Source organism: Pinus tabuliformis, chromosome 9, assembly GCF_031772625.1.
Source record: "Pinus tabuliformis cultivar Carrire ecotype Pingquan chromosome 9, CPIR1, whole genome shotgun sequence".
Lineage (NCBI taxonomy): Eukaryota > Viridiplantae > Streptophyta > Pinopsida > Pinales > Pinaceae > Pinus > Pinus tabuliformis.
In genome coordinates, this window is record NC_142307.1 from 1471719599 (window position 1) to 1471791687 (window position 72089).

Genomic DNA, 72089 nt, shown 5'->3' on the forward strand with positions numbered 1-72089 from the left:
CATATTTTTTATACTAAAAAGGTGGAAGATGAAAAAAACTTGCTTTTAGACTGCCCAACTCTTACTCACATCTGCTTTCAATTCCCTAACATTTGTCACACTTCCAATCTTCTTGACTTGTTAAGCCAGCCTAACTATATCGATCTTTGAGCACTTCTTTCCCTTTTATTGGTTAATAGAAACAATATTTTAAAGAATCACAATTAGAGTCTTTCAGTTTCTTGAGATCCGATAGGCCGCATTGGTCTTAGTGGATGTTAATCATCATCAATAAAAATCACATATTTAACAATAACATATATTTTAATTTAACCATATTTAAACTAATTTAAGTTAACTATATTTTAATGTAACACTACACATGTTTCTTTCCCCATGATAGTGTTTCTAGAAGACAATTTTACCTTTTGTCGAAAAAAGATATAAAATTTCTATAAAATTTATACAAATAATAAATTAAAATGAACAAAGATGATATTCAGTTTATACAAAAATCATCCACAAATAGAGTTCTTATTATTTCTGTTTAGCCAGAAACACTGCAATCATGAATTATCTTGTTATTTTAACTGTATTTTTTATTAAATATAAAATTGTATGTCATGAATTATCTTGTTATTTTAATTGTATTTTTTATTAATATAAAGTTGTATGTCTTTATTGTTTTTTATTCTAATTTAATTATATTTAATCTAAACGAGAAATATTATTATCTAACTTATCTAAATGTAAAAATTAGTTTATACCTTTAAAAATTCAATAATTAAACTAAACAAAATGTTAAATATACATTCTTTTCGACTAAAAAAATTATAATATGAAACTCATTTTTTAACATTGAAAATTCGTTATGCGTAGATTCTAATCGCACAAGTTTACTCATCGTTATAGCACAGATTGGCATTAAGGAACAATTAAGACACCTCGAGTCCAGAATTTTTAGGTGGCTAATGATGGAAGGGAACTCGGAACTACATAGGATTAAAGCCCATCTATCTGCAAAGGGGAAACCTTTGTTTATTTAAATATTAAACTTTCCATATGAAATAAATATATATTTTCCTTCTCTCGTACGTTTATTATGTTCATGAAAATTTTTCATTATATACTATTTCTTGCATGAGAAACCTTCTTCATATCTCCTTGTTAGCTTTTCAGACACCTTGCCTCGTAGCTCCTCCCTTGTTAACTTTCCTTGTACTTTATCCGCAAACAACACAGAGATACTTGTTATGCAATTCTGTTTATCAAAAGTATAATTTTTATAAAAATATAATTTTTAAAATCTATATATTATTATAGATTTATTTTAAGTATGAATTTAATGTAGTTGAGAAAGATCAAATTTTTTCACGTGCAAAATACAATGTGTTATTTTTCATTGTTTAAATTGTAATTTTGAATGTTAAATAGAATATATATAAGATCAAAATAAAAATTTTAATCATAACATCTTATTTTTATATATATATATAAATATATAAAGTTAATATCTACATAAAATAGTTAACATAGATCTTTAAATAATTTATTCAAATATTTTTGAAAAATATAAAATTTAAACATCTGATTTACACATATTTTACTTATAATTACTTTACAACATATTCAATTTTTTTAATTATAACCAATATTATTTTTCTATTTAAAACATAATTTTAATTAAATTATTATTTAAAAAACAAAAAAATAAACACTTAAACCTTCTTCATACTGCATTGTAAAATAAGCCTCCCCTTCAATACCAAAAAAAAATTCCTAATAAACAACACACTGATCATTTGCCCAATTAAAAAATTACAAAACCACATAGTCGTTATTCGTGGGATCCCAATTGGAATATCCTATTTAAATGATGTCTATATGAATTCGCTGATTTTTTTAGAGGTTAATAATATAACATTGATCTTGAATACATTTACGATTGAAAAAACAAGTCTTTAAATTTGTTAAATTATTACCACGATCACTAATAAAAAAAAATGCAATAATATCGTCATTTATACGAGTCTATAAATACATACGCATTTTCCTTGTAAATTTATAATTTGAATATAATTTTCCTGGTGATATGAAGGAGCGGTTTGAACGCTATTAAATGTAGATAAATAACAAAATTAAAACAAAAATAATAACAAAATAACATCTATATTATCAAATTAAAATACTAATAATAATAAAAATAAATACGTCGCAGCAAATTGACATGGCTTTTCAATACCATGATAAATGATTGTCTGTGTTTTTTTCATTTTTTGTTTTCAGCCCCTCACATCAAGAATGTGTTTAAGAAACAACCTTGAATGATTTCTAGATACATAAGCGCAATTCCAAAACATTTTACACATTCTCGATACAAATATTTTAATAAAAACAAGTTATCACACAAACTTCTATCCTCATATGATGTAACTTATGACCGGAGAAACTATTATAAAACTTAATCGTTATATCAATTGAGTTCAATGGCATAGTCATACATAACCAACCCTCCCCCCCTCCTCTTCCAGTTAGCCGGTATTAGGCCCATTAACCAAAATCACTCATCTAATACGTAACACTATCCTATGAGCATAAAAGTCAAATTAAGATGATGTGTAACAGCAATCGTGGACTACGTGCTTGCCTAGAGAAGTTCTTTGTCGCTTAGCATATATAGTTAAAATTTGCTGACAATTTTTATAAAATGCAACTCTTTCAAGTGAATTAGGTTTCCATCATTACCTACGCCAGCTCCATAAAATACTTACATATTTCGTTCCTTCAAAGCGAGTAACATAATGGATTTTCAACCGATGATGTAGCATGATATAGAAATAGAACATTCTCCCATGCATGTACTGCCATAGCTACTATCTTCTGCTAGACCACCATATCTGTCAGCATCTGTTAATCTCTAAACAAATAATAGCAAAAGATCAAATGATTTTTAATGCTACATATATGTCGGAATCAATTAATCTCCGAACAAATAATAGCAAAATATCAAATCATTTTTAATGCTAGTGAGATGCATTTAAGATAAGTTGTATATTGGCCAAGAAGAATGAAATTCGTACTCAGAAAATAGCATTTGAACCAAGATGAATGAAATTCGTACTGGATCTGTTTCAGAGAAAATACTATTTGAACCCGCATGACGAGTTCAAAATCTGGCGATCAAAACGCTATAGATTTATTCAAACCGGAATCCAAACATGAATTGGCCAGGCAATGTGAAGTGGTTGAACATGTTCACATTGAATTTGTGATTTAACCGTCCCACATTGAACCTGCACATCCAACGTCTCCCCATTGAACTTTTCGTTGAACCTCGCCACACTAAAACACAAGGTTGGAAAAGCCTTCCTTCACACAAGGTTGGAAAAGCCTTCCTTCAAGCACATGGGGCCACCATCACAGTGATAAGAAGAAAAAACGTCATGAGCACGCATATTGTGCCCTCTCTACCTACACAGCAGAGACATCAAGAGTCGAACAGAATAACTAGACCCCTCCTGTCACGCCCCTACACTAGCGGTACTTTTCCAACCGCACTATAGCGAGGTGCAACACTACCAACCGTTTTCTTTTCACCAATACTTACGATTGTAGACTACGCCTAACATTCCATATTTAGTTTATTTTTCATTACCAAGTATTATCTTTTTCCTTTATACAGTGAAAACCCATAACATTCACATAAACAACATTATACAATAGAAATGCACAACAGTGTAAAAGGAGGGGCAACTCCCTGCGATATGAGTCTGTCCGAATCAATATATATAATCTTCTTTTATAAATACAAGTTAAATCTTAGGAAACCCCAAATTTACACTTAGCCAAATTTCCAACTTCAACAAACTTGGTTGCTCAACTCGTCGGCACCTCTGCACGGTCGCTGCACGACTCACCAACCCTTCGTTCACCTCGTCGCATGATCGTGTTTTTTGCTCAACTTGGGCTCGCCTCGTCGTAACCAAGTCACCACACACGGGCACCTTCGCACGAGTCACACCTTCGTTCACAACCTCAACACTTCACCATCCACCGTTTCGTCGTGCACGGCGCACCCTACCCAAGTCGCCCGTCAGCACGATTCTTTGTTTCGGCGTGCACGGCGCGCACTCGCCCGGTCGCCCATCCGCACGTCCACCGAAACTCGTTTACCCGAACAACTTCACCCGAGTTGCCATATGACTTCACCCGAGTCGCCACATGACTTCACCCAGTTCGCCCGAACGACCTCACCCGGGTCGCCACACGACTTCACCCGGCTCACCCGAACGACTTCACCCGGGTCGCCCAACGACCTCACCCAGGTCGCCCGAATGACTTCACCCGAGTCACCAGAAGACCTCACCCAGGTCGCCCGAACGACTTCACCTGGGTCGCGCGACGACCTCACCTGGCTCGCCCGAACGACCTCACCTGGGTTTCCTGCCCGATGACCTCGCCCGAATTCTGCCTGAACGACCTCACCCGAGTTTTCTACACAAGTTTCTTGCATGAGTTTTCTGCACGAGTTTTTTCACCCGACTTTCTCACCCGACTTTTTTGCACAAGTTTTTCACCCGAGTTCCACTCGAAGTCTGGGCGCATCCACGCACTGCAGAACTCCTTGATCGAACTCATGTTGATCGAATGATGATTTGCCTCCACAAACCGTCCATCAATATATACGGGCGAGTGGCGGGTTATGTCACCCGGCTGACCCACGCCCAACGCCCAAACCGACTCATTCAACATGTTGCCTTCACCCAAGTGGAGGGTCAGCCCGCCCAACTCGTGGGACCGCCCTTTCAACTCGCCCAACATCATATAAATTCGCCCTTGGCTCGTTCAATTCACATTTCGCACGAGCTCCTCGCCCGTCCTTCGCACGGTGAAAGTGACCCGGACCGCAGTCCATACATCCTCCCCCACTTGAAGTCATTGTCGTCCTCGACAACATCTCATCTCAGCAACCATCTGTCACCAAGATATCCATACCAAGGCATATACTCCATCAGTATGTCATACATCGGAAAATTTTCTCAATCCATGACCATCAACCACCTTATCACAATCTCCACATGTTGTTCTCCATCGTGGAAGGCTGGTCCCTCCATATCAAGCTACATGCCCACTGCAACATATCGTGTCGACCTCGTTATGTGTCATCATCATGTGAACTGTTGCCATGATACTCCAACATAATGCTAACACATCTCTGCACACTGCATGCCCCCATGTTTGAACTAGTTGGGTAGCTAATCCAACTGTCACGCTCAAACCATGAGAATGTCCATCCACATGCCATCATCAATCGTTTCTCAGAACATCCTGTCACATCGTTAACTCGATCAAGAATCCATCTCCATATAAGTGTAAGCCATGCTCAGGTCCATGAAGTAGTCTCCATCCCATCTGCAACATGCTGTCCATGATGTCTTCTATCCAACATCATCATCCATCTACAAAACATCCATCTCCTCAAAGTGAAGAGATAATCTCATCAAACTTCGACTCTCGATGTGCAACATCCAGGTCCATGAAGCAACCTCCATCATATTTGTATGTGCAATCCCTCAAGTCTGCCATATAAACAAGTATACACATGTCTCATCTCCCATGTGCTGCCCATGATCATAGATCAATCAGCTCCCATGTGTCAAAAGTGGTTAAGTCTCAGCTCAAACCATGCCCAAGTGTTGCCACCAAGGCATCATCATCATTGTAATTCCATCACTCCAAAGTGTCTCATATCGATCTTCCACATCAAGTCACTCTTCCAAGCCACACCCACACATGTACTCGAAAGTATGCATCCCATTTTGCATCAAAGTCTTTGACCTCAACTCCTCAATGCATCAGATCCTCCAAGTCCACCATATATGAAGTCTCCAAAAGTCACAACCTCATGTCATCATGAGCTCTATGAGTCATCTCCAACCAACATTCTAGCAAGCATACAAGTCTTGGCCCAAAGGTCTCTGCAAGATTCCTCAGCTCTCCATGTCGTAGGAATGCTCCATAGTCTGCTCACAACTCCATCCAAGTCCATGGCCTTGTTGTACATAAGTGCACAACCTCTCCATCGGCTCATAAGTAACACATCTCCATGTCACACCAGCAATCCACCTGCACAACATCCCTGCCTTGGCACTCCTCATTGGATGCCCATAAGTGACACCTCTACAAGTGCTCCTGCATCATGTCCCTGCATAAGGCTGCCGTGCTCCATGTCTCCAACCTGATGTCCATGACTAAATTGCCCATGTAGTCTAACCAAGTAGACCCATCACAACAATCGGTCATCCCATCCAAGTCTACATACTCGGTCTAGTGAACTCGGTCACCCAACCATATCATCATCATCACGAGTCCCTTCCATCATAGCTCCGCCACTGAAGGTTCCACCAAGACTTGCTCTTGGTCTCGACCATGAGAAGTCCACCCAAGCATCATCATACCTGAATGTGTGCCCTTCAATCTGTCCACGAGTCATGCCGGGCACTTAGCCAATTCTCCATGTGGCTAAAGCATGACCCAATCTTCCGCAATGATCATCATGTTCCTCCCTTGTCACGGGCCTTTGTACCTTCTACCATAAGGTCACAAACAACCCCAATAAGTCCTGCAACAGTCAACAATCCTTGCTTCTCCATACAAGGTCTCATTGTAGACATCCATGGTAAGATCCTCCCTAGCATCGGCAAACTGATTTTGCCCTTCCCTGCATACGGTTCATCCACCAAATGCTCAAATGAAACACAAGTATTAATAATATTTACATCATCATCATGAGGCTCATCCATGCGAGTATCCCCATCCATCCATGTCTGCAAACTACACGACCCTGGTCCAACTTGATCAATCTCAAGTTCATCCTCCATCGTTGTCACATCTGCAACATCCTCAAACATCATGGCTTCCTCTTCCTTGTCAGCGCAATCTGCAACTTCATCCTGCTCCATTGCCCAACCAAGTTGAAGAAGTTTGTCTTCAACATTCTTATCCAAGACTTCAAGCTTATCTCGAATCCTGGGGTTCTCTTCTTTCAACCACTTCAACCTATATAAGGTAAGCAAGAGCTTCCCTTCGCATTCTTCCAAACCTGCCATGCCTTGTCGTTCAGCTTGGCCCAAGCACAAAGCTTCACCTCTGCTAAACCTGTTTCACCATTCACCTGAATCACCCTGATATTCCACCTATCACCTGCAAAACTTGAACTCCCTTTCAAGTCTTCGGTCTTCGTAGAATCAGCTCCTTGATTCAGTTCACCAGCTCTGATACCACCTGTCACGAAGTGCAGGTGTGTATCAGCTTCAACGCTTCAACACCAGCACCAGTTCCCCAATACTAGCTCTGATACAACCTGTCACGCCCCTACACTGGAGGTACTCTTCCAACCGCACTATAGCGAGTTGCGGCACTACCAACCATTTTCTTTTCACCAATACTTACGATTGTAGACTACGCCTAACATTCCATACTTAGTTTATTTTTCATTACCAAGTATTATCTTTGTCCTTTATACAATGAAAGCCCATAATATTCACGTAAACAACATTATACAATAGAAATGCACAACAGTATAAAGGGAGGGGCAACTCCCTGCAATATGAGTCTGCCCGAATCAATATATATAATCTTCTTTTATAAATACAAGTTAAATCTTGGGAAACCCAAAATTTACACTTAACCAAATTTCCAACTTCGGCAAACGTGGTTGCCTAGCTCATCGGCACCTCCACATAATCGCCGCACGACTCACCAACCCTTCGTTCACCTCGTCGCACAATCGTGTTGTTTGCCCAACTTGGGCATGCCTCGTCGTAACCAAGTCGCCACACACGGGCGCCTTCGCACGAGTCACACCTTTGTTCACAACCTCAACACTTCACCATTTCCGTTGTTTCGTCGTGCACGGTGCGCCCTACCCAAGTCGCCCGTTCGCACGATTCTTCGTTTCGGTGTGCACGGCGCGCCCTCGCCCGATTGGCCATCCCCACATCCACCCAAACTCGTTCACCCGAACAACTTCACCCGAGTTGCCACACGACTTCACTCGGGTCACCAAACGACTTCACCCAGTTCACCTGAACGACCTCACTCGGGTCGCCATACGATTTCACCCGCCTCACCCGAACGACTTCACCCGGGTCGCCCAATGACCTCACCTGGGTCACCTAAACGAGTTCACTCGGGTCGCCCGACGACCTCACCCGGGTCGCCCGAACGACTTCACCCGGGTCGCCCACCGACCTCACCCGGCTCGCCTAAATGACCTCACCCAAGTTTCCTGTTCGATGACCTCGCCCGAGTTCTCCCTGAACGACCTCACCCGAGTTTTCTGCATGAGTTTCCTGCCCGAATTTTCTACACGAGTTTTTTCACTTGAGTTTCTCACCCGACTTTCCTGCACGAGTTTTTCACCCAAAGTGTGGGCTCATCCATGAACTGCAAAACTCCTTGATCAAACTCGTGTTGATCGAATGATGATTTGCCTCCACAAACCGTCCATCAATATATACGAGCGGGTGGCGGGTTATGTCACCCGGCCGACCCACGCCCAACGCCCAAGCCGACTCGTTTAATATGTTACCTTCGCCTGAGTGGAGGGTCGGCCTGCCCAACTCATGGGACCACCCTCTCAACTCGCCCAACATCGTATAAACTTGCCCTTGGCTCATTCAATTCACAATTCGCACGAGCTCCTCGCCCATCCTTCGCAAGGTGAAGGTGACCCGGACCGTGGTCCATACACCTCCCATACAGGAAGTCTACATGTAATCTTTTACATTAATAAATGGGTCTCTGAGACCATTGTTTTCTTCTAACTTTTATCCACACTTTTGTGGCCTTCACCACGGCCCATAACTTGGTGTGCTACTTCTTTGTAATTAAAACATATGTCGCTTTTTAGTAAAGTTATGTTTTTAAACATAAATGGCATTGAGATCAGAGTTACAACTTTTCCTTTATCATCATATGATTAATTATACCAGTTGTTCATTACATGCTTTTCCATAAACAATGCCAAATCATTGACAGACCACTCTGCTTCCAGCTCAAAAACGCGTGCTCACTTGCTTGCGCTTCCATTTGAAGTATCAAGAAAAGTAGCAAAGCGTTGTACAAAAACCATTTCTACATTGATGTGGGGATGTTAAAATAATCTACAAATGTAGGCTCCTAGAATTGTGAGTTGTTTGATTTTTTAGTTGTGTTCTCATGATTTGTACTTGTTCATTGTTTAGCTAGTTCCACATTCTCCCAACAGATAATAAAATTCTCACACAACTAAGTCAAAAAAAAAAAATACCTAAATTTATTATTGATACTTATTTCCTTGTTTTATTTCACAACTCTAGAGACATTTGTTGCAATCACAAATTTTACTTTCAAATTTTCCATAATCAACATATTCCACAAATAAAATATTGAAAAAAACACATTATAAATTCATTATAATTAACAAAAGACTCCATAAAATCCACAAATTGATCCCAAAAGATTGACACTTAGCTACATTCTCTAGCTTGCAAAATTGTAGACCAATACAACTAATGTCCAAAACAAATTAAAGGAAATTTCACATGGGTATGTTTTCATCAAGCACTCCAAATTCGTATGTTAGTCACCTTTGAAATATCTCTCCATAATTAAACAAACATGACATCCGCAACAATCCCCATCAAAAAACTCCTTGAACGCTAAATCAGGTTATCAGGAGAAAGTAGTGGAATATCTCCAATTGAATCCGTGCTTGGAGAAAGCGAGAAATAATTTCCATTTTCAATAACATCATTCAAACCTTCAACTGACTCCACAAGGAACCCAGATATTTATGATAGAGAGAGATCATCCATAATTTCCGATGTGCATAATCTAGTCACCATAGCATATACCTTTAGTTGCACTTCAATAAAACCCAACATAAACATTTTTCCTTGAACTACATGAAAAGGTACATATCCTGGGAATTTACTATTTATATCCATTGACATAATATCAAGCAATCTCCAAGTGAACCCCCACTCATCCTCAAAATATTCTAAGCTTCATTCACTTGAAACTTAGCCAAACTCAAAATTTTCTATCTCTTCAAGCGACAAACAGACATGGAATCATTATTCACAAGATAAACCAATTGGTTCTCGTGCAATCCTAATGCTATACACTATATGTCAAGGATAGGAACAAATGAAAAGCCCCACCATTTTCTTATAACATATAACCAATAGATAATGTAGCTATAGAAAGAGTAGTCTTCATAATCTTTGTCTAAATATAACCAGAAAAAAAAGTGTCTTTGTGAAAGACAACCTCCTTTGGGGCCGTTACACCACCAAAGGGGGTTTTGTCCTTCTCCAAACCATGTCCACACTCATGCAAATAATAAAATGTGATTCTATATTTTTGCACATGTTTCAACACAACCCAATCATATTTCCACAAACTAAATTTCTCCAAAAAAGAGAAGAATCCCCACTCTCCAACAATCACACTCCCATAATTTCTATAGGTCTTTGTAAAAGGGTTTCCTATGAAATAATTTTTTGAATGAAAATATCCACCACTCGCAGTGAATAGAACATTCGATCCAACTGTACATTGAATTTTGTACCCAAAGTTCAGAACAAGAAAAACCAACCGACATATTTCTCCTTTGTCATTAAGGTAAGATCCATCCAAGTAGATACCTTCCACACAAGATGGCAAAGAAATAAATCCAAATTGTAAGAAGCAATAAAAATTGGGTTTTCCAACAAAAGACTCCATTCTTTACAAACCAACCTAAATTTTATGAGCACTAATAGAGGAATCCAACAAAATACAAGTACAAAAATCTCAAATGGAAAAAAATCTCAAACACTTGGATCCATCAGAAAATCAACAACTTTCCTAAAACCAAACCAAAGATTGAACACCACATTGCTAAGGATGAAATCCTTTAAAAAAATCATCCTATCAAACATGCAAAAAAAATAGATTTAAAATGTTATAAAATATCATTTGCAAACATTTCAAAAAAATTTTAAAAATTACTAATGTTCTCAAAAAAAAACCAAATCTTATCTCTTTTAGAACATGATTTGAGCCAACAACCCTTCGAAAAAAACATAAACCAAAAAAAATAGTTAAAAAAAATTGTTTCCGCCAATATGCCCGAAGCGTTGGACATCGGGGTCACACTCCCCTCCAACTCACTTCAATGTAACATGATTCCAACCTCTCACTGCCCAACCGTCATGAGCTCCATCACCACTAAATTTATTTATTTTTCAATTACTATCATGAACTCCACCACCACTAAATTTATTTATTTTCAATTTCCGTGCCAGCAACCAATTTTTTTTACTTTTATCTTCTCAAACATCCAAAATACCATATTAAAAATGCTAAAAATTATAGAACGCAAACACTTGTTAAAAAAACAAATTTTTTCTTCAAAATAACATCATATAAAAAAACATGCATTCCTCAAAATAATATTTTATTTCTTAAAAACTCAAGTTGTTGACGAGTAAGGAGGAAAAAAAAACCAAATCTTTTCTTTAAAACATCATTTCAACCGACAAGCCTTCGAAAATAACATAAACTAAAAAAATAAACAAATAAACAAAATGATTCTTCCGATACGCCCAAAATGTTCGACGTCAGAGTCAGGCTCCCCTCCAACTCACTTCTATGCAGCACCATTTTGGCCTCTGACTGCGTGACCGTTTTTTCTATTTCCATGTCAACAACCAGTTTCTGAAACTTTCATCTTCTCAAACATCCAAACTACCATATTAAAAATACTAAAAAATATACAATGCTAACAATTGTTAAAAAAACAAAATTTTATTGAAAATAACATCATATAAATGAATATCCATTCTTCAAAACCACATCTTATTTCTTAAAAATGCAAATTCTTAACAAGTGCATTAAAAATGAAAACCAAATATTCTCTCTTTTAAAACATCATTTCAACCAAGAACCCTTCGAAAACAACATAAACCCAAAAAATAAATTAAAAAAGAAACAAAACGATTCTACCAATACACCCAAAACGTGGGACGTCGAGATCAGGCTTCCCTCCAACTCACTTATATGCAACACCATTCTGACCTCCCACTGTCTGACCATCATGAGCTCCACCTCCACTACAATTTTTTATTTTTGTTCCAGCAACCACTCTCTGTAACTTTCATCTTCTCAAACATCTTAACTACCATATTAAAAAAGCTAAAAGATATATAACACAAACATTTCTTAAAAAGAACACAATTTTATTCAAAACAATATCATATAAAAAAATATCCATTTTTCAAAAAAAAATCTTAAGAACAACAGTTAAAAACAACACTCTTTTAATACATTTACAAATATTTATCTGATATTGAAATAAATAAATAAACAAAACTCTTTCTTATTTTTTTACATCTTCTCAAGTAACAATCCTACAAAATAACATTAGTGAAAAAAAAAAACGTTTTCTAAGTAACATTTCGTCTGCATGTCAAAAACACAAGAATCGGTGAAAATGGAGCACGATATCAAGACAATTTAAAAAACATTTACTTTCCTAAAAAGAAATTTCATTTCTCTTTTCAAACATTTTTTCAAATAGTTATTCTTCATGCGCATATAGTGTTTCCCATTGGTAGCCTCTAAGACAAACTTCTCTGGCTCATTACTTCAAACATAAATCCCATTTTTCTCTTTTCACACGACATTAGATATCAAAGAAACGTGAATCTTATACTATCTAAACAAAACAAACAGTGTCATCTCTTATTTTATACCTTTCAGACGATGTCAATTTTCAGGGAAAAGACCCAATGCAAATTCAAAAAGCTCGCTAGCGATTTCTTACATCCACCCACTACAATAAAAACACTCGAATCATGGCCAATACAATTCACACCTATACCAATTTTGATACTCCTTTTATGCTATCAGTATAATGAGCCGAGATAACTGAAAAGAAAAAACTCTTTTTTTTTTAACCACAACCATAGCCTACGTGCAATTATGCAACCACTCACCTCTTTCAATGTCTTCAAGAAGCCCCCTCCTCTTTCCATGTCTGCACACAGTCCCTCTGGTTCAATTAGAAATATGATCAATCGCAGTCGAACAATACTATTCGAATCCAGCAATACACAAGAAAACTCACCTAAGAAACAACATAAATCATTCTTCTCTTCCATGTTTCAAAGATTGATCTAATCTTGGGTAATGAAACATTCCATTTCATAATGTGTGGTTGCCATGGTCAATCCACTACCGCCATGTTGCAAGTCCATCGACGCAAATTAATTTTTCTAATTTTTCGTTCTAATTTTTCAATGGTCAAGATCATCTCTTGGTGTTTGCCTCTTGACATGCCATGGTCACGACCACTCCCACCCTTCAATCTCAGGTGACCTTTGATCCAACGTCACCATGTCTCAATGCCTCTTCGACCTTCCTCTCATCACAGTCATCCATTAAGCTCTTAGACAAAGAATATTCCGTGAACACTCGACCCTGGCCATTGAAAATTCAGAAAATTTCATTTCCATGGATGGACTTCCATCGTGAATTGCAATATATACACCTATCAGAAAATAATGAAATTTAGTATTATTTATCAAGTTTATTTACTAATAATTTGTTTAGTCCAAATTTTCTCTCTCGTAAATTAAAAAAAATATATTTAGTTGTTATTATAAATGAAAATTATTAAAATGTCTTGAATATTTTTATTGATATATTAAATAAATTAATAATACTAATATAATTATTTATACATCAAATACATTAATATTATTAATATGATTGTTATCATCACAACACAGATAACCACCAGATCATCAATTATTTAATTTTATATATTTTAAATTTCATAAATAAAAATAAAAAAATATGATTTACTTTTCATTTATAGATAATCACTTCTTTTTTTTATTTTTTATTTATCTTTATGCTTATCTAAAATAGTAATGTTTTGTAAAATTTAATAATTATATATATTCATTTATTTTCAAATGTATTGTGTATATTATATTTACATTTTATTATGTCAATTTTATATTTATTTTTTTCCTGATATATGTCAATGTAAATTTAAAGGAAAAAAATATACATATTTTTTATCTAAACAATTATTAAACAAAACTTAAATCATAAATAAATAATGTGGATCAATTATCATTTCAGTGTGCAAGACATTTGTTCTATCTCATATTTCTTAAACATTATATGGTGAGAGTGTTTCTTTGGACATATCATAATTAGGTCTTAATTAACAATAAATCAAAATATATACAAATATATAAAAGAAATCAAAACACATCGACAATCAGAAATATACATCTTCCTTCTTATCTAAACGATCACCAAACAAAATTTAAATCATATATATATAATGTGGATCAATGATAATTTCAATGTGCAAAACATTAGTTCTATCCCAAATTTATTAAACAACTATACGGTGAGAGTGTTTCCCTCAGACATCTCATAACTAGTCATTAATTAACAAGAAATTAAAATATATAAAAATATGTAAAAGAAATCAAATCACATCAATCATGGATGGCTTATTAATGAATTAAGAGACATGAGTCATTTATCATTAAACTACATAATATGCTAAGGTTTAATTACAAGTTAATCTTATACACAATAGACTTTTTTCTAGTCACAAATTTATTGAAATTTAAACTTTCATATACCAAAATCATAAATGTGGTAATGCTGAAATTTAAACTTCCCTTTTCATGTGTGCATTTTTTTCAATTTATCATTATACATAAACACTCCCAAATTAAGAAACTATGATATATTTTTGAGACATTAATATATACCATGAGATGCATGTCACATGCCTGCAGTGCATGTTTATCATTACCGATATCATTATTATAGACAATTTTACTAAACATTTTGGAAAATTTAAAATTCTACACATCCACAACCCATCAACTTTTGTTTTAATGCTCACATCAACCTCTGTTTTAATGCTCACATGAGCATATGTTGCATAACCCTTGCACACCTATTATTCATGTATTTTTAATGTGTTTTGGTTGTAACGTTATCATCATACTATTACATAAAGTATACACATAACATCAAACCTCACCACGAAATTGAATCATTATTTGCACCTGATCAAAGCACGCCATTTAGGTTGTAGTTAAAATGGAGGGAGTATGTTTTAACATGGACCAGAATATGAATGATTGTTATAGAAGAGAATCACAGAAGCAAAGCTTGGCCCACACAATACGGATATGAAATCACTAAAACCACTACCAATAAACTATTCAACCCATTTCTTTTAACTTTGATTTTGAGAGAGTGATATCCAACTATATTTTCTTTTTTAATATTGACAATATTTGGGTGGTACTTTCCTTCGCTTCTTTTTATAAGGTATCATAGTTGGCCACTAACTTTAGATATCTAGAACTCTACTTTCCATAAGAGGAATCATAACAAATGGACTTTCATTCAAATTAGCTCAGTTATGTTGTATTATATGTGGCTTAAATGTATAACCTTCCTTTAAAACTTTGGAAATTTTAGATTATCTAGCCACCCCTATCTGAAAGGATGTGTGTTCCTTGTGTACGAAAGAATGTTCTTCACCTTTGTTCATTCCCTTTGTTACATGTGCATCTTATCCTTGTTTTCGATATGTCTAACCGAAATTCTCTCGGATACTTTTATGTCGGTATATAGAGCACTTGTTTATGTTTTTTTTTAAATGTTTTTTTAATTATATTTAGAATTATCAATTTATATTTTAAAAAAATATAAATATAAATTATAGTTTTAAATTGTATTTTTTTTATCAAAATGATTTTTTTTTTTAATTTTTAGTGAAATTTTTGTTTTTGCAAACATATTAAAAATAATTAAAAACATTGTGAAGGACTTTGGCACAATAAAAATAAGGAGAGTTAATGTCTTTTTTATTTGATTTATCGTCATTTTTGAAATACTAATTTGAAGAGGTTCATATTTCATTTCGCCAAAAAATGCATTGGTCCATTTTATCGGTTGAATTTAATTATTAATAATGGGGTACAATTCTTTTTATTCTAATTCTTATAATTTAGTTTTTTTAAAGAATTAACATTTAATGTAATTAATCATTATTTATAAGTGTGATAGGTATAGTTTCAATCTTTTCAAATATTGTGGATTTTAAATTATTCGAGTTATTTGTAACAATGATGTTAAGATTAAAGTTATTTAGAACAAAATATTCATTATAACCTTGGACATTGATACTGTTTGTTTTTATGTTCGGGATAAGGCATCATTTTCCATCAAACTTTCCATTATAAACTTGGTACATTGATACTATTTTCTTTTAAAGAGAATTTCACAACAACTAATAAACCTATAAAGTTTAGTTTTTATTTTTTTGGCTAAATTATTTCTATTAAATGCAAGGAGAGAATAACTAGAAGGTTGAGATCATTTTCATTATTTTATTAATGATTTTTTTTTAAAGTTTATCGTACATTAAAGCGATAACTAAAATTAAATGATGGTGAAGACATAAAATTAAATTAGTTATCACCATCCACTAGTACAAAATGACTAATTAATTACTAAAACAATGACTAAAATTTGCATATAAACGACCATTTTTCTATCGGTGACCAGTAGTAGCTAATTTACAGTATCTTATAATGTGACCAACTTTTAGTCGGTTTTAGCTTAGTCATTGATGGTTGACTCAATTTTATCGTCTAGTAGTATATTTAGTCATTGATTTAGTCATTAATTGTTACAATTAATGACCAAATATACAACAAAATATATTACTATATGATTACCCGAGAAAACTAATTAATGACTAAAGAAATATGACTTGAATGTTGGTCGTGTTATAAGATACTGTAAATTAGCTACTAATAGTCATATATATGCAAATTTTAATCGTCATTTGAAACCAATTAATGACCAAAGAAATATCACTAAATTTTTGTCATGTTATAAGACACTCTAAATTAGCTACTAATAGTCATATATATGCAAAGTTTTCATTTGTAATCACAAATTAATCATTTGCAGTAGTCATTTAGATTTTTTTGATAGTTTGATATTCATTATATAAACGACTAATTTAGTAGTTTATATTCATTTCATTTATTTTCTTTAATAATCATTATAAAATACTAATTTAGTTGTATATTCATTTTATTTGTGTTCATCATTAATCAATATAAACTACTAATTTAGAAGTTGTAGATTGATTTTTTATGTTCATTATTAATTATCATAAATTAATTAGTATGATTTGGCGACTAAATTAAAAAAAAAATGTCATACAATGTGTCGTGGTTCATCTAATATGAAAATCCAAAGTTACATATGTTAATTAAAATACTAAACAAGATCAAGTGCAACTATAAAGAATTTCAACCACATAAATTATATTATATGAAATGTCAAGTATTACAATATGAGTTTCCAACTTAACATTGGTTGGACTATAATTTACACATGAAATGTTGTTTCATCACTACAAAACAATATCATTGTGTTGTCAAGTCATTGCATTAAAATTCACCAACTCTGAAGACTTGAACGTTAGTCTCTATGTTTGTGTCTTATGCGGGATATTGGATTTAAGGGTATCATTAAAGAAATGCTCTTCTCTCTTTTTGCATTTGTCGCTCAAATGTTATCATTCTCCTCCTTCTTCAAATCCTGCTACTTACCATCAATACTGAGTTCATTTTTTGAAAATAAAAGAAGATACAGTGTAGAGCGTAAGACATGAAAGACGATGAACACTAGAATATAAACTAAAGTACACTATAAATTATTTATATGACTTATACCTCAACATCAACCATGTTAAAGTCATTCTTCCCCATAAAAGAGAGAAATTCGAACAAGTTTTCTTTAGTTGAGCAATAGTGGCCACTATGAGGTCACATAACCTATATAAAAAAATAAACATCACCATAGAATAGAACACCTCAGTAACTTAGTATTCAACCTTCATGGAAATCTTAGGCACAATCATGCTAACTAAGTTACATGCTAAAAAACTCAAGCTTCAAATAACTTGTGAAAATAAATAATCTGAGGTGTGATGTCTAATCCTTGTCATTCTATTCGCAAGAAAATTTTGTTCTTGAACACATGAACTTGGTCAAGTATATAAATGACATGTGCTCAAATAAAAACATGAAATTAAACTTTTCTAATAGTCATGAAAATATTTCAACACAAAACAATGAAAAGGATTTCAATCAATATCGTGTAATACTAATTTCATCTTCAATCTTTGGTTGTTGTTTAAATAAACATGACACTAAGTATTTTCAATTTCATAGTTAAAATAGAAAGCAAAATCAAAATAAACGTTCAAAATACAATCAAACAATAAAGAGAGGATATCATGGAACGAACATTACAATTATAAAAAAATTGTTTACCTGACCATCAATGCCTTATCAGGCATTCCTAAACCATTTTCTTACCGAAAATAAACATGAGGTGAAAGAATCACAACGTTAAAAACCATAGGAATACATACTGGAAACATTTCCAAAGTCGATGACTCAAGTGCCTGAAGGATCTCCAACAACAAATGAATCATATCCAATACATGATCTACATTGTCTCCCCATCCTTTTTCCAATCACATTTCATGTAACCTGCCCACACCAAAGTCAAATAACAATCAAATGAAGTCATTGAAATTTGTTTTTATCTTTCATATCTACAAAATTTCAATCTAATTTGTTTCAAGAACATATTAATTCATATTTAAATCCTTCCTATCATTGGAAGGTATCAATCAAGTAGGACATCAGAAAAATCGACCTCAATGAGGTCCTCTAACAATTTATACAATATCAATATTTGTCTTGTTGTGATATCTTAGATAGAAAAAATAACATATCTACAAAAAAAACCCATATATTACTTATGTTCAAACTCTGTATATGGTGTATTCTTAGGTTACTTTTTTAGATGTCCCTATGCCTTTACCAAAGAAAATTGTAGCTTGGTAAAACTCTATATCCTTTCCTTCAGCATCAATTTCTAAAATATAAATGTCACACATTATTCTTTTCCATTTTTCAACATGCTACATATGATAAATTGAAAGTCACATAAAAGCAAGAGAAAACCCTTTTTTGACCAAAACAAACAAACAAACAATGCCTCTAATAAAACTTCACACCTCAGAAATTACTCTATCATGTGCTTAGACTAAAGGTGATATTCTTTGAATCATATTTAGGCCATATTTAATGGGATATTCATATGTTTAACATGATGTCAACTTGGGGCTAAAAGAAATATACAAATCCAGGATATTATCAGTGAGATTCAAGTATAGTTCAGAAAAATAATGTCATTACAAGGTATGGATAGAGAAACATCTTCATAATTAGGATTCTCTATTTTAGTCTGATTTGAGTTGAGTTTGTATTTGAATATATAGTTTTCTCTAAAGAAGTGAAATAAAAAGATGAGAATCGAAATGACCCTGTGAATTTTTAGTCAATTCATATTATATATCTCTAAAACAACCTGGTCATCCTTCTCTGCTATTTGATAAAGATTTATTGTGCATAGAATAATAATGAATTAACTGTCAAACCCAATGATGAAATATATTAACCAAGGAAAGAAAATGGCATGGTTGTGGTATCTTTGTGCTCGAAGGAAATCCAACAATGGTTGCATGCTTTCTTTATCATGAAATAGTATTGAAGACAAATGTCGGTTCAAAAATTGAACTCCATTACCAATAGGAGATGGTCATGTTGGGTAAGGAAAGGATGAATTGAAGGGCTCAAGGTCTAACTCCAATACATAGTTATCCTTATCACTACAAATTAGAAAGTTGTCATCATTTTCTTATCCAGGTAAAAACAAAAGTGAGATTGTATTTGTGCACTTGTGATAGTATATGAAAAAGAGAGCACTAGTGGAAATCAAAGTGTGTTGTCCTATCATCCAACCTACACAGAAAACATATATATTCAGTTGTTGACTACAGTGGAAATCAAATGTAAAACCCACTCAACTTGATCTTTACATGACATAGGTGTAATGAAATAATACAATAGAAGCATGCTAACTCAGAAACAGGAGATGATAAAAAATAATAATGGAACATTGTTTCTTGCCACATAATTGGCATGCATAAAATTTCCACATTATCCATACAAAAAATGAGAACTTATGGAAAAATAACATATCATTAGTGTTTTGTACCCTCTTTGACACATGTAGCTTAGGGAAGTAGAGGAGGCCAAATGTAGCAGGATTCCAATTATGTGGGATATAAAAATAGAAATGTGGAAAAACACGCCGACCTATTCACGAAATCTCACTCTAAATAATAGAATATGTTGAGGATAGTAATGATGAAAACAAATAATGTATGAAGATCAAGCACCTCTAACTTGCACTGAGATTCAGATTCTCCACATTTTCTAATTTTATGAAAACAATCAAGAATATCTTAGGTCTAAAACTAAAAGACTATGATTTTTACTTTCCAGAAATTACTTGAAAACTTATATAGTCCAAATGCTTTTCAAATCCAAATCTCAACATTGTACATGTAGCTTTGATTACTTTAGTTTGGTATACATTTATTTTTGTTGGCCTCCATATAATCAATATTTAGGTGCTTTATGATTTCATTTGAACTGACCCGTCCTAAAGGTAGGCTAAAACTTGAATTTTTAAAGCAATCCCTCCCTCAAAGCTTTGTAACATGATTTGTTTCACGCTTGTGAAAAAAATATGCAGCTTTCACTACAAGCAATAACTCATAGACATATTTCCACAACAATCTTGTTTATCAATTTGGAATACATCTAAGTTCCCCCACTCGTGTGATTAAATTTGAACACGTGCATGAGCATGAGAAAGCCTCAGTTGCAACTTATGCTACTAGAAGGACCAGGAGAGTGGATCAGGAACGCGCCTTAATAGAGGGCTAAAGAGATTAATTTGAGGACATGCTTCATGATTTAACCTTGGAGAGAAATCAGATAAAAGAAGCAATGGGGTTTTCTCTAGACAATGCCAACACAATTGGCGAAGTAGTTGAGGTAATTACAGAGTCTTTCACTCTAAAGGAGATGCCTATTCAAACTAAAGTTGCAAGGCTCATGTTAGTTTCTGATATTCTTCACAATAGTAGTGCTCCTGTGAAAAATGCCTCTGCATATAGGACAAAGTTTGAAGAAACATTGTCTGATATTATGGAAATCTTTAATGACTTATACTGAAACATTATCAGTCGGATTACTGCAGAAGCTTTGAGGGAGAGACTGATGAAATCTCTCCAGGTTTGGTCAGAGTGGTTTCTCTTTTTAGATGCTTATGTGAATGGAGTGAGAGCTACCTTTCTTCGGTCTAGAAATTCAGGTGTCCCTCCTTTTCATTTAATATGTGAAGATGCGACACCATTGAAGGACCTTGATATTTCTAAAGCCAAGATTATGGACATAACAAACGAATCTGGTCGAAATCAAAATGTTGCCTTTGAGATTGGAGAGGGAGCAGTAGGTCAAGAATTGTTTAATACTCCTCTTGTGGAGCTTGAAAGATGGTGTAGGGAAAATTATTTGAGGTAATGGTTTACTAATTGCTTAGCTTAGAAGAAGCAAAGAAGCATAGGAACCAAGATCAAGACAAGGATCTCAAGTATGGGTATAAATTTTTAATCAAAGGGAAGCATGCAAGAGAAATTCATGCTTATTTAAAATTGGGAGGGGGGAAGCGGATCAAAGGTGAAGAAAGAAAATCCATACTTGATGATGATAAGGACTATATGTCCAAATCTAGGAAAATGTTTAGGAAGAACCATCTTTATGCTCGCGGGCTGAGGAACGTGAATCTGTGGATGCCTCTTGCAGTGGAACTTTACCAAAAAATGTCAGTTTGGTGGGGACCTCAAAGTCATCAATCCCATAGCTAGATCTAAGACCTTTAACAGGAAATTCTATGAAAACACATCATGTATTAGAGGCTTCAAAGTGGACTCATGAGGATGGTGGAACTGATATAGAGGACAAGGCATAGCTTAAGAGACTTGGTTTGAATTACTCTTCTTTTAGTAGTGATGACATATTTTGGGGTTCTGGGAAAGAAGACAAGCAAGAAGTCACAGTGGACAACATTGCTTCTACTCTTAATGACAATGGAATGGATGAAGGTCGTAGGTGATTGTCCTTGCCTCTAGGATGTTAATTTATTTTGTTCCTTTATATATATATATATATATATATATATATATATATATATATATATATATATATATATATATATATATACCATCTAGTTTGATACTATAAACATGTAATATCAAGCAAAATCTACGTCAATTGGAGGTAACATTGATGGAGTATTGTGAGTCTCTTAAAGAATGTGGAACTAAGAATGTCGAAGAAATTGAAAGAAAAGTCTCTTCCCACGAGAAGAGATTAGAAGCTAAATATGGGTTAATAGATCCTATGACTAATAAAGACACTAGATCAGATTTTGGATACTACAGAAATTCATCTCGCATGGTAGGTAATGCAAGAAATTGTATATCTACTGGATTGCATTTGATTGAAGTGGGTTCCATATGAAGTATCTGGTGCTTTCAAATTGCAGTGCATTTTAAGTCAAATTTATAACAACTAGTATCTACATGATTAATATCTTTGTGGCTTACTTATTTTACTTTGTGATGGGAACTATAGAAAGATTCCCTCACACATATCAACTAAAGACAAAGAAGGAGAGGACGAGTAGAAGGGTTTTGATGGGGAACGAGATCCTGATACAATTTTTGTTCATCGTGAAAGTGATGGTAATAAAGATAGGCTTCGTGATTCTGATGTTGGAAGGGGGAGAGGAAGGATCAGTAATAGAGAACATGACAATCATGACAGGGATAGGGATAAAGATAGGGAGAGGGGAAAGGGAAGAGAGAGGGATAGGGATCATGATAGAGAAAGAGAGAGGGAAAAGGAAAGCGATAGAGATAGGGAAAAAGGAGCAGAAGAATCTAGTGATTTATTTTAGTGTCTTCTAGTGCTAATATGTCCTCTCTGCATTTTTATTCGAGTTGTGATATCTATACAAGGAGGTAGTTCTTTTTCAATTTTAGGTTTAAGGAAATGTTTCTTTGCCTTGGAGGTCTTATATTTTATAGCCTGCATGATTAATCCAGAATTCCATTATTGAAATTCAATTTGAAGTAGAGTTGTCCCATAAGAATACTAAGGTAGTTTCAAAATATAGAAGATGACTTCTAACAATGTTTCATTTCTCATGTAATAGAAATTGATTCTGATGTGTGTGCCTTAGAACCTTATATATGAAAGAGTTGTTTGTTATATGTTCTCTCATTTTTTAGGTGCTACTAATGAGTTGTCAACACACCCAAAATATGCACACTTATGATGGTGATTAGCTCCCCATGTTTCAAAGGGTTTTGTTCTTCAGTTGGCTAGCCTTCTAAAGGAGTATTCAAACCAACGAAGAGTTTATGTAGTGGAGCATAACTATTACCATATTATATGTATTTTCTCTACTAAAATCAAGGGTCATGGAAGTGAATTATCTTAAATACGTTGTCATTATCACGTGACTAAGTGACAAGTTTCATTGAATCCACTAAGGGACCTTAATTGTAATTTTTCCATGATTACAGGTGTCGTTGTTAGTGAGTGTATTTGATTTTTAGCCTCTTTCTTCCATTTTTATGTTTTTCGATTTAAATGCTTTGAAGGTTCTAAAGCCTGTAGGAATTTTAGTCTCTTTTTAAATGAAACTTTTTGATATTTAACAAGTGAAAATAATGATATACTCTACAAAAATGAGATTAAATGCAAATATAGTGGTGATAATTTGAAAGATGAGAATGCTTGTAATAGTTTGATAGGCAAGCCAAACTATTTTAAAATCAAGCCATGAAAAGATAATACTACATGCAAGGATCATTTGATTATAATATTAGGTAATGTTGCATTGTTTTGTGTGTGAAATTTCATCACTTAATCACTTACTACTCTCTATTTTTTATTCAGGTGTCACTAATTGTTTGTTGCATCATAGTTTGTCTCCTAAATTCATCTAGGAACTTCCCCTTACGGTTTGGAAGCACTAACCAAAAGTGCATAGAAAGAGTATGTGGTGATAGTGTATTATTTCTAGTTACCTTGGAACTAGATGGTTTCAACTAATAACATTTTGGCACCATTGTTAGGGAACAAACTAGGCTTCTTGGTACTATGTCAATGGTGGGTATTTGGTTTTATTGCAAATATTTGTATTCACTTGGCAACTTTCCTGAGGTTAAGAATGCCTAAAAAGTTACCTAGGTTTGATCCAAAGCAGGGTGTTCATCCATTTTTGGAAAATCATGAAAAGATCTTTCAATAAGAAAAATCTAGGATTCTCCTTTATAGACTGGTAATAGAATGGTACATAGTTCTTTTGTTTTTTTTATTCTTTCAATTTCAATAACTCATGTCTTAACTCTTATTGTTTTCAATTTCTATCATAAAGACCAATGGACACTATTAATTTTTCCACTACTGGGGGATGTCCTAAAGACGTGGTGTATGGTAGTTGGCAAAATAATATGCCTAAATTTCAAGGTAATAATGTTATTTCTATAGAAGAGCATCTAGAAAAATTTACATATCACCTGGAGGACTTCAAGGTCACTCGTGAAGATGTTAAAGACAAGATCCTAAATGGTTTAATCCATAAGATAAGGTCAAGAAGGTTAAGGTAAAATTGACTCTTTCCACTTAAAATCTTGTTGATGCATCCGCTTCATCTTGGGATGTACCATGTAAATCTTGCACATGCCACATAGGGTGGAAGCTTGTAATATATTTTCCTTGGTAGCTCAAAATTATGACAAAATAGATCAGGGGGCTTTTCTTGAAATTACTTGGAATGTTTCTTGGGAAAGGGGTGAGGATGAGATTCACTCTAGTGATCAAGTACATATTTTAGCCTAGTGAGAGCAATATGAAGCTATGACTAATTCTCGTAGGGATGTAATTGGTGAGAGTAACTAATTAGCCATTTTGTACTAGTCTCTAAGAATTGGCAATGGGAGGAAAGTATGCAGAGGGGAGGATCCCTGTGTCGTGTCTAGACTAGATTATCATATCTTAGATCTCTTATTGGCCACCCTTCATGACCTTGCTATATACTCATTATGGGATGCTAGGTCAAAAGATCAAGCGTTATTTGATAGTGCCATTTGGAATTCAGTTAAATCCTTGGGGTTGGAAGGGGCTATGGTAGTAGAATGGTATTAGTACTTATGCCAATTAGCCTCCACTCATATATGTCTCATGTCTCAAGGAGAACAACAATGATGAGCTTGCATGGTCAAAAATATGCAAATTGGAGTCTATACAACAAAACTAGGACACTCATCTTTGATGGAAAGCTAGGCAGACAAAATCATCCCATGGTGATGGTCTCGTATTTGGAAATGGAATGGTTCATTGAAATCCAAGATTACCTTATGGCTAGCCCTGAGTAATAACCTTTTAACATGGGACAACATAGTCAAGTGAGGATGGCAAGGCCCTAGTTGGTGCCCCCTCTGCCAGAGAAATCTCAAGACCATTTTCCATCTTTGTGGATTTCCCTTATTCTCAGGGTATATGGAGTATCTCCAACACTCATCTAAAACCTAAAAGAAATTGGACGAATAACAGTTTTCTCCTTTGTATACAAAATTGGATTCAAGATGTTGCAGGTGCTTGTTATAGTTCTTTTCCTTGTTATTTAATTTACAAGTTGTGGTGGGCTCAAAATGTATGTATTTTTTAGGAAAAATTTACCCCAGCTAAAGTGGTTGCAAGTTTAGTGACAAAGCTATATGAGGAATCCAAGCTCAATCATAATCCAAGCAAGGACACAGTTGCTTTGATGCCTTATATTGATTATGAAACTCCTTGGAGGTTTTTTGATGGAGACAACCAGGGGAATCCTCATATATGTTGTGTTGGAATCATTCTTCATCTTAATTTATATCACTACTTCCAAATTCAATATGTGTCAGGCAATGGTACAAACACAAAAGTTGAGCTATCTAGGCTATTTTCTCTTCTTCCTGTTTCCTGTTTCCATGGTATTCAATAGATTCAAGTGTTTAGTGATTCCAAGGTGGTAATAGATTGGGAAAATGGAAAGAATAGACTGGAATCCAACAATCTTCATCATCTGTTCATTCTAATTTTCCAATACATTCAATCCATGGAAAAAGTTTCTTTCCTTCATGCTTTTAGAGAACTCAACCATACTATTGACATGTTGTCCAAGGAAGCCTTGGAATGTGAGGTGGGTTTGATTTTGTACTTGAATATGTGGATGGTCAAGAGGTCAAAACCATATCCTTTTTCTTTTAATGTTCTTATGAAATCTATATAAATCCTATTTTTAGTTGAAGGTATGGATCTCAAGACCATTTTTTTCATCAGCATGATTTTTAGTTGAAGGTGAGGTCCCAGCTACCTCCCTCTGATGTTGATTATCGAACAGAAAGATATATTGGGCAGGGTTCCGATCTAATGCTGACTCGGATGCCTCTACATAATAGGTATTACCACTTGTTGACTAGTTGATCTAGCAACTTCCCTAGCACCATTATCTCACCTAGAATCCCTTCTGGCGCAAGTAGCATTCCTTCCAGATTGATAGCCAACAATCATGTGATTGAAAGTGTAAAAACATAACTTCAAATGGGTACCTTCCCAATCCACCTTCCTTTAATTTGTTCTCTCCCGTCATATTGTTGTTAATCTTTAACTACATTCATGCCAAGGGAAAAGATTGAGGAAGATGGTTATGATACATAAAATAACAAGGCCAAGATACTGGAAAATATGGAACATTTTATGTCAAAAATGTAGAAATGTCATGATGTTGGGAACTGAACCACTTTATAAAATCCAGGAAAATTTACCAAATAATTCAACAAACAATATTTATATATTAAAAGAACCAGTACCCCAAAATGAAACATTTCACAAAATTGAAGAAACATCAACTAACAATATATAAATGAAAGGTTATCATTTATGCACTCAATAGATTCCTTTTCAAAGTCATTAACTTACTCTGAAATGACAATTGTCACCAAATAAATTTGTTACCAAGAAAACTTGAAATAAGTTCCAGATAGGAGAAATAAGAATCTTACATCTGTTAAAATCGTCAAAATTGCAGTCCGAACATTTGTATTACGCAAAAATTTATCTAGCAGAGGCTGAAACCAATTCTTTAAAATTGAGAGCACTCCTTAGTCTAAGAATTCTTGTTGCAATTGCCTCCTACAACAACCATGCCAATAATGAAATAAAAGTTAAATGGCAATTACAGATAACAATTCAAATAGTACAACATTTTATTATATAGCAAATTATAGCAACATCATATTTTACTTGGAAAGAACCTTTGTAAGATCATTTAGCATTTTAACCATATTCCTAACCTAGACACACAACCTGAAGACTATGGAATTATGATCCAATATGCATGAGCCTTCCTCCTTGTGTATACATCTTACTTTTATGAACTACATATTGCATGCTTCATTATATATTTGACCAAAGCAAGAAGTAAACCACAAAATTACATGACTGACATCACAATCGAACATCATCAAAATGGGAAAAAGGCCATCCAAAAGCACTAGGAGCCAAAGATGAGAACCAACATGTCCCTTACACAAATTTTCTCTCTCAAAATTTCCCTATTTTTAAATATCCAATAATAGACTCACATGCATTCAGTGTCTACAACAACAGAATTCCTTTGCAATTCTTGGAGAACAAGCCGACACCATCTGCGTCTAGCTTCTTGGATATCTCAAAATAGAGTCAACAAAAAAGGAGGGAGGGAGCAATTTGTAATGACTAGGAATCATGGACAGTAAGGTCACACTGGCCAATGTCAACTGATCTAATTCCACACACAACAATAACATTGATACAAGATTTGAAGAAGGAATGTTGAGAAACTTACACCTTTCAACAATGAATGGGCTTCACTGGTCAAAAATGGTGGAAATTTAACTTTATCCTAGATGATTTTATTTTGTACCTTATGGTGGTTGTTACCAGTGAGGGGATGCTGCAAAATACACAAAATCTTATGCTTAGATGTGAATTAACCGATCAATGCATTGACACCTAAAATTCTTCGTATGTACAACTGCTTACTTTTCCAGTGATCATCTCATACAGTAGAATTCCAACACTCCACCAATCAACAACTTTATCATGGCCTTTAGCTTGAATAATTTCAGGTGCCATGTATTCTGGAGTCCCACACATACTATTGGATTGACCTGGCTCATCTACTTCCTTTGCTAGCCCAAAATCAGTCAACTTAACTTAAAATGTTTCCCAATGGGGATTAGCAATTGTGATAGTTTGAAATTGGAATAAGAATATCCAGCAAGAAGATTCCATGACTTTGAAATAACAAAGATATAACAAGAAAAAAGGCATAGGCATTTGATTTACATTTACCCTAGCTATCTTCCCCACTACCATGCATGAGAGAAGGAATAGAAGTCCCAATGTGATAATTTAGTCAGGACACATGCACTTACATGGCCTTCAGAGTCTAGAAGAATGTTCTCAGGTTTAAGATCCTGGTGCACGATCCCATTTTGATGCAGAAATGATTTCCGCAATGTAAACCCGAGCTAAATCCTCACTAGAAAACACAACATTTACATATTAGAGAAATGTTTAATAAACATCAAGCACATTTAGAGAAATAAATATCGAGGCCTGCAAAGCAGGACAATAGATGGTTGAAATATTAGAAGATACCTAAAGAGACTTTTCGTTGAAGCTGAAAGAGATGCCCACTATTTATAAAACCCAATACAAGATAAAGTTTATATTTAGTCTGAATACATAGAACAAATGAAGTGTAATCAGAAATGGTGATTTCTTGCAACATAATCAGATTCCAGTAGAGGTTTTGTTTGATTATTAAAATCACATATGCACATGAAACACACAATGTATGGAAGAGAACAATGAATGTAATTCATTAATAACATGCTGCAACAAGAGCATATCAGGCAGCCCAAGGTTAGACTACCGACATTTACACAAATACTAATCTTGTGAATTTCATATAATCGATCACCTTGAAACCACAAATACACGCTTTAACCAATGACCCCAAAGCTAGAATTTCTAACTAAACAATCCCAACCTACAACAATGGGTTTCAACATGGATGAACCCCAATCAGGCATGGATCCTACAACTCAATATACAGTCTGGCATATAAGTTAGAAAAACCTCACCCAAATAATTGCCTCATTCATACCTAATGCCGAGATATCCACTCTCAATGCCAAAAACTCAATATGCACACTCTGGACCTGAATCAAGCATAGACGGATAAAATGAAACAAATATCAGTCCTAAGTTTGAATTGACTCCAATTTTTTGTAGTCTTTCCAAATTAAGAATTTGAGCTGATGCAAATGCACTGTTGTGTTAGGTTAGATTGCATCAATGGAAGGTCTACAATTTGTTTTGTCATATTGGGGGTATAACATTATTTGGTTTGTTGTTGATATGAAGTATTTATAAGGTACTATTGATGTTTTTCCGGGCACAAACCACGTCTTTGGATTAAATATGGTGTGTTGGAACTCTTCACTAACTTTTACGTCAACAATATGGGTATTGAATTTCTGGTGTTGAGAGTGGAGATCTCAGCATTCCATAATGAATGTGACAAACACATTATATACAGTGTCATTTATAAACCCTATGACAGTTAGGTCACCTAACCACCTACCTCACCTTATAATCATTATAATTAATGATTGCATGGTCATTAATTAATAGTCTTCTATCTTTATGGCATACCAGTAATTTAAAATACATATGTTTGGAAATAATCTTGTCACCGAATTGGAACTGTACCTTGAAAGAGTGTAATTTTAGAAGAAGACTAAATTAATCCACTTCTAATCCTATTCATTCAACTTGAACAGATAGATAAGGAGAAACATTACTCAAATTTTATGAAAACAGGGATATGGCATAGTTACAAGAATATACTTTTAACAAGATGTAGGTCCTAAATTAGATATATCAGACTGGCATGTAGTATCAACAGAGGGAATTGGGGAAAAGACTGTGAAATGGACATACTGAAACATATGCTACAGTTACTAGTGGTGGCCCTATGTCATTGGAAAGAAGAAAGGACTATTAATGTACATATAAGAAAGAATGGAAAGTAGATTTTGCCTCTTGCAAGGACTACAAATCTAGTGTGGTACCCATTCATGTGGTTATAGAATGACTCACAGTGGTACCAATCTTTTTAGTTTAGAATTTTTGCTTGCTTCTACGTGTAGTCTATTCAAAGAAGACTTTATTTATTTTGTAGATTCCCTTTCTGGAAACTCGAATACAATGAATGTTTCATAGGAAATTTGAGAATATAGCAATTTCTTGCTGGTAGTTGTGATGATATTAATGAGAATATAGTACAAACATAATTGACAATAGCACAGGTATATTTGACTTGCAAAGTGTAGACCTAAAGTGCAAACTCCATAAGGGATCAAAACTATTGAGCCATACATGAGGAAGGGACACATTCTATAGATGTATGATGGAAGATGAGGGCACCAAAAGAGAACTAATATGTAGCTTTACAAAACCAAAATGGAATTTACAATTTAAATTGTAGAAAAAATAATCATAACCAAGATTTAGAGAGAAGGGAAATGGCACCTAGAAGGAGTATCTGAGATGAACAATAAAGGGATGCTCAATCCTTGTCATAATATCCCTTTCAACTTTTATGTATTCAGCATGATTCTTTTCCATAATTCTGTCTTTCCTCATAACTTTCATAGCATAAATCTCTAATGTTCCATTTCTTTTAACCTGGAACACCTTACCAAATGCACCTTGTCCAACCACCTTAAGCAGCTCAAAATCGCCAACTCCAATGTTTTGAGTAACCTTGAGTTGGCAGGACTTAGGGTCTTTTGAGCTTCCCGATGAGAAAAGAAAAAACATGTTTCCAAATCCTTTGTCAATACTCTCAGGTTTTTCCAATATATTTCCTTTCTCATCTTGCTCTTTTTTATTCAAAACAAGTTTTCTTAGCTTCCCTCCAATATTAAGTTCAGGAGATGGGCCAGATAATGAGTGAGACTACCTATTTATGGTTTGAGGATCATTAATGGAAGGAATTCCACCAAATTTCTCTGTTGAATCCACAACATGACCAAATATATCTGAAAATTCAATCTCCTCATATCCTAGTTGTCCATTGGATTCTTGAGAATCCAATTGAAGTCTTAAAATGAAAGACTTGCACTTGTGACCTCTGAGAGCACTAGGCACCCCTGTAGAAACCATTGTTATAGATACACCATAGAAGGAAGAACTATGAGAACAGACTTGAGCAAATGGGCACTGCCATACACCAATGCAAACTCAGGAATTCATGGGAAAAGGCAGGTCAATATCTAAAAATAGAACCTGCCCCTGTCTCCCCTGTTACAGGAAAGACCATATGCAATAGTGTAGCTTGGTACACTTCGACTTAAACCTGCATCACAACAAACCCAAGCAGTTTAGTTTTCAAATCATAGACTACAAAAGAACCACAGAAAGAGCATCATATGTTATATTTGAAATACAGGGAAGTTGTAAGAAACAAATATTTAATTGAAAACTGAGACTCCAAAACAGAGAAAGAACAAGGTTCTAAAACTTCAATTTAATGGTGAAATAAAAAGCATGGAAAAAGAACAGAAAGAACCCTCCTTAAATTGCAATGGATTATGCACAGAGAGCAGATTCAACAATACAAAACTTTTTTTGAACAATCATAAACAAACCTACAAGCAGGCTGCTTGCAAAAGAGAAAATTTCACACAAGGCACACTTTTTAAAAAATAGCATAAAAGAATTAAGAGGCAGGGAGAAGATGATAATTTTCCACTGGAGAAACCTATTTGGGATGCTGTAATTTCTCAGATAAAAATGCATGAAGAGGCCACCATTGATTATGATTTCTTACAGCTTACATATGCGATATAAAATCATGTGGGATTACAAGGATAATCCATAAGGATGATAACTTAGATCCACTATTTCTTGGGTATTTCTAAATAAACAATCTAAAAAGAGGATTTCCATGTAGACCTCTGTTAAAATAAAAGGGATAGTAAATCAAATCCACTATTTCTAGGATATTTCTCCATAAACAATCTAAAAAGGGGATTTCCATATAGACCTTCTGATGTTGAAATTAGAAGCAAACTCAGTGTGTGATCAAAGTAAAACCAATTGCCATGTTTTCTTACCAATTAGGCTACCATGTATGTTGCTCAAGCCCTTATCCACTACTATCATTTGTCCACTAGTTTGGGGGTGATAAATTGAATTATACTACAAATCACTATCCAATTTTTCAGTGTCCTCCATAAGTGAATAAGAAACTTAGTATAGCAGTTATTTTTTATTGTCTTGTACAACTTCTTTGAAAAACAAATCAATGAAATTTATTGCATTATTCATTTTATTACACAGAATGAAGTGGTCCATTTTGGAAGAACAATGCACAACGAAATTGGAATCATTACCTCTTTGAGTATGAGCTAGCCCTTTCACAAAGTCCACAGAGATGTCCATCCGAGGTCCTTCTCATGGAAGTAGAATTCATGCAAACTAGTGTTTTGTTGTCATCCCTTTACCAAGATAGCAAGCTATGCAAATAGAAACAAATTTATTTGCAAATTTTCTCAATTGTGACTAAAGAAATTTTCACTTACTAAGCTTTGTCCCCTCTATGGAAACCTCGAAGCCACTTCAATAAATTTCTCTTCTCATTTCCCAACTTCTATATCCAGTGGGAATATAAAGTTGGATTCTTTTAAACGAAAATCCATCAACCAACAAATATTCATCTGAATTTAATTTATCTATATAAACTAGATTATTGAGTGCAGTGGATTGCGAATGTAGCATAAATTTTACTAAAACACAAGTCAATTATATATTTTTCCTTCATTTCTTCAAATCCAACAATCTCATTGCTCATCATCACAAGTACATGGAGTCCCCTAGTCAAATGCATCTGCCACTACATTTCATTTTCTAGTTGTATGCTATAGAAAAAATGTATAACTCTGCTAGCATTATACCCACTTAGCATGCTTACAAGACTGTATATTGAGAGCATATACTTCAAAGCATTATCATCTATCAATATGATGAACACCCTAAACAGAAAATAATGCTGCCACTTTTTAATGCCTAAACAATAACATTAGTTCCTTATAAGTATTGTACTCTTTTGGCACCATTATGTTTTCATTGAAAAAGGAAAATGGTTTACCTTATGGGCTCCTAGAGTTAAAGAATCACACTCCACTGTTAAAAGCATCTCAACATCCTGAAAAGTAAAATTTCTTTTTCAACCACCACTTAGAATTTTTCAAAGCTTACATCAGTTGATTTTAGTCCATATAAAGACCTTCCATGGAATTTTTCCCTCTTGTGCAATCTATCAATGGAGTGCATATGCCACTAAAATTTTAGATAAAAACTTGCTAACCCATGAAAACTCCTCAACTCCACTATGATTTCAAGAGTGGTCCATTTAAGGTTGGATTTAACTTTTTCAAGGTCCATGCATTACATTGAAAAAAAATTACTAGTTTTGTCTCTAAAAAAAATCATTCTTCTCAAGATCTATAAATAATGCATCTGTTCAAGTGTCCCAAACACCATTTTTAATTGTTCTAGATGTTCTTCCATATTTATACTAAAAGTCAAAATATTCTTTATAAACTACAAAAAATAAAAATAAAAAATAACAGATTTGCCAATACATTTCTGACTCTCATACATGGTTCACATGAACCCCCTTGTAGCATCAAACAATCCAAATGGCATTACCAACTATTCATACACATTTTCCTTGGTTTTGAACCTTTTTTTCCAATCATCTTCTCCCAGATTTGGATTTGATGGTAGCCACTACTTAGATGAATCTTAGAGAAGACCTTAGCACCTACCACTCAATCTAGAATATTATCCATTCTGGGACAATGGAAATATGTACTTCATGTGATCTTGTTAAGGGGTTTGAGAATACACACATAATCTCAATTTCCATCCCTTCATGGGTAATATAAATGCAGGGGTGGCACAAGGACTCGTGCTCTCTCTGATGAACCCTTGCTAAAAATTTAGTTATTTGCTTTCTTAAATCCTCCACATCTTCTTGAATATCCACCTCATTTGTATTATCGGAAATTGGTGTATGTGCTCCCACAAAGACTTCTCCATTGGCCTCAAATTCTGGAAATGTTTAGACATTTTTTGATGCTACTCTGAGGGCATAAACTTTGTCTCAACTTGGATTGTTGTAGATTAGCCCACCAAAATATAGCATGTGATTTCATATTTGCCACAACAAACTTTACTCTCCTCATATCATCTTCATCAATATTTGCTATGTCATGGTACCTCTCTAACTCTTCTACCCTCTCCACAAATAGATATGGATTCAATTCTCTTTTAAACTCAGAAACCTTGGTCCTGACTGTTGACCCTTGCTTAGAATAGCCTCAATTAGTATTCCATGGGATCAACTATATATTTTTCTAACCCTAGGTAACAACTATCCTAATGTTCTCTCATTAAATAACTCAAAAAATAATTTATTTAACAACATAAAACTATTTTCTTTTAACATTGCATCAATCACATAGTAGCTGAAAAATGAACAGAAGAAACAAAATGAAAACATAAGGATTTCTCCTTCTAATCAGCTTTTCATTCCTTTGATCAAAGCTTACAAGCTAGCCTATACAACCTACTTGTCCCAATAGTTATACAGTCAATAAAATCATCTCAAACAACGATTTAGAGACTATAAATAGGGTACAACTACAACAATACAACCTACCCTATTTATGCCATTCTTGTAAAGCAAATCACTCTCTCTGGTCCCAATACTGAAGCACACTCCAGCTATCCACAAAACATAATTATGCCCTACAAATCTAAAGGTGTACGACATGTGCATGGAAAATACCACTCTAGCAGTGTACAATGTGTTGTACAACCTATTGTACTTGTTGGTCACTTCAGAAATCTTCTCTTCTTCTCCTTGAATGCACTCTACCCTTTTTCTGCTCTCTTACTCTCTACTCATATGAGATTGGTTGCTCCTATCTTTTCCTCTTTATGCTTTGAAATAAATAACTAATCTCCTTAATCCTAGCAACCACCTAACTCAACCTTGAGATGTGCAGATAAAAATTAAATCATAATCTAAGTCACTAATGTTTTAGAACTTTTAAAACATTTCATTTAGATTCCTAAGACTAAGTTGACTTCAAAACATTAGGTTTCCACTTCTCTTTTATTTTTCAAGAGAAAATACAAAATGGAATCATTTCCCACATTTTATAAGTGATCACTTCACAAATAATGAGAGAAAATGAAATAATGGGAAATCTAAACCTAAGGTACAATTTGAATTTGTCCACAAATTCCTTCTCTTGAACTGGCCAACCAAGTGCCATGCAGATTCTCCTGCTCTATGTTGTGGGTCCCACTATGTCATCTTTTCCTTTGCATCATTCCTCAAAATGTCGAAAATCACTCACTCCACATTCATACTGAAGCATGTGCAAGAAATTCCTATCTGAGATACATTTCTCAACATCAATTACCCCAACTTGAGCTCCATGGTTCTCTTGTCCCCCTTCAAAATCACCATGCTATAGTCTAGCATCTAGTGCTTCTAACCACCTAATAAATTCTTCACCAATATTTATCTCATCTTATGCCTGTTATGCCTCTCCTTCCTCAACTGAATTTGTAGGGTTTTAGTAACGAATTTGCATACTATATACTCTAGAGTTCAAGAGCCAAGTTTAGTTGGTAATAGAATTAATTCATTTTGGATGGGAATAGATTCACCTCACTCAAGAAGTTTGAAAGAAAATTCCACATAAAATTTTGACAAGGAAAAGTCTTCTCTTTCAAGAGAGCTATGTTCTAAAATTGTGAGAAATGTTGTGAGCCACTGAATGACTTAGGTAATTATGCACTCTAGTAACCTATGCCAATGCTAGATAACTAATAGCAAAAAAACACATGAAGAGTAAAAATGTGGAGAAAGTAAGCATGTTATTTAATTGAACAGTCACTGAACAAGAGACTTTCACTTTCTGTAAAGTTATGAACATTAAATATCACATATTGGAGCTACATTTCACAGTCTGTCACAATAGCTAATCATTTTCTATTAGATCTAAAACTTTTATTGTTATTGAAGCCACTATGTGTTAGCTTCAATGTTAATACAAACTTCACAACTTGCAACAACATCAAAAGAGAGGACATGGTATGACTTAGTAAATTTTTAGAGTGATACATCTCAAATGGCACTAGGCATTAACATTAACAACTCCTTATTCATGAGAAGAAAAAGTGAAGCTTGTGCATAAAAAAACTCTATGTTGAAATAATAATTCGATAGCTTGGACTACTACAGCACTGGGTGTTGTGCCAACTGAGTTTCTGAATTGACCTTTGTGACCAAAACAATTGCAAATACTTGAAAGGTAATTTGCATATAGAATTTTTGCAAAAGATTTCCCTCATGGATGTGGTACAACAAGGTTATATTTGTGATTTATTGTTCTATAATTTGTTTATCGAAAGTTAACAAGATTCATTGGTGAGAAATTTAATGGAGAAATATAGGAAAATGAATCTCTACAATTTTTGAAGTATCATACACCAAGAATAAGTTAGCCTCAATAATGTTTGACCTCAGTAATGAGACACCATCAAGAGATATGCTTCAAGTGTAGTTGCACTAGAGTCTAGAAGCATTTACTATTAGGTGGCTTTAATTGTTAGACACAATGCATAAACTCAGTTTCTACTTCAACATCTTTTGGATTCTAGAAAAGGCATACTCAAGCTTATGGCTGGCAAGCCAGTGTCAGGTCTCATTTGAGCTTTGAAAATGCAATGCATAACTTCAGCAATGAAACACCATTGAGAAATATGATTGAAATTCACTAGAAAAACTAAGCACAAGAACCACTTACTATTTACCCTGTTGATTTTTTAGTAGCTTGGGAGGTACTCCAAGCCCTAGGGTTCAAGGTTTCAAGGGAAAAGTGCTACAAGAGTCACTTGTGGGCTTGGAACTAGTGGTTGGGGTTTTGCACCCATCGTGATTTGGGCCAAAAGCATGAGCACATATAGACATGTGATGAATGAGGATGATTTCTCTCATCAAGATGAATCCGACGCAATGAAAATCATCTGATTCCGGGTTGTAGAAATGGAGATATGAATTATTGAAGTGATAGAGTGGGTTTGCACCAAACGTGTTAAGGTCAGCTTAAGTTTAGTAAGCCTCTTGATGGCTGGACAAGCCCCATCATGAACATTTTGAGGAGCCCTTTTATGTTTATATACTATAAATAAAAGGTGAATTGGAGTCATTTTACTCATCCAAAGTGCAAAAAAAGGCAGCGTATAAGGAGATAAAGGAACTCGGCCAAGGGAGCAAGGATATTTCTGTTGAAGGCTGCAGAAAGGAGACTACTTCAGCGAGCAAGGGAAGGCTACGTGAAGCCTTATAGGGACTATTTGAAGGTTTGTTTACTCTTGTAGGGAGGCCGAGTGAGTTAAGGGTTGAACGCAGGACTGATATGGCAAATTGAGGTGAGTAAAACTTTATTTTTTCATGTGAACCGTAGGTGTTGAAGGATAGATGTGGTAGGCAAACAGCCATACCACCACAAAGAACTGTCTACATAGGGTTGTTTGAGGGTGGTACTAGAACAACAGCATGAAAGGAGGGCATACTCCCATGGTTAGGCCGCAATGAATTAAAGGTTGTTTGGGTGGTGAATTAAGGGTTGTTGCAGCGTGCAAGTGCCCTAACCAGGGACAACAGTGATATCAGACTTGAAGCTGAAGGTTGTCTTGTGTTGGGTCAAAGTGTTGACCGGTTTTGAATCATTTTTATATGTAGCCTGTGGGAGCCATGAGTTGAAGGTAACTTGAGTGATTGGAAGCCTCAACAAGGTGCAGATCTCACAGTGAAGTATTGGGAGCCATTGATCTGGTGGAGGGCAGTGTGTTGGCTACCCAAAGTAGCCCTAGACAAGAAATCTTGAAGTGATGAAGAGAGCTGAAGGTTGGGTGAAGTTTGGTGCCTAAAGTGCAGCACTTTGATGGACAACAGTGTCTTCTAAATTGGCGGATTGGAGCTTAAGGATTGGCCAACCTAGAGAGAAAATTGGATCTGCCTGTGTACATGCAACAGAAGTGACTTGTAGGAGTGTTAGGTGGTAGCCCTCTTGGAGTCTCAATGTGTTATCCTTTGAAGGACTAAGAAGCAGCTAGAGAGCAGTACGAGAGTGAAGGACCGACAAGACAAGATACGACATATAAGATGCATCAAAGATTGTCATTGTATATTGTATACCATAGACTGTTGTATTATTCAAATTGGTTTAATATAACGAAGATTCAGTTGTACATTATTGTACAATATTTTGTTAAAAATTGTGTATACTTGTGCATATGTGATTTACTTCTTTATATTTTCCGTTGTGCAAAGTATTTTTTGTCGCGATTCTTGGTTTTCTAGAATCAAAGATTTTAAGATTCTAACCTAGACCCAAGATCAAGGAAATTTAACATGGTATTAGAGAGAGTCTGAGCTCCTTTGGAAGTGAGTGAATCAAAGTTGTGCACAATGAAGTACAACTTAAGAGGGAGTTTGTCACATTGTAGGTGACAATGTCGAAGTTGCAGGCTAGTATATGGTATGAGGACGTGTTGGAGGGGTTGTGCAACTATAGTCCACAGAAGGAAAGGATCAAGTTGGTCTTTCAGGTCAATAGGATCTTGGAGTTCCCCAAGAGAGCCATAAAGAAGCTAATTGACCCAAAGGAGCTGGAATTGTATGAGGAATTGAATACTAGGGCGAGACTGATCATCCTTGATGGTGTGAATGATTCCCTAATACCTCATTTGTCTGGGAAGGACACTACACATGAGATGTGGATGACTCTTTAGAATTTGTTCAAGAATAAGAACAACAACCAGTATTGTTATTGGAGGATAAGTTGAAGTCCACCAAGGTGATATAGGGTGAAGGTGTGACTTTGTATCTGATGAGATTGTCTCAGGTCAAAGATGATCTTGTTGCCGCCAGTGTGACTATTTCATATTCTGATATGGTGAGGATTGCTTTGAAAGGGTTCACTGAGGAATGGAAGCCCTTCATCAAAGGGATTGTCACCAGATAGAAGTTGCTAGACTGGAATAGGTTGTGGCAATTCATTCAAGAAGATTTTTGAGATGAGGAACTTCATCTGAAGAAGAGGGCTTCAGAGGATGACATGGCACTTGCAGCGCGAATGAAGGGTAAGCACAAAAAGAACTTGAGTAAAGTCAAGTGTTTCAAATATGGCGAGATGGGTCAATTTTCATGAAGATTTCCAATGAATAAGAAGGGAGATGATGAGAAGAATAAAGGAAAGAAGGGTATCAGTGTTGCCACTTCTGCTGAGATAGATGCTCCCACCAAGAGATTGGAGGAGGAGAAGTTTTCTATGATCTCTCATTTCTCGCAGGGAACTATCAATGAGGATGGATGGTACATGGACAGTGGTGCGACGAAACATATGAAAAGGTCACAAGATATTTTTGAGACTCTAGTTGAATGGGACTCAAAGTTGCACATGGTGTTGGGCGACAAGAGTCAGAAGGGGATCCGAGGATTAGGAGTTGTGTCATTCAAAATGGAGACAAGACGAATGATGTGGGTACAAGATGTACTATTTGTACTAGGTCTTAGATATAAGATGATTTCTATCTTGAGGATCAAGAAGAAGGGCTTTGAGGTCTTGTTCCAGGATGGGAAGACAAGACTCAGACCTAGAGGCTCTAGCTCCGATGGGATTGTGCTTGGAGTTAGAGTGCATGATCTATACAGGCTGATAGCAAAGCCTATGGATCATGGGAAGAAGCAGGTGGAGTAGGTGTAGGTTCTAGAGAAGCAGTTGCAAGTGAAGGCTTCATAGGAGTAGGTACAGGTTCCCGAGAAAAAGGTCCAGATTCCAAAGGCTCAGAGGGAGTCACGTTCTAGTAGGAGCTTGCATATTTTGAGGGAAACTTTGTAGCCCAAGAAGAGCATGTGGTCAGTAGGAAGCAAGGGTGCTTCCATATCTGGCAGGAAGGAATCATGCAAGGATTGGAAAGAGATACAAGAGAAGAAGAAGAAGCATGATGCTTCCAATGATAATGAAACTTCCAAGAGAGGCGTAGTTCATGCTACAGGGATTGCTGCAGTAGTGAGTGCCAAAAGTTGAGTGAGTGTTGCAAGTAGTGATGATGATGATGAGTTACTTCCTAGTCTTGGAAGTACCTCCCTTGCTAAGAGGGAGTGTTGATTTTTGAGTAGCTAGGGAGGTACTCCAAGCCCTAGGGTTCAAGTTTTTGAGGGCAAAGCGCCACAAGAGTCACTTGTGGGCTTGGAACCTAAAGTTGGGGTTTTGCACCCATCGTGATTTCAGCCAAAAGCATGAACACGTTTCAACATGTGATGGATGAGGATGATGTATCTCATCGAGACGAATCTGATGCAATGAAAATAATCCGATTCTGAGTTGTAGAAATGGAGATATTAATTTTTTAAGTTATGGAGCGGGTTTGCACCAAATGTGTTAAGGTTGGCTTGAGTTTAGTAAGCCTCTTGATAGCTGGACAAGCCCCATCGTGGACGTTTTGAGGAGACCATATATGTGTACAAATACCAAGTGAATTCGAGTCACTTTACTCATCCAAAGTGCAACAAAAAGGAAACGTATAAGGAGCTCAAGGAACTCAGCCAAGGGAACAAGGATATTTTTGCTGAAGGCCGCAGAAAGGAGACTACTTCAATGAGGAAGGGAAGGTTGTGTGGAGCCTTCTAGGGACTATTTGAAGGGTTTTTTACTCTTGCAGGGAGGCCGAGTGAGTTGAGGGTTGAACGCATGTCTGATATGGAAGATTGAGGTGAGTAAAACTCTGTTTTGTGTGGGCCGTAGGTGATGAAGGATAGTTGTGGTAGGCCGCAGGCCATACCACCACAAAGAAGTGTCTACGCAGGGCTGTTTGAGGGTGGTATATCCCCATAACATTAGCACAGAAGGAGGGCATACTCCCATGGTTAGGTCGCAATGTGTTGGAAATAATACTAAGAGGGGGGGTGAATCAGTATTATCAAGTCAATTATTTTCCATTTCACAATCAGATTTGTATACGTGACTTCAGTTAGTTAAAACTACGTATATATGCAACTGTAGTTAAAGAAACTAGCGTATAACCTGCAGACTTATAATTTAATTTATTCTTCAGATGTTGATCATTAATCTGTGCATCAGAACCATATAAATAGTAACCAGGTATAGAAAAACAGAGCAGACAGTCACACACAAGAACACAAGATATAAGGTGGAAACCCAATGTGGGTGAAAATCACCTGCTGCAATTCGTCTCTATCTTCTTTTAATAAGAAACTTCATTTTACAATATTTCTGTACTGGTGCAGCCTTATACCAGTACACAGGCTTCTACCTGCAGAAGACTGCAACCTTCTCTCGTTCTCCAGACTCTCCTGGAAGGGAGATACAACCCCCTTAGCTCTTGTACTAGCTGATGTACTAGTACGTAGGTGCTGGCCTATAGAAGGCTACAACCTTCTCTTTTCTTTCAGGGACCACGTTTCATAGATTTTTAGACTGGATCCATCAATAACAATAATCAACCATCAAATACATCTGCATCAACCAATCTCCTTTGCACCAATCAAAATGAATCAAACAATTACTTCTCTGAAAGCTGTAACCAGAATACAGTAATAGTAACCAGAAATCAGTCCTGAACCCAGAACACTGCAACAATAAAAAAAAGTAGTTAAAACATATTTCATGAGACGTACGCTACTTCAATATGTAGAACCTGCATGCATACACTTCTGTATTACAGAAAACTTGCGTATACGCAGTTTCGTAATACCTAACCAGCGTGTATATGCACCTTTGCTATGTTGAACCTGCGTACAGATCTATAAAAGATAATCTATCCTTTTCAATTATTCAGACATCAGTTATACCCAGATTATCAGATTTATAGATCAAGTTATGCACCAAATATAATAGATCAAAATCACACAAAGATACTTCTCTTCAAGTCTTGAGATCTTGACCCATCAATAGAACTTATCCTTCTTCTAGCACTCAGGTTCCTCCTTGATTCAGATCCTGCTATGCACCATAACCCAATGACCAGTATTCTAGATATTGCTCTTCATAAGATATTCAATCTTTGAGTGACTTTGCCTAATGATCTCCTTCCCCTTTTATAGTCTTAGGCCTTATTCAATACCATGGTCCAAAACCACTTAGAATCAATACTTGGGACCCAATACTTGGGTTCAACACTTCGGACAAGATACCATGGTCCAAAACCATAGGTCAAAATACCAAGGACTAAATACCATGGACTAAAAACAAATTTTCCCACATGTACGCGCTTTTCCTTGCATGAAAGTGTGTTCATACGCATAAGTGCCTTTTGATCGATGATCCCATGTGTATACGCAACTTGGTTAAGTGCAACCCGCGTATATCTCTTTCTCTTTCATTCTGAGAGCCTGAATTGTGATCTGTCATCTGAGTGAGTTGCCAAGTGAGTTGCCATCAAGGACAATACCTATGCCATAGTGCCAAACCTGTGTCATAATGCCAAACATCTCCCCCTTTGGATGTGATGGCAACCCCAAGATACTCAAAGTCATTCTCCCCCTTTGTCATCAAGGGCAAAGGGTTATGCTCCCCCTGAGTACATGCTGAAATCTCTGCTTTGTTGTGTTGTCCATGCTCCCCCTGACTGTAGGAAAGGTCTACAAAAAGATGTTTCTACAAGAAAGAACATGACTCTATACATCATAAATGACCTTCCTATCACCAAAAACTCATACATACATCCATATCCCAACCAAGTGGGGATTTACTCATCCACCCAACCAAGTGGGGATACACCAAAAGATTACACATGATAAAACAAGAACATTACATCATCCATCCTAGGCATAGTGGGGAAACCAAGATAGGCCGTTACATGACCTTGATAATAAAATAAATACATGACATAGAGACTAAATATTTGATACAAGACTATGATAGTCATCAACAACTAACATCAGCAGCATTTGTCAATCATCATCAAGACTAGCAACCATGATCTCCCTCTACACCTGTTCCAGCTGAAACAAAAACAACTGTGAAAATGAACCAAGATCTTCTAAGATAATGCCAAAAATGCATTATTAGAAGTATATGCTCCCCCTGAACCTGTGCCAGATGGTCTCTGTTAGATCCATATCAGACTATTTTCATCCTGAGTTTGGCCCCACTATTTGTCTTCAAACCAATATATATGTCACTGTATCCATAGAAATCGGCGTATGTACTCGGATACGCTTCACCAAACTCGTGTACAACCACTGTTCTCCGAAACAGATAATTTCAACAGTAAGATGATGCATCAACTAATCCCAGCTTCTGTCTGAGGTATTCAAATGTCTCCCTGGGCAGTGGTTTGGTGAATATATCAGCAACATGTTCCTTGGAGGGAACATACTCCAATTTGATAGGTATGTGCTTGGTCTTCGAATGCATGACTAGATTCTTGAAACAGTGATTGCACTTGTATTATCACAAAAAATGGAGATAGGTGGATTACAAGTGATTTGAATGTCTTGCAAAGTTTGCATCATCCAAAGGAGTTGTGTGCAGCAAGATGCAACAGCCACATATTCTGCTTGAGCTGTAGACAATGCAATTGAGCTCTATTTCGTGTTGAACCAAGATACTAATCTGGAACCCATAAAGAATGCACCACCACTAGTGCTTTTCCTGTCATCCACGCTTCCTACGCAATTTGCATTTGTATATGCATGAAGTGTGAAATTTGTATCTCTAGGATACCATAAGCCATAGTTTTGTGTTCCTTGAACATATTTGAAAATCCTCTTAACTACCTTAAGGTGTGCTTCCTTTGGATTTGCTTGGAATCTTCCAACTATTCCCACTGCATGCATGATGTCTGGTTGGGTACCTGTCAGATAGAGAAGACTACCAATCATGGATCTATAGGTTGGTTGATGTACTACTTCTGATTCATCATTTGCACTGAGGCTGCATCCTGTTACCATAGGGGTACATACTGGTTTCGAATCTTCCATGCCATATTTCTTCAAGATCTACTTGAGGTATTTGGTTTGTAATAGAAAGATACCGTCTTTGTTTTGTTGGACTTATAAACCAAGAAAATATGTGAGCTCACCAAGTAAGGACATTTCAAATTCTTTCTGCATCACCAAAGCAAGGATTTGACTCATGGTTTCTTCATTGCTACCAAAGATGTTATCATCAACATACACAACAAGTGTTAGCAATTTATCATTGTCAATTTATATATATATATATATATATATATATATATATATATATATATATATATATATATATATGCTATCTGTTGATCCTTTTGAAAAACCTTGTTGATGGAGATATTTGTCCAAAAGAAAATACCAAGCCCTTGGAGCCTGTTTAATGTTGAAAATTCAACAAGATGATGGAGCTTAGTGAAAAGAAGTCGCCTTCACTAAGTGGGCCCGCAGGCTATTTTTGGCACAAAGTCTATTTTTAGACTATGTCTATTTTTAGACATATGGATCATGGTCTATGAGTTGCAGGATGCTATTTGTGGATGATTGGTCATGTTGGTAAAAGTAGATGGACTTCTATTTTTATACATATGGGCGGTTTCTATTTTTAGACTGCCAGGCTAAAAATAGAATAGTCGAATATTATTAGCTCTTAATAATATTTGGACTATAAACATTATCTTATCCTCTTGGAGCACTTCAGTTTGAGATACAGATGTGGCACATGCAGCTGTCAGAAGGAAATACGCTTTTCTTGTGGGTCAGTTAAGCTATTGCATGCAGGACTTCAGTTAGAACTTCATGTGATTAAGTTTGGTGGAGTTGATTGTGGAGTTGATGGAGTTGTGTTCAGTTTGACTTGGTTGAACTAGTTGTATTTTATTCTAACTAAAGAATACACTAGTGATGAGTTGTGTGAATTAATTATTAATTAATTCACTAATTATTAACTCACAAAGCAAATAAGGAATACATCATTTAACTCAGTGCATGGACAGTTTAGTGGAGACAGGTGTTAGAGGTTGATATTGCTATCAGTTGTGACTATAGTTGTGCATGAGATCTTGCACAATCAATGGGATTGAGTAACTCCAATGAGGATTGCGTGGTTTAGCCAAGGAAACACGAGTTTGCTTTAGCCATTCATCATTATTCTCATGCAGGATTGCGCAGTGGAGGCAAGCAAACAGTGGAGGAGATTTGAGGCATCAAATCTGAGCTAGTTTATGTGTAACAGGTGGAGATAGTACTAAGTACTTGCGAGGAGTATTGTACTATGTATTGTTACATGTTCTTAATCATTATAATATACATATAGTGTTGGGTTTTCAGCTGTATGCTTTCCCTGGGTTACACATTGTGTTAATGTGCGCATATGATTGATGTTTCATTGTTTTTAATGCTACTAAATTGATGATCAAAGTAGAGGAGATTATGTATTATGCATGTATTCCATAATAGTGTATAATCAGGATAATCTCTATGAATAAGTGTTTAATTATTCAAAATTTCTACATGGTATCAGAGCAGTTGATCATCAGATCTATTATTCAGAAAGTGTTTACATCTTATTTCTTCAGGCAGAGTCTGTAATCGGGCCAGGTAGCCTCTGGATTCATCCTTCCTTTGGAAGGTGAGATATCCGGTAAAATCCCATACATTCAATCTCTGTACGAGAAATACTTTGTTCTCACGAATTTTAGATCCGAGGCAGTTGAGTTTTTGAGCTGGTGGAATTCGAATTTGCAGTAGTGTTTTCTTAGTGTCAACGTGCCAATGTCTTTCAACGGATTGCGATTGGAGTATGCTCTTGAGGGCACCTCGAACTATATTGCATGGAAGGATAGGATGGAGGCCATGTTAGATGACAATGGGCTGAAGGAGTTCATAGAGGCTGAGGTCCCAAAGCCTACTGATGCTGCCGAAGCTGAAGTTTGGCAAAAGAAGACAGCAAAGTGTCGAAGGATTCTGTTCGAGGGCGTGAAGGATCACATTGTGTCCAGCCTGCATGGAAAGGCTTCTCCATACTTGATGTGGGAAGCGTTGACAGATCTATTCCAAAGCAAGAGCGACCAGAGGAAGTTGGCACTCAAGGATAAACTCAGAAACATTAAGTGTGAGAATGGAGACAGTATGCCCAGGTATCTCACAAAGTTCACCCAGTGCCCGGATGAGCTGGGAAGTGTGGGGGTGACTGTCGATGATGAGGACTTGGTGAGCTTGGCTCTCCTAGGTCTTCCGAAGAGTTGGCATTCCTATCAGGACTCTGTCAATGGTTGGGAGAAATTGCCAGGATGGGAGAGTCTTTGGTCGGATCTTGTGCAGGAGGAGATCAGACGGAGCACCAGAGACGGTTCTTCATGCATGCATGATGAGGAGACTGTGCCTTAGCGAGTAAGGCGAAGAAGGGGAAGGAGAAGGTTTCTCTTTCCAAATCTAGTTCTTCCAATGACGGGAAGAAGGTTGACAAGTCGAAGGTGAGATGCTTTTGTTGTCATGAGTTGGGCCATTATGCTACTAATTGCCCAAAGAAGAAATCCAAGAAGGGATCCGGGGAAGGATATGAAGGTAAGGCACTTGCTTCACAGTTCAAGTTGGATTTCACACTCTTCGCATACATGGTTTCATCCATGGTGGGAAGTGGTTGGTTTCTTGACAATGGAGCTTCTTTCCACATGACCGGTGACAAGAGTTTGTTCAGTACTTTGGAGGAGAATGATCTCTAGATACTCATAGCGATGGGTAATGATGAGAAGTATAGTGTCTTAGGTGTAGGCATGGTTATTTTTTAGAGGGAGCATGGAGCCTGCCTTACCTTGACCGATGTCAAGTATGTACCAGGACTGAAGAGAAACTTGGTGTCGATCGCGATGCTGGAAGACAGAGGTTATGATGTAGTCTTCAGTAAGGGAAAGGTTTTCCTTAGGCACATCATCACTAGACAGGTGAAGCAGATTGGTTCACGGGTCAAGAATCTGTATGATCTTGAGGTCCAAGATGCATGCAAAGCCTTGAGCAGTGAGGCAACTGATGGAGACTTGGTGGTAGAGAGGGAGCATATATTACCTTTCAACATGCAGAGCCAGAAGAAGTCTCAGATGATTGTGGAGGAGCCACGATTGGTGAAGCAGCTTCAGGAGGTTGTGGAGTAGCCACAACAAGGGAAGCTGAGAGGAGATCGAATAGAGACATCCACTCATGCAGAGACCTCCAGTAGGGGGAAACTTCGAGCCAGGTGGGCTGAGGGATCGCATGCAGCCACACCTCCAGGTAGGAGGTGGGGTGATGTGGATTGATCGTCCCAAGGAGGAGGGGCAGGATCCTTGAGGTACCCAATCTCTTGGATGTGACCTTACTATGGGAGCCCCGATGTGGAGTAGCAGGAACTGACTGATTGGGTAGAGACAGATGCGGATGGAGTGGCAGAGACAGCGACAGTGCAGGGAATCCTAAGACAACGCATACCTAGCAGGCTGCATCAATGCGAGAGGCATAAGTGTTTTGCACAGTGCTAGGTGGCACAGAGAGGTGTACAATGGTGCGAGATGCATGGAGATGTTGCAGTACCGTAGATTTCCGAGAGGGAGCACTTGTCAGCAAGAGGTAGAGCTTCAACATCAGAGTATGTTCCTAACCCAACAGAGTGGTCAATTAGGAGTGTTTTTGTTCCAAGTGTTGTTGGAGCAAGTGGATCGGGCAAATGTGTTGCATGCAGAACATTCTAGAGTGGCAGGATAGGGGTTGCAGATAATCCATATCTTGTTGAGAGGGAGTGTTGAAAATGAAACAAGATGATGGAGCTTAGTGAAAAGAAGTCGCCTTCACTAAGTGGGCCCGCAGGCTATTTTTGGCGCAAAGTCTATTTTTAGACTGTCTATTTTTAGACATATGGATCATGGTCTATGAGTTGCAGGATGCTATTTGTGGATGATTGGTCATGTTGGTAAAAATAGATGGACTTCTATATTTAGACATATGGGTTGTTTCTATTTTTAGACTGTCAGGCTAAAAATAGAACAGTCGAATATTATTAGCTCTTAATAATATTTGGACTATAAGCATTATCTTATCCTCTTGGAGCACTTCAGTTTGAGCTACAGATGTGGCACATGTAGCTGTCAGAAGGAAATACGCTTTTCTTATGGGTCAGTTGAGCTATTGCATGCAGGACTTCAGTTAGAACTCATGTGATTGAGTTTGGTGCAGTTGATTGTGGAGTTGATGGAGTTGTGTTCAGTTTGATTTGGTTGAACTAGTTGTATTTTAGTCTAACTAAAGAATACACTAGTGATGAGTTCTGTGAATTAATTATTAATTAATTCACTAATTATTAACTCATAAAGCAACTAAAGAATACATCAGTTAACTCAGTGCATGGACAGTTCAGTGGAGACAGGTGTTAGAGGTTGAGATTGCTATCAATTGTGACTATAGTTGTGCATGAGATCTTGCACAATCAATGGGATTGATTAATGCCAATGAGGATTGTGTGGTTTAGCCAAGGAAATACGAGTTTTCTTCAGCCATTCATCATTATTCTCATGCAAGATTGCACAGTGGAGGTAGGCAAACAGTGGAGGAGATTTGAGGCATCAGATCTGAGCTAGTTTGTGTTTAACAGGTGGAGATAGTACTGAGTACTTGCAAGGAGTATTGTACTATGTATTGTTACATGTTCCCAATCATTATAATATACAAATAGTGCGGGGTTTTCAGCTGTATGCTTTCCCCGGGTTACATACTATGTTAATGTGCGCATGTGATTGATGTTTCGTTGCTTTTAATGCTGCTAAATTGATGATTAAAGTAGAGGAGGTTATGTATTATGCATGTATTCCACAATAGTGTATAATCGGGATAATCTCTGTGAATAAGTGTTTAATTATTCAAAATTTCTACATTTAACGCCATATAGATCCTTTTTGAGTCTTCATACAAGTTTTGGATCATTTCCAAGGATGAATCCATCTGGTTTCTCAATGTACACTTCTTCTTCTAAGCCTCCATTTAGAAAGGCAGATTTCACATCCATTTGATATACTTTGAACTCCTGAAAGCTAGAAAGAGCAAGGAACATTCTTATGGCATCAAGGCTAGCAACTAGTGCAAAAGTTTCTTCAAAGTCTATACCTTCTTGTTGAGCATACCCTTTACAAACAAGTCTAGCCTTGTTTCTAATAACATCTCCATTTTCATTCAGCTTGTTTTTGAATATCCATTTTGTCCCTATGACATTCTTATCATTTGGTCTAGGAACCAACTCCCAAGTGTTATTCTTTTCAATTTGCTAAAGTTCTTCATTCATGGCCTTGACCCAACATTCATCTTTGCATGCTTCACTTACATTTTGTGGTTCAATGGAGGAGAGCAATGCTAGATAGCTTGAAGCTCCTGAAATAGTTCTTCTTGTTTGTACACCTGCCTCTTTCTACCCCAAAATTTGAGTCTTTGGATGGTTCTTTTGGAGGTACTTGGATGGAGTCTTTTCTTCTACCCTTATCTGTTCTTCTTGTGCCTCATAGGTTTCTTCTTCATCATTAGTCTGATTTGATGTTGAAGGATAGTCCTCATCATCTTCGAAATCTTCAGATTTTACCTACCTTGGATTGTTTCCTACTTCATCAACCACTACATCAATACTTTCAACAATTTTTCCAAGTCTTTTATTGTAACACTTATATCCTTTACTTCGGGAAGAGTAACCAAGGAGAATGCCTCCATCTGCTCTAGGTTCAAACTTGCCAAGTTTTTCATCAGTGCTTTTGATGTAACATTTGCTTCCAAAAATTTTGAAGTATTTTACCGTAGGAGTCTTACCATACCAAAGTTCATGAGGAGTTTGAGTGTTGTTTACACGGACGTTTGTTTTGTTGAGAATAGTAACGATAGCAAATGCAGCTTCACCCTAGAAGGTTGCAGGAGCTCCAGACTCATCAAGCGTAGCACGAGCCATTTTTTGAACCGTTATATTCATCCTTTCCACTACTCCATTTTGCTGAGGAGTCCTTGTAGTAGAGAACTCCCTTCTTATTCCATGTTCTTCACAAAAGTTTAAAAATTCATCTGAGGTAAATTCCCCTCCTCGATCAGACCTGAGGCATTTGATTCTACGATCTGATTCATTTTCAACAAAGGCTTTGAAAGCTTCATCTTTATGCTTTAGAAGTCTTATCCAACACATCCTGGAAAAGTCGTCAATGAACAATATAAAGTATTCTTCTCCACGAAGTGACTTTTTCCTTGATGGACCACACAAATCAATATGGACAAGTTCAAGTGGCTTACTAGCTGATCCTTCCTTCTCAGGGAAATGAGTTCTGGTTTGCTTACCAAACTGAGATTATTTACATATTGTATTGTCTGGAATTTTGATGTCAGGAAGATCGCAAACAGCCTGATATTTGCATGCTTTCCTTATTTGAGGGAAGCTTAGATGCCCTAATCTTCTATACCATAGCCAGTGTTCATCATTCTTGCTTAGATAGCATTGTTGTTGTCCTCCCTTGAGTATGTATAAATTATTTGGAGTTCTTATGCCTTTGATAACTGTTTCTCCTGTATCAAGCTCACGAACAATACATCCATTTGATCGAAATATTACCTCATTTCCTTGATCACACATTTGGCTAACACTCAATAGATTATGCTTTAAGCCATCAACATACATAACATTTCCAGCTTTGACTTTTTCTTTCAAAATAACAGAACATTTACCTTTTATGAGTGCAGGGATGTCATTTCCAAATGAGACCTTCCTTTCCTTTTCTAAGGCATTATATGACTGAAGTTTTTCTTTATCACCTGTCATATGTTTTGAGCATCCACTATCGATGTACCACTGATTTTCCTGCCCTTCTGAATATAAGGCTATACCACATCTTTCTGATTGCAGTTCTTTCTTTCTCCATGTTTTGGGACCCGATGAAGCTTGCTCCTTCTAAGATGTTTGCTGAAACCTACTCCTACATTTAGAATCTTCATGACCAAAGTTGTTACAAATAGAACATTCTATTTCATTTTCAAGAGAAGAAAAGTTATTGTAGGTCCTTTTCATGATCCCATTCGCACTCTTTTGATTTTGTGCTTTTCTAGTCATGATGGTCTTGTAGGCAACACATTGAGAAGCTTTGTGTCCAAAGTTATGACAAGAGAAACATTGGCCATTAAATAAATTCTTGTGATTATCAAATCTATTGACCATGTGATTGTAGTTTCCATTGACATTCATTCTTGAAGCAAATTGGGAATGATTTACCTGCGATTGGTTGTAGCTTTTGTTCATCCGTAAAGTAGATTGACCTCGATTTACCTGGAGATCTGCTTTATGCCTTTGCTGACGATAGTCAACTTGTTCACTTCTCCTTGCTGCATCAAGATAACTTTTGGAGGTGGATGGCTTCCGTGCTTGAGATGCTTCTTCAGTATATCCAAGACTTGTCTTTATTAAAGGAGAATGTTGCACTTTGATAATTTTATCTAAAGTTTCAGATCCTTTAGCAAATCTAAGATTAAGAGCTTTTGTTTTCTCAATATATTTTCTAAGTCCCACAATTTCACATTCTAACTTTTCATTGTGTTTTTCCCTTTCAGCAATTTGGAATGTCAGAGTATCTATGATCATACTCTTTTCTTCTAAACAGATTTTAACTTTAGAAATTTCTTCATAGAGATCATCTTCATCTATGGCATCCAAGAAATCATCATCTTCAAAGGCCATCAAAAGTATATAATCATTACCATGTTCATCTTCATCACTATTTGAAATTCCATCACTATTTTCATGTGTATAATAACTCTTCTTACTTACGTTTTGTTTTATGTTCCATTTAACTGGTTCCTTACCTTTATCAAGCTTATCTTTATGAGGAAATTTGGCTACATAGTGACCGACTCTTCCACAAGCAAAGCATTTGAAAGGTAGCTTACCTCTGAATCTTCCAGAACCCCATTGAAGGTTCTTGACAAAGTTTGATTCTTCCTCTCCTTCTGATGTATGTCCTGACTCATTGTATTCTTCTTTTCTTGAAGCTTTGAATGTGACTTCTCTCCTGTCTAATGGGCCCCCTTTTCTCATTTCGAAAGTATTTAGGATTCCGTGCAGCTGTGACATAGTAATACTCTGAAGATTCTGCTTTTCTTCTATGGCCAAAACTTTTGACTCAAACTTAGAAGACAAAGATCTTAGAGCTTTTTCAACTAAAGTAACTTCTTTTATCTCTTCACCCAAGTTTTTCATGTGATTAATAATCTCATATATACACAAGAAATAATTAGCTACACTTTCATCATTGTGCATTTTGAGAGTTTCATATTGAATTCTGAGAGCTTGTAGTTTTGCACATTCTACCTGATCATCTCCTTCATAGCTTAGAATTATCTTGTCCCATATTTCTTTGGTGGTTTTGAGCTACATAACCTTGACAAATTCTGATTGAGATAGAGTCCCCAATAGAGTATTGATAGCCTTTGCATTTGTTTCATACTGCTTTTTACCAGCCGTATCTGTAGGAGTTGTTGATGGAAATGTGTATCCTCCTTCCACGATATCCCAAACGTCTGTACCAAGAGATTGAAGATAAGCTATGGTTCTGACCTTCCGATAGACGAAGTTTCTTCCATCAAAGATTGGTGGCCTGATGGATGCCTCTTTTTCATAGTTTCTCATGAGGATAGATCTTCCTTCAAGTGATCAAGCTTCTTCTGAAGGACCTGCTCTGATACCAATTGTTGGAAATGATACTGAGAGGGGGGGTGAATCAGTATTATCAAGTCAATTAGTTTTCATTTCACAATCATATTTGTATACGCGACTTCAGTTCGTTAAAACTGCGTATATACGTAACTGTAGTTAAAGAAACTAGCATATAAGCTACAGACTTATAATTTAATTTATTCTTCAGATGTTGATCATTAATATATGCATCAGAACCATATAAACAGTAACCAAGTATAGAAAAACAGAGAAAACAGTCACACACAAGAACACAAGATATAAGGTGGAAACCCAATGTGGGTGAAAACCACCTGCTGCAATTCGTCTCTATCTTCTTTTAATAAGAAACTTCTTTTTACAATATTTCTGTACTGGTGCAGCCTTATACTAGTATGTAGGTTTCTACCTACAGAAGGCTGCAACCTTCTCTCATTCTCCAGACTCTCCTGGAAGGGAGATACAACCCCCTTAGCTCTTGTACTAGTTGATGTACTAGTACATAGGTGTTGGCCTACAGAAGGCTACAACCTTCTCTTTTCTTTCAGGGACCACATTTCTTAAATTTTCAGACTGGATCCATCAATAACAATAATCAACCATCAAATACATCTGCATCAACCAATCTCCTTTGCACCAATCAAAACTGAATCAAACAATTACTTCTTTGAAAGCTGTAACCAAAATACAGTAACAATAACTAGAAACCAATCCTGAACCCAAAACATTGTAGCATTAAACAGAAGTAGCTAAAACATATTTCCTGAGATGTACGCTACTTCAATATGTAGAACCTGCGTGCATACGCTTCTATATTATGGAAAACCTGCATATACGCAGTTTCGTAATACCTAACCAGCGTGTATACGTGCCTTTGCTATGCTGAACCTTCGTATAGATCTATAAAAGATAATCTATCCTTTTCAATTATTCAGACATCAATTATACCCAGATTATTAGATTTATAGATCAAGTTATGCGCCAAATATAATAGATCAAAATCACACAAAGAGACTTATCTTCAAGTCTTGAGATCTTGACCCATCAATAGAACTTATCCTTCTTCTAGCGCTCAGGTACCTTCTTGATTCAGATCCAACTATGCACCATAACCCAATGACAAGTATTCTAGATCTTGCTCTTCATAAGACATTCAATCCTTGAGTGACTTTGCCTAATGATCTCCTTCCCCTTTTATAGTCTTAGGCCTTACTCAATACCATGGTCCAAAACCACTTAGAATCAATACTTGAGACCCAATACCTGGGTTCAACACTTCGGACGAGATACCATGGTCCAAAGCCATAGGTCCAAATACCATGGACTAAAAACAAGTTTTTCCACATGTATGTGTTTTTCCTTGCATGAAAGTGTGTGCATATGCATACACGCCTTTTGATCGACGATCTCACGTGTATACACGACTTGGTTAAGTGGAACCTGCGTATATCTCTTTCTTTCATTCTGAGAGCCTGAACTATGATTTGTCATCTGAGTGAGTTTCCATCAATGACAATACCTGTGCCATAGTGCCAAACCTGTGTCATACTGCCAACCCAATGAATTAAAGGTTGTTTGGGTGGTGTATTGAGGGTTGTTGCAGCATGCAAGTGCCCTAACCAGGGACAACAATGATATCAAACTTGAAGGTAAAGGTTGTCTTGTGTTGGCTCAAAGTGTTGACAAGTTTTGTATTGTTTTTATATGCAACCTGTAGGTTGTGGAAGCTATGGTTTGAAGGTGACTTAAGTGATTGGAAGCCTCAACAAGGTGCAGATCTCACAATGAAGTATTGGGAGCCATTGATCTGGTGGAGGGTAGTGTGTTGGCTACCCAAAGTAACCCTAGATAAGAAACCTTGATGTGACAAAGAGAGCTAAAGGTTGGGTGAATTTTGGTGCCTAAATTGCAGCACTTTGATGGACAAAATTACTTGCTGGATTGGTAGATTGGAGCTTAGGGATTGGCCAACCTAAAGAGTAGATTGGATTAGCCTGTGTACATGCAATAGAAGTGACTTGCAGGAGTGTTAGGTGGAATCCCTCCAGGAGTCTCGATGTGTTGTCCTTTGAAGGAATAAGGAGCAATTAGAGAGCAGTGCAGGAGAAAAGGACCGACAGGACAAGATACGACATAGAAGATGCAGCGAATATTGTCATTGTATCTTGTATACAATAGGCTTTTGTATTATTTAGATTGGTTTAATATAATGAAGATTGGGTTGTACAATATTTTGTTAAAAATTGTGCATATGTGATTTACTACTTTATATTTTCCATTTTGCAAAGTAGTTCTTGTTGAGATTCTTGGTTTGGTAGCATTAAAGATTTTAAGATTCTAACCTAGACCCAAGATCATGGAAATTCAACATACCTGGACTAATCAGATATCATGTAAACATTCATTTCCTACAGCATCTTTTGTAATAATCAAAGACATATTGAAGCCCATGGGGTACAAACAAAGGGCCAGATATACTATGGATTTGAAAACATGGCTAACTATATCATGCAAAGCTCAACCATTTGATTTTCTCATCTTGGAGATGGGATCATCAAACTCGCCTCTAATAAGTTGAATTTATTCATGTAGTATTAATAAAACCATAATTCCATTATTCTAGCGTGCATATACCTCCACCTTAAGCACCACTCCGACAAAAGAACAATCCAAGATGCAACAAAGAAGAGCATGAAAAATCAACTATTTCTATTCACTTATACTTCACTGGAAAATGTCATAGTAAATATATTGTTCTTAGCATCAAGGAACATATGACATACATGAAGTCCCTATAGTTTCTATACACATATCAGATTCATGAATAGAGAATTGCCTCCTTGGAAAGAAAAATGAATATTGCAATAAGGATGAAAAGAATACATAAATGAATAATGCAATAACATATCTTTTATTTGATACAAACTGGCCACAGATATTATATTTTGAATTTTGAATCTCCTCTTTATTGTGATACAGATGATGAAGAATGAAATAACATAGAGCATTGTCTAAAGAGTATCATGCAAGATTTTATTAATACTAAAAGACTGGACCACTTGCAAGACCTTGTTGATGAAAATGCAACAGATTGGATTTAGGATTAAAAAAAGAATTATCATGCTTAATTCATTTGCCAAATTTGGGAATGTTTCTGAGGTGCATAGGATCTATCATGATATGAAAGCTAGAGGTTATCTGTCCAATATGCCACCTTACATAAAACTTATTGTTTTTCTTTCTAAAAGAGGGATGGTCAGAGATAATGAATTGACTGCCAAGGAGATGAAAGAAGTCAGCTTTCAAGCTTGATGTCAACATCTACAACTCAATATTAAATCTATATAGGGACACAGGAAATTCAAAGAAAGTGATTGAACTATATCAAGGCATGCAAGCAGCTGAAGTTGCTCCTGATAATAATATTTACAACATTTTACTCACTATGTATAATAGGCATCTTAGGACTCAATAAGTTGTTACCATTTTGAGAGAAATGAAAAGGTTTGGTTATGAGCCCACATTAAATTCATACAAAGAATTAATTTTTACATGTGGTAGACTACAACTATGGGAGGAGATTGAAAATCTCTTCAAAGAGATGGAAATGAGTTCTTACAAATTAGGCAGATTAGCATACAATATTATGATGAATGCATATCAGCATGCACATGAATATAAAAAGGCAAAAAATATTTTAGTTGAGATGATAAAAAAAAAAAACATTCATTAATCCTAGTCTTGCAACAACACACATGCTTATGCATTCATATAGGGATGGAGAAGAGCCCGAGAGGGAAAACAAAGTATATAGGGATTTACAAGGTGTTGGTTTCAATTTGGGTACCACACAATACACTTGTTTGATAGATGCATATCGTAAAACTGGTGCTTATGCCATGGGAATCAATAAATTGATAAAGATGAAGGAAGATTGTTTTGAACCTAACTATAGGACATTGACATGTGTTATTGAATGATATTTTCTTGGTTTTAGGAATGGTATAAACTTAGGGAGCCTGTTGATGGTTTTATCTTCGCATGAATCAAAGGCATGGCAGAGATCATTAATTAAACTATTATATTTTAAGCAAAGTCTTTAAGTAGAAATCACATAAAAGAAATTTTTGGTCAACGCATTTCGAACCAACAAGTGTGGTTCATCAACAGGACCAGATGAAGAGGCAGACCATGGCGAAGGCTTAAATAGAGAAAAATGTAGAGACATAATTTCAAGTAACAGCTATATTTGAAAAATAATATTTAAATTATGATATTAATTTATCAATATATTATATTTTCTCAATAGAAGAATGATTTCAGTAAAATAAGAGAATTTAAGCATACCATTGGTGGAAATATAGGCGGTGTCCTTGGGGGCACTCCAATTCAACTTGGAAACACCAACCCTCCTAGGGTTGGAATGGATTCTGTCACTTCCTTCTCTAATTATGGAAACGATGGTCGAGTCTGGGCCTCTTTATCAGTTGTATTCCTCCCAATGATGTTAATCTTCTGCCTGGAGATCTAGGCATGTTATTTGAACTCTGGCTAGCAACGCATCTTCTCCATCGCCAGAGGAGGTGTTCGGGAGGAATAAACAATCGCCATATAACATAATGGTTTTGATAAAAACCCTGTGGAAACACAATTCATGTATCTGACATCAAATTATGTTTTCCTCCTCCATTCCAATTCCTTCTTACATTCTAATTCATAGTAGTTAGTTCATGATCCATCACTCCTACCGGTGAGAGTAAGAAGCCTACCATAAGGCTAATATGTGACACATTCTTAAAAACCCTTTTAAAATGGCTTGTTGAACTGCAATTAACAGTATACTCAGCAGCGGGAAAAGGAACGACTTATAAAAGTTTTGAATCACGACCGATTACATTTTCATTATTGACCTTTTCAGCAGCAGGAAAATGAACGACTAATAAAAGGTTTGAATCAAGGCTGCTTACATTTTTATTATCCACCTTTTCGTGTAGCAGCTCAAAAAAGAACTACTAATAAAAAAATTTACTTTTATAATTTGAATCATGGCAGGTTACATTTTTATTATCCACCTTTTCATGTGTGTTTTTTTTAAATCTATATAATTCATAGATATAGATATAGTGTAATGTCTAAGGTATTATATAAATGTGATGTTTATGGTATTATTTAAATTATATATATTGTAATGTTTATGGTATTTTGATGGGTAAGTTATTTAGTCAAATGTTAAATGAAAATTAAATGTTTGATGGATATTTAGCCAACATTTAATTTTCATCGAATATTTGATTAAAGTATTATCGGATATCTAATAATATGAGATTTTTAAAAATGCAAGTAAATTTCAATATTATAGTTGAAATGTCGAAGTATAATGTCGGATTTCCATCTATATGTACTTAAAAATATCCACGAGTGTTAGTTTTTTCAGTTATGTATATATATATATATATATATGGGGCTTGAAATTCAATAACTCATATACATAAGTAGTCAGGCTTAAGTTCAATGATGTTGTGATGCCTTTGCATCACTAGCTACAAGTCCACATACAACTCTATGGGTTGAACTTTTGTCAACAATGTGGATGCTTGTGGATGTCTTTCTGAATGTCCCAATTTGGCATTTTAGTTAAGGGCTCATATCAATAGGTTTTTGATCTTGAGTTCTTATTTAATTTAGGAATTCACATAAATGCTAATGGGACCTTGGTTCACTGGTTGGATAGACAAAGTATTACGGCAAAGGTGTAATTTACATCATCTATATTAAATGTGTTTCACATATATGACATGATATTCTAATATGTACAACATCTAATTTTTGGGCAAAATCAAAATCCCCATGGGATTTAAAACAATTTCATAAGATTTTAGCACTACCATGTTCATAATGTACATTCAAATGAGATAAACAACTTGAAATCCAAGTTAAAAACTAGTATCCTACGTTCAATGCATATGACCCTAATAATAAAAAAATGTAGATATGAATGAAAATTTAAGTCTTCAACTAAAGGAAATGTTTCCTCTACTAATTAACCAACACTTGTCCTTGCAAGCTTCATAATGCATCTAACCCAGTTGTAAGCCCACTCCCATTGGCATAATTTGTTAGCCTTTGAATTTAATTCTTTGTGAATGTGGTCAAATGATATAACCCTAAAGATTATAATCATGGTCATAACTCTAATCATCAATTAATCAAATAAAAAAATGTTTAAGGAATTATAACCTTTCAGTGAATCTATAATGACCTCTGAATCCCATATCACTTGTAAGTTTAGATTATTGAAGTGACACAATTAAAATGACTAACATAAACGACTGATTCGTATTATTGTAGTGTTTGTTAGGTAGTCATATTTTTGTTCTTGGACTAAACCAGTCATTCATGTTAGTCATTTTTAATTGTAATACTTATTATATAGTCATGTATTTTAACTTGGGACTAAATTAGTCACTTATGTTAGTCATTTTTAGTTGGGTCACTTAAGATTTTTCATTTTTGGTAGTATTTCACTTTGAAAAGTTGGGGTGACTAACTTTTTTGGTCACCTAGTCACTAATTTCTCATTTTCTACTAGTGATTGAACATCAATAGACGAGTGTTATTATTTTAAAATATCCTCTCCATTCATGCATAATATTCCATTCACATGCATAAATGGGGTTAGTGATGAAAACATTGAGTTCTATGAGCCATTTATCAATTGCAATCTTTTCTTTTATTGTCTTTTACTTTAATAAAGTATATGGTACAAACTAAAGTCATGATCATTAAATCCAGAAAGATCACCCATGGTAGTTTCATTTATGATAACCATTGCCTAGAGTAGGTTTATTCTTATAAATATTTCGGTATTGACTTTCCTCATCAACTCAACTAGAAATATAGCATCGAGAAAATGATTATCGGAGGTTGGAAAGCTTATTGTGAGCTTGAAAATAATTGTAAGTCGATTGATATTTGAATTTGAAGTAAAAAGAGGTTCCTCTTTACGACTCTCCTCACCCCTGTTGTCTTATACGGATGTGAAGTTTGGGGTTACAGTATATCCAAAGTCATGGAGAAGATTGAGATTATTCAAAAGCAATTCATATCCTACAACCTAAAGATCAAGGGAAATACTGCCTATCCTATCCTCTTGATCGAAGTTGGCTTGCCCCCTATTGAAAGTAGGGTTATTTTAATATATCTAATGTATAAAATGTTTTACAAAATGGAATCCAAGAGGCTCCCAAAAATTGCCTCTAATTTTAGTCAATACCCCCACTTTCACCTCAAGTGTGGGTGGCATAAGGATGCCCAGTCTTGGCTCAACCATTGTGGGATTATGGCGGATATCATCACGGGAAGCAAGGGTAGTGTCAAAGATACTATTACCTCCAATTTTAAGGACAAGTTGTGGGATGATAATGAGTTGGAGGGTAAGAGGAAGCTAAGATACTATAAGGACGTGATGAACCCCACCCTTGATAACTAGAATTATCTCTTTGTGTTGACCAACACTAAGAAAAAAATGAACATCACTAGGATAAGAACTAATTCTCTTGAGCTTCGAAGAGAGACCAGGGGGTGGTCTACTTGGAAGACTCCCTGGGACGATATAATTTTTCATATTTGCGATACTAAGAAGGTGGAAGATGAAAAGCACTTCCTTTTAGATTGCCCAACTCTTACTCACATCTGCTCTCAATTCCATAACATATTCCACACTTCCAATCTTCTTGACTTATTAATCCGGCCTAACTATAATGATCTTGGAGCACTTCTTTCCGTTCTCTTTGATCATAAAAACAAGACTTTGAAGAATCACAATTAGATTCTTTCGTTTTCTTGAAGTCCAATAGGCTGCATTGGTCTTAGTGGATGTTAATCATCATCATCATCATCAATAAAAATAACATATTTAACAATAACATATATTTTAATTTAGCTATATTTAAACTAATTTAATTTAACTATATTTTTATGTAACAACACACATCTGTCTTTTCCCATGAGAGCATTTCTAGAAGACAATTTTACCTTTTCTCTAAAAAAATATAAATTTTCCATACAAATTTATATAAATAATAAACTAAAATGAACAAATATGATATTAAAGTTTATAAAAAAACCATCCACAAATAGAGTTCTTATTATTAATCATAAATCATCTTGTTATTTTAATTATAATTTTTATTAATATAAAGTTGTATGTCTTTATTGTTTTTTATTTTAATTTAACTATATTTAAATTAAGTAAGAGTAGTTATTTTCTAGCCCTTATCTAAATATGAGAATTGGTTTATAACTTTCAAAATTCAATAATTAGACTAAACTAAATGCTAACTATACATCCTTCTTTAACATTTATGTCGGTTCATAAACGCAATCGCCTAAAAAAAACATTAAAATAATATAAGACTCATTTTTTAACATTAAAATTTCCTTATGCGAAGATTCTAGTCACACAAGTTTACTCATCGTTATAACACAGCTTAGCATTAAAGAACAATTAAGACACCTGGAGTTCAGAATTTTTAGGTGGCTAATGATGGAAGGGAACTCGGAACTACATAGAATTAAAGCCCGTCTATCTGCAAAGGCGAAACATTTGTTTATTTAAATATTATACTTTCCATATTAAATAAATACATATTTTCCTTCTCTCGTACATTTATTTTGAATTTTAAATTATGTTATGTAACAAATATTCCTTATGTTAGCTCCTTCATACCTCCTTGTTAGCTTTTAAGAACCCTTGCCTCATAGCTCCTCCCTTGTAAACTTTCCTTGTACTTTATCCGCAAAGAGCATAGGAGGTATGTAATTCTGTTTATGAAAAGTATAATCTTTATAAAAATATAAGTTTTAAAATTATATATTATATTTTTAAAATGTATATATTAGTATAGATCTATTTTAAGTGCGGATCTAACCTGAGTCAAGAGAGATAAAAAAAAAATCCACGTGCAAAATTTTGGAATACAAAATATAATGTATATATATGAAGTTGATATCTATATAAAATAGTTAACATAGATCTTCAAATAGTTTATTTAAATCTCTTGTTGAAACAATTTTGAAAAGTGTAAGATTTAAACATCTGATTTACACATTTTTTTATTTATAATTACTTTACAATATATTCAATTTTTTTAATTATAGCCGACATTATATTTTTATTTAGAACATAAAGTTTAATTTTATTTTTATTTTTTACACATCTCTTCATAATGGATTGTAAAATGAGCCTTTCAGATCAATAACCAAAAAATTTAGTTCTTACTAAAAAATCCATTGATCATTTAACCAATTAAAAAATTACAAAACCACATAGTGAGATCCTAATTGAAATATCCTATTTAAATTGTGTCTATATGAATTAGCTGATATTTTTAATTGTTAATAACATAACATTAATATTGAGTACATTTACGATTGGAAAAACAAGTCTTTAAATTTGTTAAATTATTAACACCATCACTAATATAAAAGTACAATAATATCTTCATTTATACAAGTCTATAACTATATAGACATTTTCCTTGTAAATTTATAATTTGAGTATAATTTTCTTGGTGATATGGTGGAGCTCTTTGAACGTTATTAAATGTGGATAAAGTAGCATTTGCACCAGATGTTGAAAAAGAAACATGGTAAGACATAAATTCTAGAAGCATTGTGACATATAAACAATCATTGAAAATCAAAGTCAATAGGTGAAGTTTAAGGCACTAATACCCAATGGCCATTGCATTAAATAGGTCTTTTTCTTTTTGGAAAAATTTGGCTATGACATCTGGCCAAAAAAAACTTCTCATTTTTAGCAGGCTATGGAATGACTTCAACTAGAATGAGACAAAACTGGATACTATCGCAGGCATTGAGGACGACTAGAATCTTGTCCTCATTAGTAAGATGAATAAGGGAAACAAGAAAAGAGGAACTAAGAAGCATTAAAAAGGGAAGAAATAGAAGCCAACTTCTTGTAACCAGGGAAAGAACTTGAGCCACATCAAGTGCTTCAAGTGTCAAAAGTTTGGGCACTTTGCTTCCAGTATCATCAAAAGAAGGGGAAGAGCAAGAAACAGCGCCAGAAGCGACTTAAAAGGAGTGAAAAAAGCATCAACTCAAGTGGACGAGCTTTCATCCAATCTTGAGATATAGTTCTCAATGTGGAAACCAAGGATGAGGACTTTGAGAAGTTTCAAGAGTTTAAGGGTCTTGTATAAAATCAAATAGGTATAAAGATTAAGGTGTTAAGGTCCGACAATGGAGAGTAGTATACCCCAAAGGAGTTTGATACCTTTTGCATGAAAGAAAGAATCAAGAAAACGTTGATAGTTCCCTACAATCCTCAGTAGATTGGATTGGGGTTGCAAAAAGGAGGAATAGATCTATCATAAAATAGTCAAATCCATGATTCATGATCTAGTTTTGCTCATGTGCCTCTATGTGTAAACATTTCTTATCATTGTCTATATTTTGAATAGGTATCCTCACAGAATTTTGAAGGATAAGACATCAATGGAGGAATTCAGACGCCTCAAGTAACACATATTTGAGTTTTGTAGTTGTCCTATCTACATTCATATTCTAAAGTGAAACATCAAAAGCTTATAGAATATACATTCCATCTCAACAGAAAGTAGATGTGAGTAGAGATACCAAGTTTGAAGATAATGCATGGTCCTCTAAGTCTCAACAACCTCCAATAGTGACCATGGAGGAAGAAGATCTTGGTATCCCAAAAGTAGATATGCAGAAATTAAAAAGATCATGAAAAGCATATTTAGATCAACAAGCTTTTGGAGGTGCAAGGGGTGCCTCTTTACCTTCAAGTTTAGTTAGAAAGCCTAGATGTCTAATCTAGACATTACCAAAGGCAACAAAGTATGTTCATGCTCCAACGACTTCCTTTCAATTAAGCCACCCTCCTAAAAAGTTCCCTCGTTATGTTGCACTGATGTCTTCCATTATTGAAACAAAACCTTCTAGTAACAAAGAGGCAGTAAGGAAACAAGTACTGCAAAAATTTGATGATGGAGGAATACATCTTCTCCTAAATAATGATGGGTAGGAGATAGTTCCTGGACTAGTGGGGAAGTCAGTGTTTGACTCTAAGTTGTTTTACAAGGTTAACCATACAACAGATAGCAGCATAGAAAACTACAAAGCTTGGTTTGTGGCTAGAAGGTTCTCCCATTAAAAATGAGTTAACTATGAGGAGACTTTTGCTCTTGTTACTAAATTTACCTCTATCGAATTTACTATGTCTTTCACAACAACTTTCCATTGGATTTTATATCAAATTTATGTAAAGACAACATTTCTTAATAGGTTGATTGAGGAGGTATATGAATAAACCAACCAAGAAGCTTTTAGGTGAATAGACTTGAGACCCATCTTTGCAAGTTGACGAAGTTTCTTTATGGGTTGAAACATGCACCATTTGCATGGCACTCCAAGATCAATGAGTAACTTCCAGATTTGGGTTTCACTAAGACTGATGCAGATTCTTTTTTTACTATTTGGTTGATCATTCTAATATGTTTTTTTTAGTCCTAAATGTAGACAATCTTACACTCACAGGAAGTTCAAAGATATTCAAAAAATGGTGTAGGGAAAAATTGGAATGAGAATTTTCCATGGAAGAAATTGGCTTGATGCACAACTTGTTGGCTCTAGGGGTGTGGCAAAGTGCAGGTGAACTATTCCTTGGAAAAAATAAGTATGTAATTGAAATTCTTAGAATATTTCAAATGATGGACTGCAAACCCATGGCTACTCCCCTAGTATGCAACAAGATCAAAAAAATACTGCACAACCCACAAAAGTAGGATTGTCAATAAGGGAACCATAGAATACTTGAACTCACCTAGATTATTGAAATTCAATTTACCTATTGTTAGCCTACCATGATCACCAATGTTCAATTTCCTAGTTTTGAATAACTCAACACTCCTCACTAAGTCTCTTTCTCATTAAGTACTCAGACTATGAATGAAAACACTCCATGGTATTTTATTTTGTGACAAAACTCAATTAGTTGTAGGAATTTCACGACCCACTAAAAGCTTTACACTATGTTAAGCACCGAGGGAGATTGAAAAACACCATGTGTAAACCTCTAGAAGCTTAATACATCTAGTGTTAAGACATATCTATGCTTTCCTTATTTCTTTTCCATGGAAAACTTCCTTGAGGAAATTTTCAAGACGCCTCCTTACATTGCGGGAGTGGCACTTGGGGTAAATGTAAAAATGTTTACAAACGGGAGATTGAGAAACACCATGTCTAAACCTTTTGAAGCTTAATACATTAGTGTTAAGACATATCTATGCTTTTCTTATTCCTTTTCCATGGAAAACTTCCTTGAGGAAACGTTCAAGACACCTCCTTACATGGCAGGAGTGGCACTTGGGGTAAATGTAAAAATGTTTACAAACTTTCTTACATTACATCTACACATTACCCCTATATTGAGTTGTATAACACCTCTTGATACAATTAATTTCGTTTTCTAAAATAATTATATATATTTTGATTATAAGAAAATTATAGTTTGAATAGATTCTTACACAATTAATTTCTTTTTCTAAAATAATTATATATATTTTTGATTATAAGAAAATTATAGTTTGAATAAATTCTTAAAGTATTTAAAGGCTTAATTTCGTTTTTTTAAATAATTATACATATTTTAATTATAAGGAAATTATAGTTTTAATAAACTTTTACACAATTAATTTATTTTTCTAAAATAATTATATATATTTTGATTATAAGAAAATTATAGTTTGAATAAATTCTTAAAATATTTAAAGGCTTTCCTGCGTGGAAGTTCCAATACCTTAAACTTTGCTATGACTAAATCATAATGGTTTGGAAAGATAAAGGCAAATTCGATAACCTACCCAATTTTACTAAAGAGGTGAAATAACACACTTCCCATTCACAAAGAGTTACGACCACACCTCAAGCTAACCTTTAGGACCACACTTTGTGCTAAACTTCACATTTATCACAGTGTTTATCTACATATTAAATCATCTTACATCTATTAATGTTTATGTGCTTATATCTCCCCTCTCGTAACCATTTTGACTCACCTTTAAATAAACCACTTAACCGGTTGAGTCTTGTTGGCATCTGGATGGGGGAGCCGAAATGAAAAGAAAAAAAATTCAAGCCCCAAAATTAATAGAGGGAAAAGTAATGATAAAAATGTACGCCATTCTTTCTGGCCTGCCTACCAAAATTAACATACTGTTAAATATATGGAGTCTAAAATGATATGGTGGATAGCAAACTATTACGGATCAATATCATAGGTCATAGGATCAAAGCCGCTTAAAAAAGGTATTTTCTTGACAATTTCTTCGCAATAAATAAGAAAAACCCTCCAACATATATCTTAGAAAGCATGAGATGGAGGAATCACGAAATGGAAGCGATAATGATAGTATCAATTGTACAAGAGAAACGTTTCAGCAGGTTGCGAGAGAAATGTTTCAGCGGCTTATTTCTCATGTAGAGAACGAGACAAATAATGACATATTATGGAAAAGATCTGCAGCTTGCACAACAAGTTGAAGAAATATTAAATGTGAGTGATCACTTCCATTCTGATCCAAGTGAAATTAAGGAACTTAATCTTAATTCAATTTGTTCTCTTCTATTGATATTCCAGCTAGCAGTCCTAGATCAAATCCTATCTTTTCCTGACTTAAACTTGCCACTAAATATAGAAACTAGATGTTATGGCATCAGTAGGCCAGCAAAATGTGCCAACAAAAGATTAGACCTCCACAATTCGCATGTCAAGGAAGAATGTCGGTGCACATCATCGAATCAGAGGTGTAATTGGGCTTATTTAGATCATGAAGAGAAATGTCATGTTTTTGAACATGATGTTCTTTCAAATTGGCTGATGGAGAACTCCATAAATTACAACAGGATTCCTATCATTGGCAATGAGGAACTCATGGGTGTGCGTATTGGAGATTCACATGTTAAAGCCTCCAACATTCCTTCCCAATTTTCTGCAAAGACTGAAGCATTGGCCGATGAAGATGAATGGTCTAAACAGAACCCATCAGGTAGTTTATCAGGGAAACATAATGTTGTTGGGACCTGTAAAAAAAATTCAGCACCAGAAAAGATTTCTAATAATCGTGCAACTCAAATTCTTGTTCATGGTAGAAATGTTCAACACCTTTTAAGTGCAGGAAATGGAACAGATCGAGTAGAGTCAAATAATGATTTGAGGTGACCTTTTGGGCTCATTCCAAAGGAGAATGAGTCAATAAATAATGAAATGGAAAATGACACAGTGCCCGACAATTCTTTTCCGCAAGAGACTAAAGGATACACACCACAAGCAGATTTAGAAGTTTCCAAGTTTGACAACAACAAAATTGTTGGTTATTCCCCGTAGTTCCAAACCCAATCCATAGATTACAGTCAAATACTAAATTCTATTTTTAACAGAATGACTTATGATTTCAGAGGGTTCCAATACTCCCTGAAACCCTTGTCAGGATCAAGGCGCTTATTATTTTTTGCGATTTTTGGAAGAATCTCGTTCAACCTTTACAAGGTTCAACTTTCATCAATTCCCGCGAGTCGAATGTCTCAGGTTCGTACGTTGATCTGTTGCAAGGGAAACAGAGGCTCTTCGGCTTGTTATAGGTGCTTAAAAGAGTTCCGCTTATGATTTTGAATTCCAGAGACATTTGACCGACCACCAAAACATGCAATCTCCCCTGAATCCATTTAAGTTCTTTCAGTTGCTTTAAGTGAAGTGAAAATATCTTCATGCAGTTCGGAAAGCCCTAGCTTCATTTTTTTGTTGGTCTTATGATACTTCATCTGCATCAGCGTGGATTGATATGATCATTTTCTTAATCAAAATATTGAAGAAGGGCATGGGTTTAGCTTCAGAATCCCTCCATCCGTTCATGAGTGTCTATGAAACCAAGAATTATTCCTATTAAAAGCTAATGACAAAACGATAGCTAGAATCACAATAGGGTTTCACAGCAAGTACCTCCGGCAATCAAGAATCACAATAGGGTTTCATAGCAAGTACCTCTGGCAGATACTGAAGAGGAACTGCTGGAGTTGTAAATTCCAAAACAATCCAGATTACAATAAGACTTCGTAAATTTCAAAACGATCCAGATTTCAATAAGACGTCTTTCGTCCAGAAGCAACAAAAACAGGGGAAGACAAGATGTTGAACAAACCCATGAAACAATTTGGTCTTCATCCCTTACATGCTTGGGCTGATGTTTTTTCTGTGAAGATCCATGGTGACTATGCGGTCTAGTGCAGCGACTTAGAGAGGAGGGTGGCAACCATTTACTAAACCCTGAAATTGTTTAATCATTTAAGAAACCTTCAAATTGTTTAACCATTTAAGAAACTGCTCAACTTATGTCCACCAACCACCGGTGTAACCCTGATCAAACGATCAATATTAATCCCATCATCTAACAACAAAATCAATGGCCCATAAAGTTACACAGTGGCACAACTGTTTAATCATTTAAGAAACCTTCAAATTGTTTAATCATTTAAGAAACTGCTCAACTTATGTCCACCAACCACTGGTGTAACCCTGATCAAACGATCAATATTAATCCCATCATCTAACAACAAAATCAATGGCCCATAAAGTTACACAGTGGCACACTAGGGGAGTTCATTTCAAAAAAAACACCTTACTACGTAATAACAAACTTGAAACAAAAAGAATAACAAAATAACATCTATATTATCAAATGGTAGAAAAAAATAAAAAAAAAATTATAATAAAAATAAATACAGCAAATTGACATGGGTTTCAACACGACGACAAATAATAGTCTATGTTTTTTTATTTGTTCAGCCCCTCACATCAAGAATGTCATTAAGGAACAACCTTGATTCATTTCCACGTGCATAAACGCAATTCTAAAACATTTTAAGCATTCTTGATACAAATATGGAGAGAAAAACAAGTTATCACACAAACTTCAAGCCTCACATGATGTAACTTATGACAGGAGAAACTATTATAAAACATAATCGTTGTATCAATTGAGTTCAATTCCATAGTCATACATAACCCCCTCTTCTAGTTAGCCAGTATTCAATAGACCCAATAACCAAAAGCACTAATCTAATACCTAAAACTATCCTAAGAGCATAAAAGTCAAATTAAGATGATGTGTAACAAAAATCGTGGATTACAAGCTTGTCTGCAGAGGTTCTTTGTAGCTTAGCATGTATAGGTAAAAACTGCCCATAATTTTTATAAAATGCAAATCATTCAAGTGAATTAGGTTTCCTTCATTGCCTACACAAACTCCATAAAATACTTATATACTGCATTTCTCCATAGCTAGCAACACAATGGATTTTCAACCGATGATGTAGCATGATATAGAAATAGAACATTCTCCCATGCATGTACTGCCATAGCTACTATCTTATGCTAGACCACCATATCTGTCGGAATATTTTAATCTCTAAACAAATAATAGCAAAAGATCAAATAATTTTTAATGCTACATATGTGTCGGAATCTATTAATCTCCAAACAAATAATAGCAAAATATCAAATAATTTTTAATGCTAGTGAGATGCATTTTTTAGTTCCATTCTCAAAGAAATTGGCTAACCACGTCTAAGAGAAGTTGTATATTTGCCAAGATGAATGAAATTCGTACTGGATCTATTTCAGAGAAAATACTATTCGAACCCCCATGACGAGTTCAACCTCTGGAGATCAAAACCTGAAATCTGTGAACATTTTAAATGAAACCAACGTTATAGATTTATTCAAACCGGAATCCAAACATGAATTGGCCAGGCAATGTGAAGTGGTTGAACATGTTCACATTGAAGTTGTGATTTAACCGTCCCACATTGCACCTACACATCCAACATCTCCGCAATGAACTTTTCGTTGAACCTCGCTACACTGAAACACGGATGAAAGATGTGGTGATCTGTTCAAAAAGATAATGCAATAGTTAGGAAGAGAAAATGATGAACATGGATATGGATGGATGAAATTGTTGGCTCTTCCACTTGAAGCGCCATGATCGCCATCATCTAATGTTCTGATAATGGGAAATAAAATAATTTAATATTAAATTTCCTGAAACGCCCAAGAGGAGAGGAAGGGTTGAAATCACAGCCATCAATGCTATTATCAAATAGAGCATATTCTTTTCCTATTCAATCTTCAAACCTACATGCATGGTGAGTTCAGCATAAAAATATGTACGCTTATCAACATCAATATCGTTCTCAATATAACAAATTATACTTTTCAAGAAAATCAAAGATTGTTATAAAGATCTTTTATAACAGTAGTTCAATCAAAAAAATATCTTTTCTTAATAGCAATTCTATTAATAGTGTCTTCCAATAACAATTGTCTAATTAGTAAATCAAAATTTAATTTATTTTTAATAATGGTGTTTAGTTCTCCATTAATAGAAATCGAGAATCTTGCCAAAAAATTCTAAATTCACCTTAAATTAGGCTATAAGTGGAAGAGAAATAATACTCCTAAATCCAATTGTTCATGAACCATACGTATAGATTAAACCTTTTTTAACTCATAGTCATCATTCTTCATAATAGTTAGTATTTTTTCAAATAAATTAGATGACGACTATTTTATAATTTAAAATGATTTTTTAAATAAAAATAATAAAATAATAAAAACACATGCCATGTCACACTAGCCCTATGATATATCACACTAAGTTAAATCTTACCCTGTAATGAATATCAATAATGGTGCTATCCCGCTAAATTGAACTAGTGCATAACATTATTATATTAATCTGTTATTCTATATATAAATATGTTATTTTAAATACATACAACATACATTTAATTCATTATAGTTTTGTTTTATAAATAAAATCATAAAGGTGAAGAAACGTTGAAGGCTTAGAGATGGGCACTAGGTTGTCATAAATATATTGGTCCGCCATTTCTTAAACCAAGAGCATGAAAGAGTTAGAGCTGCAAGAAAAATTGCATAATCTAATGCATACATCACCCACATCCGCACTTCGCTCAACCACATTTTTAGAAATATCTACATAGACCCTCCTCTGGAGGTTGCTTTAACAACGTCCTTCAGCTCTTGTGAAAGGCACACTGACCAGCAACCCTCTCACCAATCAAGCTCTCCTCCTCCTTCCATCATCCTACTTTTAGATGGGTGTGGAAAAGATTCATCGGTACATGGCTCTCCAATTCAAGGGTCGATTGTAAAGGAAAGCAGTCAACTATTAGCTCATTGACATGTTTCCCTCTCCTTTACGACCTAACCCCTCTGAGAAGCAAAATCCAGAGGAAGGCCCCTTTGGCACTAGGAGAAATGTTGAAGTCAGCCCCAGCTATGAGAATTCAACTCCTTCAAGTGCGCAAAGAAAATACCCAATATGAAAAAGTTTCATTTTTGTTTCACCTACCTTTGTCTTCTACTGTTTTCATAGTGGATCATACATGGCCATCCAGACCTGCAGTCACTTAAGTAGAAAATTTTGTAGCTTATTTTTATTTGGTTTTTGACCAGACAATCCACTTGTTTCAGACCTTCCCATCCTCAAAAGACCATCTGGTTTCCCCTTTTTGGGGAAGATGGTTCCCTCCAAGTTCTTACTAGTGGGGTGTCTATGCCAAGATTCAAAATCCTTTTTTTCTCTATAATATTACACTACTTTTGCTAATATAAAGCAGTTCTTTTGCAGTTACGATTATTTAGACTATTTCTTTTTCAATGTATGTGGACTGATGAGATACTTTTCCATTGATTATTTATTTTGATGACAATGAGTGTGGTTAAGATTATTTATACTACTCTATGTTCTTTCCAGGTATGGTATGAGAGACTCTTCCACTCCAGGGTTATTTTTTCATATTGCTTCTCTTTGGGGGCCTATTTTCTATATTTTAATTATTATTTTTTTGGGTGACACTGAGTAGGGTTTCTATAACATAACTAAGACTATGCTATAACTTTCTAACATTCAATGTATGCATTGTTTGT

At 35.4% G+C, this 72089-nt stretch overlaps 1 pseudogene; it reads right to left on the reverse strand.

The window, feature by feature from the left end:
* Nucleotides 1-27233: 27233 nt before the first annotated feature.
* Nucleotides 27234-31055, reverse strand: LOC149154168 (serine/threonine-protein kinase AtPK2/AtPK19-like; annotated as a pseudogene).
* Between the last annotated feature and the right edge of the window lie 41034 nt (nt 31056-72089).